The sequence below is a fragment of the Hemitrygon akajei genome, chromosome 10 (assembly GCF_048418815.1).
Source record: "Hemitrygon akajei chromosome 10, sHemAka1.3, whole genome shotgun sequence".
In the NCBI taxonomy this organism is placed as follows: Eukaryota; Metazoa; Chordata; class Chondrichthyes; order Myliobatiformes; family Dasyatidae; genus Hemitrygon; species Hemitrygon akajei.
Window position 1 is genome coordinate 162,283,899 of NC_133133.1, and position 72,089 is coordinate 162,355,987.

A 72,089-nucleotide genomic window follows, 5' to 3' on the forward strand; every position below is an offset into this window, starting at 1 on the left:
ACTTCAGGAGGGCACGGAGCGACCACTCCCCATTGAACATCGACGGCTCCTCAGTAGAGGTCGTAAAGAGCACCAAATTTCTTGGTGTTCACCTGACGGAGAATCTCACCTGGTCCCTCAATACCAGCTCCATAGCAAAGAAAGCCCAGAAGCGTCTCTACTTTTTGCAAAGGCTGAGGAAAGTCCATCTCCTACCCCCCCCCCCCCCCATCCTCATGTAACACCATGGTCCTGAAAAACGTTGTCTCATTTTTACTATGCACTGTACCAGCAGTTATGATTGAAATGACAATAAAAGTTGACTTGACTTGACTTGAGCTCTGGGAACAATCAAATGTTCCTCAAGATTGTCCACCTGGGCCTCATTAGGATTTTCTTACTGACTTCCATCTGAAAGGTTCTGAGAAGTTAGTATGCACAGCTCTTTGGTAGTTGAAATTGGCAATAGGGGCCATCACTAGGAAGTCAAATGAAGTGAGTGTGTTGAGAGGTGAACCTCAGACAGTGCTGGAGGGAAGGCAGGATCCTGGAAAGAGTGTAATAAGATAACTTTGTGGGGAATGAAGGAGATCTTCTGCTCCTTGTGTCCCACAGAGCAAGGAGATATGTCTTTCCTTCATCCCTTCTGGTTCTACCTGCAGCCCCTGTCTGAATCACCTCTCTCACATGAGGTGAACTCACCTTCATGAACTCTTCATCCCATGTTCTTGAAACTTATTGCTTATTTATTTCTTACTATTTTTTCTTTTTTTTGTACTTGCACAGTTTGTAGTCTTTTGCAATTAGGTTGTCCCCCTTGTCGGTGCAGGCTTTCATTGATTCTATTATGGCTATTGGATTTATTGAGTATGCATACAAGAAAATGAATCTCAGAGTTGTAAAAGGTGAGATATATGTACTTTGATAATAAATTTACTTCGAACTGGAACTTTGAGCCTCTTTATATTGGCTATCTTTCTTCCACATTTTCCATCCTGATGCAGAATTGTGACCTAAGAAGTCAGCCATCTCCTTGTCGCCATGTCAACAGATGCTGCTTGATCTGCTAAATTCCTCCATCAGTTTCATTTTTGCTTAAGAAAATGCTCAGTGCGCTGGGTCTCTTCTGGCCTTGACCACTGCTGGAAAATTGATTCACACAGGCCTGAGGTTAAAATGGTACAGTGAGTTTTGATAAGGCCTATGGAGCTAGTGGTCACGTACAAGTTGGATCCCACTAAATCTGAACTTGAATTTATTTAAATCTTACATCCGTCCCACAACATGAGGGAGCAAAAATCTTTGCGTTATAACTCCGTTGCAATGTACAGACATGTGAATTAATAAGTCTAATGGCTTGTAGAAAGAAGCTGTCCCGTGGCCTGTTGGTCCTGGGTTTAATGCTGCGGTACCATTTGCCAGACGGAAACAGCTGAAAGAGTTTATCGTTGGGGTGACTGGTGTCCCCGATGACCTGGATCTGGTGTCCAGGTCTTCTTTAAGCACATGCTGCTGTGAACATCCTCAACGAAGGGAAGTTCACATCCACAGATGTGCTGGGCTGTCCGTACCACTCTCTGCAGTGCCCAGCGATCAAGCTTGGTGCAGTTCCCGCATCAGGAGATGACACAGCTAGCCAGGATGCTCGTAATAGTGACCCTGTAAAAAGCCTAGAGGATCTGGGGGCTCACGCCAAACTTCTTCAGTCATCTGAGGTGGAAGAAACGCTGTTGTGCTTTTCTTCGGCTCTTTTTGCCGCACAAGCGGTGTGTACAGTCCACGTGACTGTGATTGGAAAATGAATTTGGACAGATCTCGACAGGAAATGAGAAGGTCCACTTTTAATTCCTCACCAACCTCATTTCCCGTCTGGTTGTGATGGGAAATGGACAGTAATGGAGCAACCCCACTGGGAACAAATGGAAGTTCATTCAGTGCGTGTCTGACCTGTAAGAAGGAAATGAGTTTAGTGGAGTAATGCCTATCAGATGTCCCACAGATCTAACCTCCTTTGTGAAAGCGGCCCAAAAGCCAGCAGAATTAGCATTGATAGGGGCCACCAGACTATATGCCGAAGGAACTGTGCTTTCAAATTCATGTCTGAATAAGGAGATTGATCAACAGCTGGTACTCAACATTGAAACCAAGTCTGTCTTTTCACACTGCCCCAGCCGAAGAAACAACTTGGGGACTTTTAACGTAAGTGGCCTTTTTCCCAGATCCTCCTCGGCTAGATAAACGACTAAACGTGATTTGATTTGATAAAGGCCAGAGTTCCCTGGTGTTATTGGATTCTGCTCTTCCCCAGGAACGACAGCAAAGTGCATTCAATACATCCTCAACTTCCTATCCACCCATAATTGACTTGTAAAGGAAAATAAGAAATGTGCTTGAAACTGTAGCAAGCATGCAGATTATCTTCAGATACTGAACTTGGAGATGGCTCCCCGCAGGGTTCAGTTCATGGGCTGTGTGCATGGTAACAATGGCTTAATCTACACTGAGACTCCAGGTGGCACTAGTATAAAAGCCTATCACTACATGAAATGCTCCCTGCAGGAGGATGCACTTGTGTGCCAGCCTCTTATCGACTCTGCTGTGCAATGTCATTGCAAGATCAAATGCGATGTGGCTACATTTTTGCAGCTCCTTAACAATCTAGGCAAGTGAATCCAACCAGAGAACCACAATGAGCTTTCATTGGCCAGCTGGGTGCAAGCATTTAGCGGCGGCATCGAAATATCCAAAATAATCAGCAAGAAACAGCAAAGGCGCAAAATGCTGAGTGCATTACAACCCGCAAAAGACAAACCTAGAGTTCAGCGATAATCACAAGCAAGAGAAGATCTGCAGATGCTGGAAATCCGAGCAACACACACAAAATGCTGGAGGAACTCAGCAGGCCAGGCTGCATCTATGGAAAAGAGTACAGTTGACGATTTGGGCCGAAGGGCTCTTCTTCAATGATAAACACTCCATCAATAATAGAGAAATAGTTGTTTAAGTGATTGGGAGCTAAACATTCATGCTTCACTAACTGTACTTACTTTTCAGAAATATTGTTTCATAATTATTTTTGGTTTGTTTTAAGTGTATAATACTTATTAATGTGGTCATCGTGCAACATTAAACGCCAGAAGTGGTAATGGGGGCAAGCTCCCACGACCTATTAAGTGCTCTCAATGGTGTCTGCCTCAAATAGCCTCTGACAACCAAGTTCAACTCCTGGCCTTCATGTGCGGCTTAGTTACCAAGCCTGGTGGAACCACTTCCACTGACAGGAGAAGGGGCAAAGACAGGCTACTGGTGCCTTAAAACCAGTCACTTCGGGCAGATGGGGCTCATCAGCCATGGTTGGCAGCTCATCTCGGAGAAGGAAATCTCTGACCTCAAACCTCCGCTGCCTTGTGGCTATACCCACTCATGGGGGAGGCTTTAGGAGTGAACACCAAGGGAAAAATCCAGAGCTGGAGTCCCTAAGGCAGTTCTATGTTGAGTTCAATGCTGACTGGCAACTCCTGCGATGCTGCTGGTACCAAACTGTATCGGTCTCTGCTGTTTCATCAGATGCGTGGAGCGGGGGAGCTTGCTGCATGGGCAACAGCTTGCTCTCCATATCGTACTGCCCTGGCTTGTATATCTAGACAGCCAGGATGCAACATCCATCGTCAACTCTGACCAACGGAGGCCTCAAACGTACACATCATGCAAAATTTACCTCTAGGAATTGTTTTGAATTTTTTTGATGAAGATCTGACAATATAGTTTTTAGTAATGATCTCATAATTGGGGGCTTAATTAGAATTTGAAAATCAGAAAAAATATATCTTGGATGAATAAGCTGAAACAAAATTCACATACATCTGCAATATAGTTATTCTGGAAATGTTGCCTTGAAATTCAATATTAATTTTCGATTTCATTTATTTTTGTCCAGAATAACAATTTTGTTAATTTTAAAATGCCCTATTTGCATCAGTACCTGGATGGTACAGTTTTGTTTGAAATCACTGTCACCATCTTTGGAACTCTCAAACTATGGGGAGCTACACAAATCTAATGTCCAGTTAAGTTCTAATAACAAATATATTGACTGGTCTCTCTCTCTCTCGCTCCTGCTCACTGCTCTGGGAAGGAAGTACACGTGTTTGATCGGTCTCTCTCTTTCCTCGCTCGATGCTGCCAAAGGGCCTTGGGTTTAATCGACACGGTTGTGGTTGGACTCTGCAGTTCATGTTATGTGTGTTTCTGGTTAGTCCTGTTGAGTGATTTTTGATCGGAGCTGACTAGCTCTGTGACTTGCAGTCAACAAACAACACAACGCAAAGTTAAACGGAATTGAACTAAATTAGGTTGAATATCCAAGACTGTTTCAAAATCTGTGATGTTGATGCTTCATATTCTGTGTGTTTGTTGCTTGTTTTTTCTCCATTTTCACAATTTGTTGTTTTTTTGCGCGTTGGGGGTTTGATATTTTCTCTGAACGGGTTCCATGGTGTTTCTTTGTTTCGTGACCGTTTGTGGGGAGGAAGAATCTCAGGGCTGTATACTGAATACATAGATTGATAATAAATATACTTAGAATCTTAATCAAACACTCCATCCAGCATTGAACTAGGAAGTTTAAATATTCTTTCATGTGGAAAAGAATATTGAAAATATTGGAAAGCAGCCAGTGAGTGAGTGGGCCAGTGAGTGAGTGGGCCAGTGAAGGAGTGGAGATTTGAGGCTTTGACTCGAGAGATTCTGGCAGTTTTGGCAGTTGGACTGTGCAATCAAGTCAATCAAGATTTGAATAGCTCAGCAGAAAGCCGTTGATTAGACAATCAAGATTTGAATAGCTCAGACTCAGCAGAAAGCAGCTGATTGGGCAATCGAGGTCAGGTGATCAAGCAGTTTGAAAAGCACAAACAAATAAATAGAGGGTTACCTCAAGTGGAGTGGCCAGTGAGTGAGTGTTGCCAGTGAAGGAGTGGTGATTTGAGGCTTTGACTTGAGAGGCTTCGACGAGAAGAGGCTGAGGACGAGCTTCACTCCAAGTGAGGTAAGGCCAGGTAAGTTCCTTTCAAAGGAGAAAGTTTCAAAAGTTGAGGCAGGTATTGGGTAGGTCATGGCAGCTGAGATCGGCCCCGTGGTTTGTTCATCCTGCAGCATGTTGGAAATCAGGGATACTTCCAGTGTCCCTGACGACTGTGTGTGCAGGAAGTGTGTCCAACTGCAGCTTCTGGCAGACCGCATTGAGCGTCTGGAGCTGCGATTGGATTCATACTGGAGCATCCGCGATGCTGAGAAAGTCATGAATAGCACGTTCAGTGAGTTGGCCACACCGCAGGTAAAGGCTACACAGGCAGAAAGGGAAGGGGTGGCCACTAGACAGTGTGGCAGTAGGCAGGTAGTGCAGGAGTCTCCTGAGGTCATCTCCCTCCTAAACAGATATACTGTTTTGGATACCATTGGGGGAGATGTCTCATCAGGGGAAGGCAGCAGCAGCCGAGTTCATTGCACCATGGGTGGCTCTGCGGCACAGGAGGGAAGGAAAAGGAGTGGGAGAGCTATAGTGACAGGGGATTCGATTGTAAGGGGAATAGATAGGCGTTTCTGCAGCCGCAAATGAGACTTCAGGATGGTATGTTGCCTCCCTGGTGCAAGGGTCAAGGATGTCTCTGAGCGGCTGCAGGACATTCTGGAATGGGAGGGTGAACAGCCAGTGGTCGTGGTGCACATAGGTACCAACGATATAGGTAAAAAAACGGGATGAGGTCCTACAAGGTGAATTTAGGGAGTTAGGAGATAAACTAAAAAGTAGGACCACAAAGGTAATAATCTCTGGATTACTACCAGTGCCACGTGCTAGTCAGAGTAGAAATAGGAGGATATTTCAGATGAATATGTGGCTTGAAAAATGGTGCAAGGGGGAGGGATTCAAATTTCTGGGGCATTGGAACCAGTTCTGGGGGAGGTGGGACCGGTATAAACAGGACAGTCTGCACCTGGGCTGGACTGGAACCAATGTCCTAGGGGGAACGTTTGCTACTGTTGTTCAGGAGGCTTTAAACTAATGTGGCAGAGGGATGGGAACAAGTGCAGAGAAACAGAGGGGTGTAAAATGAGGGTAGAAGCAAAAAGTAGTAAGGTGAAAAGTAAAAGTGGCAGGCAGGCAAATCCAGGGCAAAAAGCAAGAAGAGTCACATTTTAACATAATTGTATAAGGGCTAAGAGTGTTGTAAAAACAAGCCTGAAGGCTTTGTGTGTCAATGCGAGGAACATTCGTAACAAGGTGGATGAATTGAATGTGCAGATAGTTATTAATGAATATGATATAGTTGGGTTCACAGAGACATGGCTCCAGGGTGACCAAGGATGGGAGCTCAACATCCAGGGATATTCAATATTCAGGAGGGATAGACAGGAAAGAAAAGGAAGTGGGGTAGCATTGCTGGTTAGAGAGGAGATTAACGCAATAGAAAGGAAGGACATTAGCCTGGAGGATGTGGAATCGATATGGGTAGAGCTGCATAACACTAAGGGGCAGAAAACGCTGGTAGGAGTTGTGTACAGGCCACCTAACAGTAGTAGTGAGGTTGGGGATGGCATTAAACAGGAAATTAGAAATGCGTGCAATAAAGGAACAGTAGTTATAATGGGTGACTTCAATCTACATATAAATTGGGTGAACCAAATTGGTAAGGGTGCTGAGGAAAAGGATTTCTTGGAATGTATGCGGGATGGTTTTCTGAACCAACATGTCGAGGAACCAACTAGAGAGCAGGCCATTCTAGATTGGGTATTGAGCAATGAGGAAGGGTTAGTTAGCAATCTTGTCGTGCGAGGCCCCTTGGGTCAGAGTGACCATAATATGGTGGAATTCTTCATTAAGATGGAGAGTGACATAGTTAATTCAGAAACAAAGGTTCTGAACTTAAAGAAGGGTAAGTTTGAAGGTATGAGACGTGAATTAGCTAAGATAGACTGACGAATGATAGTTAAAGGGTTGACGGTGGATATGCAATGGCAAGCATTTAAAGATCGCATGGATGAACTACAACAATTGTTCATCCCAGTTTGGCAAAAGAATAAACCAGGGAAGGTAGTGCACCCGTGGCTGACAAGGGAAATTAGGGATAGTATCAAGTCCAAAGAAGAAACATATAAATTAGCAAAAAAAAGCGGTACACCTGAGGACTGGGAGAAATTCAGAGACCAGCAGAGGAGGACAAAGGGCTTAATTAGGAAAGTGAAAAAAGATTATGAGAGAAAGCTGGCAGGGAACATAAAAACTGACTGTAAAAGCTTTTATAGATACGTGAAAAGAAAAAGATTGGTCAAGACAAATGTAGGTCCTTTACAGTCAGAAACAGGCGAATTGGTCATAGGGAACAAAGACATGGCAGACCAATTGAATAACTACTTTGGTTCTGTCTTCACTAAGGAGGACATAAATAATCTTCCGGAAATAGTAAGGGACCGAGGGTCTAGTGAGATGGAGGAACTGAGGGAAATACATGTTAATATGGAAGTGGTGTTAGGTAAATTGAAGGGATTAAAGGCAGATAAATCCCCAGGGCCAGATAGTCTGCATCCCAGAGTGCTTAAGGAAGTAGCCCAAGAAATAGTGGATGTATTAATGATAACTTTTCAAAACTCCTTAGATTCTGGATTAGTTTCTGAGGATTGGAGGGTGGCTAATGTAACCCCACTTTTTAAAAAAGGAGGGAGAGAGAAACCGGGGAATTATAGACTGGTTAGTCTGACATCGGTGGTGGGGAAAATGCTAGAGTCGGTTATCAAAGATGTGGTAACAGCACATTTGGAAAGAGGTGAAATCATCGGACAAAGTCAGCAAGGATTTGTGAAAGGAAAATCATGTCTGACGAATCTTATAGAATTTTTTGAAGATGTAACTAGTGGAGTGGATGGGGAGAGCCAGTGGATGTGGTATATTTAGATTTTCAAAAGGCTTTTGACAAGGTCCCACACAGGAGATTAGTGTGCAAACTTAAAGCACACAGTATTGGGGGTATGGTATTGATGTGGATAGAGAATTGGTTGGCAGACAGGAAGAAAAGAGTGGGAGTAAACGGGACCTTTTTAGAATGGCAGGCAGTGACTAGTGGGGTACCGCAAGGCTCAGTGCTGGGACCCCAGTTGTTTACAATATATATTAATGATTTAGACGAGGGAATTAAATGCAGCTTATCCAAGTTTGCGGACGACATGAAGCTGGGCGGAGGTGTTAGCTGTGAGGAGGATGCTAACAGGATGCAGGGTGACTTGGATAGGTTAGGTGAGTGGGCAAATTCATGGCAGATGCAATTTAATGTGGATAAATGTGAGGTTATCCACTTTGGTTGCAAGAACAGGAAAACAGATTATTATCTGAGCGGTGGCCGATTAGGAAAAGGGGAGATGCAACGAGACCTGGGTGTCATTGTACACCAGTCGTTGAAGGTGGGCATGCTGGTACAGCAGGCGGTGAAAAAGGCAAATGGTATGTTGGCATTCATAGCAAAAGGATTTGAGTACAGGAGCAGGGAGGTTCTACTGCAGTTGTACAAGGCCTTGGTGAGACCGCATCTAGAATATTGTGTGCAGTTTTGGTTCCCTAATCAGAGGAAAGACATTCTTGCCATAGAGGGAGTACAGAGAAGGTTCACCAGATTGATTCCTGGGATGGCAGGACTTTCATATGAAGAAAGACTGGATCAACTAGGCTTATACTCACTGGGATTTAGAAGACTGAGGGGGGATCTTATTGAAACGTATAAAATTCTAAAAGGATTGGACAGGCTAGATGCAGGAAGATTGTTTCCGATGTTGGGGAAGTCCAGAACGAGGGGTCACAGTTTAAGGATAAAGGGGAAGCCTTTTAGGACCGAGATGGGGAAAAACTTCTTCACACAGAGAGTGGTGAATCTGTGGAATTCTCTGCCACAGGAAACAGTTGAGGCCGGTTCATTGGCTATTTTTAAGAGGAAGTTAGATATGGCCCTTGTGGCTAAAGGGATCAGGGGGTATGGAGAGAAAGCAGGTACAGGGTTCTGAGTTGGATGATCAGCCATGATCATACTGAATGGCGGTGCAGGCTCGAAGGGCCAAATGGCCTACTCCTGCACCTATTTTCTATGTTTCTATGTTTCTAAAAATGAGGATCAAGGAGGTGGTGTATTTTGGATAAGCACGTGACTTGGAGGAGGACACCCCACTGCTTAATGTCATTGTGACTGAGACTTGAGACATAATTGATATTAGAAATGGCTCTGTACATATAATTCCCACGAAAACCATTCCTGCCCTTGCTTTGTCTTTATAGAATGCTCATGTCTGGGTGCCCCTCTGCATTGTTCACCATGTGCACACAAACTCTGGAGGCATAATTGCAAATTCATGACAGGCATGTTACTTAAAATCTGATTTAATTTTTATGAGATTCTACCATTCGGTGCACATGAATGTTAAATATTAAAGTAAGCAATTGAAAATATGGTTTGGGGCATTTTGCAGAACTGCTCATAGAAATATGACGATCTTCAAAGATGAGGATAATGGATCCTCTCTCATTATCCCATTTATATTATCTGACGTTTATGTGCCATGTCGCATGGCGTGGATGATCATGGTCTTTCCAGGACCATGTTTGCTCTTGGCAAATTTTCTACAGATGTTGTTTGCCATTGCCTTCTTTTGGGCATTGACTTTACAAGATGGGTGACCCCAGCCATTTTTCAATAGTCTTCAGAGATTGCCTGCCTGGTGTCAGTGGTCGTACAACCAGGACTTGTGATGTGCACCAGCTGCTCATACAACCATCCACTACCAGCTCCCATGGCTAAACGTGACACTGATCAGGGGGCTAAGCATGTGTTACACCTTGCCCAAGGGTGATCTGCAGGCCAGCAGAGGGAAGGAGCACCTTACACCTCATTTGGTAGAGACGTACCTCCACCCTACCACCCGTTTAATATAATACAGGTATCAATAACGTTGATTCTTACTGAAGTATAAAGTGTAGCGAGAAATTTTTTCTGAGTGGGGTCTTTATCCCAACTTAAAGGAATGTTGTTAATGTTTTCAGTCACTGAAATAAAATCATGTATTTTAAAGGTTCAAGTAATCGACTGTAAGCAGTCCCCAAACTACAAAAAAAGAGCTTCAGGAGGAGGAAAACTGAGATCCATGAGACAGTCCTCATTGGGACATCAGAGGAGGTGGAGAGGGTCAGCAACTTTAAATTCCTCAATATTATCATTTCAGAGGACCTGTCCTGGGCCCAGTAAGTAAGTGCAGTTATGAAGAAAGCACAACAGCGCCTCTATTTCCTAACAAGTTTCTTATTTGGGCTGCCATCTAAAACTTTGACAGACTTATATAGAAGTGTGTGGAGAGTACGTTGACTGGTTGCATCATGGCCTGGTTTGGACACACCAGCACCAAGACCAAAGCAGAAAAGCTTACAGAAGTAATGGATGCAGTCTCGTCCATCACAGGTAAAGCCCTCCCCACCACTGAGCATGCTTACATGGAGCAGTGTCGTAGAAAAGCAGGATCCCTCTTTAGGGACCCCCACCACCCAGGCCATGCTCCCTCCTCACTGCTGCCATCAGGAAGAAGGTACAGGAGTCTCAGGTCCCACACCACCAGTTTCAGGAACAGTTATTACCCTGAACCATCAGGCTCTTAATACGTTCTCAATATTTATGGCTTATTTATTAGTTTTTCTCTTTCCTATGCGCACAGTTTGTTGTACTTTGCACACTGATTGTTTTTTTTTGTCCTGTTGGGTGTGGCTTTCCATTGTGCTTCTTGGAAGTAATGCATCTCACGGTTGTATGTGGTCACATATATGTACTTTTATAATAAAATTACTTTGACCTTTGAACTTTTGAACTTTCAATCTTTACCAAACAGGGTCGCAACAGCAGTGGATGCGTTTTTCTCAGAGAGAGATGTCAGATCCCCTTCTCCATCCCAGCAGCCTCGATAGTCTGTGTTAATTTTGAGGTCCGGGAGTAAATGCAGACCAGGTAACTTCAGGGATTTCAGGAAAACAACATCAATTTGTAACTTAATTATGTTCAATCGTGTGGGGCACAAAGACCCCTGTGGGTGAAAGGGATGAAGAGAAGGCAAGTGAAAGGAGGGGTGTTTAGGATGGAGAGAAGGAGAGGGCCCAGGTGAAGATGTGGGGGAGAAAAGGGGAGGCAGAGAGGAGAGAGGGAAGGGGAAGGGGAAGGATGGGAGGGAAGGGTGTGAACAAGGGGAAGATGAATACAGATGGGAGAAGAAGGGGGTTGGCAAATGCAGTACTTATAAATAGTAATGTTTTAATCAAGTATTCTAAAACATCTACGGATTTTGGTGTTTTAAGCACAGTTTCATAGTAAGACCTGATGTATGATATTGTGTTTTATTGTTGGTTTTTATGCTGACAGATGGCTGCTTTAGTAAATTGTTTTCTGGAATGGTGTGAAATTTCAGATAACAAAATATTACAGACAATAGACAATAGGTGCAGGAGTAGGCCATTCGGCCCTTTGAGCCAGCACTGCTATTCACTGTGATCATAGCTGATCATCCACCATCAGTACCTCATTCCTGCCTTCTCCCCATATCCCTTGACTCTGCTATCTTTAAGAACTCTATCTAACTCTTTCTTGAAAGTATCCAGAGAATTGGCCTCCACTGCCTTCTGGGTCAGAGCATTCCACAGATCCACAATTCTCTGGGTGAAAAAGTTTTTCCTCAACTCTGTTCAAAATGGCCTACCCCTTATTCTTAAACTGGGGCATCTGGTTCTGGACTCCCCCAACATCAGGAACATGTTTCCTGCCTCAAGCGTGTCCAATCCCTTAATAATCTTATATGTTTCAATCAGATCCCCTCTCATCCTTCTAAATTCCAGTGTATACAAGCCCAGTCGCTCCAATCTTTCAACATATGACAGTCTCGCCATCCCGGGAATTAACTTCGTGAATCTACACTGCACTCCCTCAATAGCAAGAATGTCCTTCCTCAAATTTGGAGACCAAAACTGCACACAATACTCCAAGTGTGGTCTCACCAGGGCCCTGTACAGCTGCAGAAGGACCTCTTTGCTCCAATGCTCAACTCCCTTTGTTATGAAGGCCAACATGTCATTAGACTTCTTCACTGCCTGCTGTACCTGCATGCTTACTTTCAGTGACTGATAAACAAGGACACCTAGATCTTGTTGTACTTCCCCTTTTCCTAACTTGACACCATTCAGATAGTAATCTGCCTTCCTGTTCTTGCCACCAAAGTGGATAACCTCACATTTATCCACATTAAACTGCATCTGCCATGCATCTGCCCACTCACCCAACCTATCCAAGTCACTCTGAATTCTCCTAACATCCTCCTCGCATTTCACACTGCCACCCAGCTTTGTGTCATTTGCAAATTTGCTTATGTTACTTTTAATCCCTTCATCTAAATCATTAATATATATTGTAAATAGCTGCAGTCCCAGCACCGAGCCTTGCAGTACCCCACTAGTCACTGTCTGCCATTCTGAAAGGGACCCGTTAATCCCTACTCTTTGGTTCCTGTCTGCCAACCAATATTCTATCCATGTCAGTACCCTATCCCCAATACCATATGCTCTAATTTTTTCCACTAATTGCCTATGTGGGACCTTATTAAAGGTTTTCTGAAAGTCCAGGTACACTGCATCCACTGGCTCTCCCTTGTCCATTTTCATAGTTACATCCTCAAAATATTCCAGAAGATTAGTCAAGCATGATTTCCCCTTCGTAAATCCATGCTGACTCAGACCGATCCTGTTACTGCTATCCAAATGTGCCGCTATTTCATTTTTTATAATTGACTCCAGCATCTTCCCCACCACTGATGTCAGGCTAACTGGTCTATAATTCCCTGTTTTCTCTCTCCCTCCTTTCTTAAAAAGTGGGATAACATTAGCTACCCTTCAGTCCTCAGGAACTGATCCTGAATCTATAGAACATTGGAAAATGATTACCAATGCATCCATGATTTCTAGAGCCTCCTCCTGGGATGCAGACCATCAGGCCCTGGGGATTTATTAGCCTTCAGTCCCATCAGTCTACCCAACACCATTTTCTGCCTAATGTGAATTTCCTTCAGTTCCTCTGTTACCCTAGGTCCTCTGGCCACTTTTACATCTGGGAGATTATTTGTACTAAAAACAACAGACTCCTTCAGGTGGACGGAAGCCCAGAACATACAGACTTAGTATAAATACTTCCAGAAGAAACAAAGTACTGAGATTAACAGTATTGAATGAGATGCTGAGGAATGGTTGCTGAAGCCTGGGAACTCTTCTGCGGTGCCTCAGTTCTGTGAGGAAGTGAAAAGGGGCATATTAGAGGATTAAAATGTGAGTAGCAGCAATTTTTCCCACTTTAATAAAATTTTGGAAATGTGTTATTCTATATAAACTAAAAACATATAGATGAACTGTATACTTTGGCAGTGAATGTCTACATGATCACAGCTATGCACAGAAACCACAGATGGTACAGGTCTAATGCTGATTCTGCCCATGATTGCCCATTTCCTTGATGGGTCTTGAAATAAGTGTTAAGGTACTCACTGAGAGAAGAATCAAGCCTCAAAGGTTTAACACATACCCCAAGCAAATTTTGGGAAAATTACTTCTCATCTGTAGTTTGGAGAACTTCTATTCCAAAAATCAGACCTCAGTGCCTCATTTTACAGCTGTAATTTTTATTTTAGTGGAAGGATTTTTTTTTAGTAAATTTCTACCAGTTTATGAATTTATTCAAAAACATTTTGATGCACTTAATTGCATATTAAATACTTTTATTGCCTGCTATGGATCTAGTCATGGGGTCTTACACAAATTTTCTGGAGGGAAAGAAAAAGTAGACAAGCAACCACCATCTGCAAAACGGAAAAGCCTGTTAACTCAGGTTTCAACTCCACAGGAAACAACGACCAGCTCCTACGTATGCAAAGCATGATCTTTACCAAATGCTAGTTCAGGAAGATATTACATGTAAATTTCAGCTGAGCTCGCACCACAACTGTGCACCAATAGGTAGGCTGTTCTTTACCCTCAGCTGGATTTTTGGCCCGGCTGAATTTATTCATACACCTGCGCAGTAAGTTCACTACGAATTCTCACAATGGAATAGGCAGCTTTCAAGCTCTTCTTTGTCATAAAATAAAGCAGAAATGTTGGGAACTCTTTTCAGGCCCAGGAAAGAGGGAAGTGAAAAGGGTGAATGTTTCAGGTCAAAGACTCTTTGTCAGAACTGAAAAGGGGACCTCAGAAACTTGTAAAACTGCAGGAAGGGAGGAGAGGGAGAGGGCTGGTGACTCTGGTAGGGTGCAATTAGCATAACTATGGTAATAACCTGTAAATAAGGTTATCTGGTCAATGAGTAAATGGGAGCAACTTGAGAGTAAGAACATAGACAGAATAATCTATACTTCGTTAACAAAAGGATTGCAAAAAAAGCCGAGTTTGAAAGCCATGCCTGGTAGGTCTGGTTGAGAATGTCCTCACTTTCCAGAGGGAGGCAAAGAAGAGAGAAAAAATAAATTTTTAGAATCAAATTCAAGTTCAATTATAAGATACTGGAGCAGAATTAGGCCACTTGGCCCATCGAGTCTACTCCATGATTCATTCAACCATACGTGAACACAGCTGAGCAAAACAGCGTTCCCGTGGGGCCAAGGTGCAAAACATAAACATTACATAAATCAAAATAGTGAGCATAGTCATGCAAAAAATCATAGTCACACCAAAAAAAACAGACACCTGTAGCCCAAGTCCCTGAGCGACATGTCCCGCCAATTGATGGTGCAGTTCTCAGCAGTGCGCAGTCATTACAATCCAGCCTGCCATTCCACAGATTAAACACTGGAGGGCAGCACTGATGGGAGGGGCCAGGGAGGCCCCAACTGAGAGCGGGCACCTCACTACACCGCCTCTGGCATCTCCTGTCCTGGACTGCTGGGAAAATGAGGGATGAAAAAGTAAAGCAGCTGAGCCCTTATCATAGATGGACAACTGTTTCAGACTGAGAATTCAACTTGACTGTAACTCTAGAATTCAATTTGAAGTCCAGATGTCTGCAGAGTGCCGAGGTGAGGTGCTGTTCCTTAAGCTTGCATTGGGTCTTATTGCGATAGAACACTGAACAATGCAGCCATTCGGCCTATAATGTTGAGCCAAGTTAGCTAAACTAGTAATTACAGTAAATGCCTAACTAATCTCTTCTGCTTGCACAATGTCCATGTCCCTCCATTCTCTGCACATTCTATCTATCAGCCTGTCTAAGAGCTTTGGAAATGTCTCTATCATATTTGCCACCAACCCCCCCCCCCCCCCCCCCACCCCACTACCATCCCTGGCAGCATAATCCAAGTACTGTGCTCTCTCTATAAAATAAAATGTGCCCCACTACTCTCATTTGAGCTTACCCTCTCTCACCTTAAATACATGCTCTCTAAATTTAGACATTTCGACCCTGAGAAAAAGGCTATCTACTCTCATCGATGCCTCTCATAATTGTATAGGTTTCTATCAGGTCTTCATTCAGCCTCTGCGATCCAGAGAAAACAGTCCAAGTTGGTCCATACTCTCCTCATAATACATAGTTTGATTCAAACTCCTCTCAATCTTCTGACTTTGCTAGATTGTATTAGTTACTTTTGGGATTTACTAAACCAAAACAGTTGTTAAATAAAAAATTTTCATTTTTTAGAATCTTTTTATTGGTACATAATCTTCTACAGCTATAAGATGATACAAAACTTCAACAATTTAATATATATACAATTAATAAAGCTGAAGAAAATAAAAACTGATCGTAATATATAAAAATGAAAAAAAATTATATGTAAGGGAAAGAAGGAAAAAAAAGCACCCCATCTAACTAAGAGAAAAAAGACCCACTAACTACAAAAAAGAAAAAACATTAGAAGTCAACCCCCAGAGCAATACGTCTTACCATCCTCTATGTATATATATATATATAAAAAGAATCATCAACCGCCAATTCATATTTATATAAAATAAAATTGGAAGGAAACCATATAAAATAATTCAAATTAAATGATAATATTTGGCAAAAGAGCCCCATCTTCTCTCAAAGTCGAAAAGGGGATCTAAAGTTCTACTTCTAATTTTTTCCAAACTGAGACATAACATTACGTGAGAAAACCATTGTTGTTAAATAAAAATAGTGAAGTACATGGTATGGCTTGATCATTTGGGATAGTTGAGTCTCTATCTATAGCAAACAGAAGTACAGAAACCTAATGGCATTAATTGGGTTTTAATTGTGTGTCAGTTCTTGTGATCCCTTTTTCATGTAAAAAGCGCCTCTTCCTGGACAACAGATTTTAATTTTTCATGTGCAGCTGTGCACCTACATGCACTTAAATTTGTGAATCGTTTTGCTGATTAAACAATTGTGAGCGGTGCCTTACCTGTGCAACATATTTACGTTTAATTCTGGTTCATTATGTCAGATTACAAAATCTTCAAGTAATTTTAAATTTCACATTGAAACTCACTTCAGATGTAGGTAGGAAATAATTGTCCGGGTGGAGTGAAGAACTGCAACACACAAGATAAAGTTACAAGTTACATTCCTCGCAGATATGGAAGAAGTTCATTAGTGGGATTAGTGATAACGTAACATCTCAAATGTGGTTACTCAAAATGAATTTCCATTGCCTAATGTGCCTATTTTATGAAATCTCGTGAATTCATATCCAAATTTAACGCATGATTTAATGAATATGAGATATTGGAAATGTATGTGCATCATGCTAAATTAGTCAGCTGTCAGAGTATATTGGGGATGTACCATTGTCTGTCGGAAATTAAGGGGTATTCAGTTCCGAAATGCAGTTATCAGATGAGTGATGTATTCCAGAAACAATTCTTATTAACAAAAAGGTGTTAAATCAATTTCAAAATTCATTATGCAATTTTTTGAATTGTGATAGGTGAATCACTTCATCTTAAATCTCAGAGTTAAAAAAAATTTGCCAAATATTTAAATCAAGAAAACAGATTGGTGACGTTCTTTAGCATCATTTTTGATCTTTAGTAAATGCAACTGCTTTAGGATAATTAAAATCATGAGATGAATTAATTTAAAACATATTGATCATGAATTAGAAGAGTATTTGTGGTGTCATCATCTGCCTAACTGGGAAAGTAGTTCATAGTGCTCAGTCCAAGCATTAAGTATAGACATTATGTGTGTCACGGTGCAAAGCTGCAGTTAGGTATTTCATGACTCAGCGTCATAATATGCCGATCTTTTATGTTACTCATTTCATTCCACTAAGCCCACAAGTCGTGGAAAGCAAGTTCTCTCTTTGAGGTGGGTTGTTTTTTTTAGAGTAACCAAGCTGACGTTCCTCGGCTCTAGTAAGGGACGCTATCCACCAAGTAGCAAATAGATAACAAACCATAAAGCCATAGATTTTACAGCACAGATTCCATCCTTCAATTTACCACATCTGCGCTGATATTTTGCCATCTGCGTTAGTCCCATTTGCCCATATTAACTTTCTGTTAACTTGTGTTTGTATCTGACCTCTCTGGCAGTGAGCACCACATATCAATTACTCTCCCTGTAAAGAAAATGTTTACACTCAAAACCCCTTTTAATCTCCCTTCTCGTCTTAAACCTACACCTCCCTTCTTTCAAAGTTCAAAGTACATTTATTATCAAAGTATGTTATCATTGTGCACCTTTGAGATTGGTCTCGTTCCGGGCAGCCACAAAACAAGAAACCCAAAAGGACCCATTGAAGAAGAGACTGACAAACACCCAATATGCAGAGCGAGAGAAAAAAGAAACAAACCCAGCAAACAATGAAAGTAAGCAAATAGCACTTAGAATGAAAGTGAGTCCTCAGACATGGAGCTTGGAGCTGCTGGAGAAGGCCCACTGTCTCCGCCTCAGCTCAGCACATGATGGAGTAAACATCGCGAAGCCTGGAGCTGCCAGAGCAGGCCTACAGCCTCAGCCTCAGTTTCTGATACCCCTACCATGGCAACAGGACTCTGACTATCTACCCTATCCATTCTTTTTTATTATAGAGTAACTCAGCATGCAAACAGACCCTTCAGCCCAACTGGTTCATGCTGACCACAGCATCCTCTCTTCTAGCTCAGCTGCCTGGGTCGCTGGTATTATAAAGTGTTGTGCTAACCATTATACTACTGTGCCGCCCTTCTGGAGTTGGGAGAAAGGTCCACAGTTTGGGGTAAATAAAGAGGGACAAGGGCAGGGAAGAAGAGTTCAGCTTTGTGTAGGGCTTCAAATTAAAAGTTCTGTCAGGTCTCCCCTCAGCCTCTGCCACTCCCGAGAAAACAATCCTAGTTTGTCCAAACTCTCTTTATGGCATTGATCATTAAGCAACATCTATACCTCCTGGTTAAAAATAATCCTTTCCGTCTCTCTTCTTCTATTCCCCAATCTGGCCTCTTACCTCTTCTCATCACCTGCCCATTACCTCCCCCGGTAACCTTCTTTCTTCCTTTTCTCCCATGGACCACTCCCCTCCCCTATCAGATTCCTTCTTCTCCAGCCCTTTACCTTCCCTATCCACCTGGCTTCACCTATCACCTTCTCGCTAGTCATCCTTCCCCGCCTTTTTATTTTGGCATCTTGCCCCTTTCATTCCAGTCCTGATGAAGGGTCTTGGTCTGAAGTGTTAAGTGTTTGTTCATTTCCATAGACGCTGCCTGACCTGCTGAACTCCTCCAGCTTTCTGAGTGCGTTGCTTTCCTTACTGCTCATGTGGTCTGATCCAGGCAACATCCTGCTCAATTTCTTTTGCACCCCGTCCTCTTCCTCCACATCCTTCCTTTAATGGGGAGACCAGAGTTGACTGCAATACTCCAGATGTAGCCTAAACAGAGGTTTATAAAGCTGCATCATAAATTTCTGACTCTTGAAACTAGTCCTAACAAAGACAAGCATGTCATATGTTTTCTTCACCATTCTATCAACAAGTGTAGCCACTTTCAGGGAGTTATAGATTTAGATCCCATGATCCCTCTGTGCATCAATGCAGTTAAGGGTCCTGCCATTCACTGTATACTTCCCCTTTACATTTGCTCTCTCAAAGTGCAACTCCTCACACTTACCTGGATTAAACTCCATCTGCCCACGGCTGCAAGCAATCTTAATGCTGATGTATCACTTGGCAGCCTTCAGTACTTTTCACAGCACCACTAATCCTGGTTTTATCAGCAAAGTTACTAACCCATCAATCATGTTTTCATCCAGGTCATTTACATATATCAAAAGCGGCAGAGGTTTCAGGACAGAACCCTGCAAAACCACAAGTCAGGTATTTCCATCTATTGACCGTTATCCTCTAGCTTCTATGGAGAAGTCAACTCTGAGTCCAAACAGCCAAGTCTCATGCATATTAATCTTCATATAAGATTAAGATCATATTAATCTTCTGGATGAACCTTACCATCACTCCACTTTCATCATCTCCTTGAAAAACTCAATCAAATTAGTAAGCTGTGATCTGCCCTGCACAAAGCCATGCTGCCTGTTCCTAATTAAGCCTAGATTTTTCAAATGTTCATAAGTTCTTCTCCCTAAATGTCCTCTTCAATTGTAGGGGTATTAAGGGTTATGGGGAAAAGGCAGGTAGATGGAGCTGAGTTTACAGACAGATTAGCCATGATCTTATTAAATGGCGGGGCAGGCTCAATGGGCCGGATGGCCTACTCCTGCTCCTATTTCTTATGTTCTTATAGCTTCTCTACTACCAATGTTAGACACAGGGATTATTAAATTCCAGGAGTATCCATATTTCCCTTCTCAAACAAAGGAACAATATTAGCTACTCATCAATCCTCTGGGATTTCACCTCGGACTAGAGTAGAGATAGAGATCTTGATCAAGACCCCAGCAATTTCATCACTTGCCCCTCTCAATAATCTGGTGTATATCCCATCAGACCCAGGGGATTTATCCACATTAATGTTATCCATTAAATGAAAGAACCCTTTATCTCAAAATGCCCCAGCACATTATTATGTACCACATTTATCTCACTATCTTTCACATCCTTCTCCTTAGTGGATATAGATTGGAAGGTATAGGTTATGGGGAAAGAAAGTGGAGATCATAGAGATAATTGGGACCAGAGGTAATTTAGTTGTCTGCCAGATTGTTAAGGATCTTAAAACAATCATTCTTTTGGCTGTTCCTGATTCTGGCGTATGACTCCTGAATATGGCAGGCCTGGTTGCGGTAGTCAAGGAAGCAAAGCTCAAGAAGGAGGTGTGAACCGAGCAGTAACTCCTCCAATTGCAACTACGAAGAGCTTAATGCTCATTTCAGATGCAGCTTCTTAATGTCTATGCATCAGCTTTGCACAGGCATTGACCTTTGCACTTTTAATGCAGACATTTTTTTATAACAGCTTTCACACTTCTAAAATATGTGATGCCAACAAAACTCTGAACTTGCATGTTTGAAAGCGTTATTTAATGAGGTGTCTTCCAACATTGCTGATTTAAGTTTCCCTCACTTTGAAATGATCTTTTGTTTTTATTTAATTCTTACTATATACAGAGGTTCATATCAGTCTTCCCTGTCAGTGCTAGATATATTAGGAGTTCTATTTAATTTTGGAAAACATAATATACGCAATACTGTGCAAAAGTCTTAGGCACATATACATAGCTAGGGTGCCTGAGACTTTAGCCCAGTACTATAGTAATTTTACGTATTACGTTGTCCTGTTGCCACAGAAAGAAAATGACATATGCGACTGATGATAAACCTGATTCTGATATCGTGGACTGAGAGTGGGAAGGGGTAGGAAGAGGGGAGGGAGCAGGAGGCACCAGGGAGACATTCTGTAATGATCAGTAAACTAATAGTTTGGAATCAGCTGACCTTGCCTACTGTCTCATACCTGGGTGGGCTGCACCTGCGCCACCCCTGCCCTGGAACTCTTTCTCTGCCATCCGTCCCACACCCCTCCCGTGACACTCCACCCTTGCCACTCCCAACATCCTTTGCCCCATTGTTGTGCTTTTTTGTGATTATTTACAGATCTAGTGCAGAATAGGCCCTTCTGGCCCTTTGACATATGCCGCCAGCAACCCCCGATTTAACCCTAGACTAAACACGGGGCAATTTACAATGACCAATTAACCTACTAACTGGTACATCTTTAGACTGTCGGAGGAAACCTGAGCACCCGGAGAAAACCGATGCATTCCACAGGGAGGATGTACAGAGGACGCTAGGAATAAACTCCGAACTCCTACGCCCAAGGATGTAACAGTGTTGCACTAACCACTGCACCTGTATTGTATACAAGTGGTAGAAATGTGACATTTAATTATTATGAATATTGGCTGCACTTGGTTAAACTGCTACTTTGCAGCTCAATTGCTTCCCCCTTTCCTCACTGCAGTGTATCTCCTTCTTGCAGGAAACTGCATTTGCTCTCTGTTTGTGTAAGGCAGCGACGTGATATTTTCTAGCTATGAATCTCAACTTCCAGAGCTTGTCTCACAATGAATAGGACAGGTTTGTACCTCAGAAAAACAAGTTTGAATAGATCCAGATGATGACATTGTGCCTTTGTGAATTATTCACTGTAAAACCATTGATCTGATTGTCTTGTTAGAAGTCTACATCTGATGTGGTTATCTTCCTGTCAGCGCTCTGCAACATAACCAACGTTTTGGATTTCACCAAGATGAATAATCAGAAATATTGTTTACATTGTATTTCCTTGCAGACTGCTCAGGTAAAGTCAAGTTCAAGTTTAATTATCATTCAACCATACATGAATACAGATGGACGAAATGGCTTTCCTCTAGGGTCAAGCTGCAAACATACATGGCACAAGGCACATATGACATCGGAAGTAACCATACAGTCATGCAAATCAATAAATATACAGATCATAGCCCAAGTCCCTGAGTGATATGTCCTGTAAATTGACCATGCTAGAAAAAGCCATTCTTGGCAGTCCACAGATAAACATACTTACGCACGCACGTAATCCAGCTTGTTATTCCAGAGTTGATACTATTTGTCCACCCTTTCTCATCCAGGGAATTGTTAATGGCAAATAAGCACAGAGCAAGTCAAAATTCAAAGTTATAAGTAAATTTTATTCTCAAAGTACATATATGTTACCATATTGTCTATCTCAATGGTGGGGTAAAAGAGTGTAGTTATCCCCTTTTATTTACGAGCCTGTTGGTAGAGGGGTAGTAACTGCTCTTGAACCTAGAGGTGTGAGTCCTGAGGCTCTTGTACCTTCTACCTGATAGCAGCAGTGAGAAAAGAGCACGGCCTGGGTGGTGATGATGGATGCTGCTTTTCTACAACAATGTTTCATGTAGATGTGCTCAATAGTTGAGAGAGCTTTACCTGTGATGAACTGGGCTGAATCCACAACCTTTTGTAGGATTTTCTGTTCAAAGTCATCTGTGTCACCGTATCAGTCCATGATGCAGTCAATATACTCTCCACCACACATCTGTAGAAGTTTGTCAAAGTTTTAGATGTCATGCCAAATATCTGCAGACTCCTTAGGAAGTAGAGTCAGGTGCTTGCATCAGATATAGGTGTAAATAGGAAATGGAAAATGTGTGAGGAAATAAGGAGAATTAGGATCACCAGGCAAACAATACTTGGCAAACTGTTGAAGCTGACAAGTCTATAGACCTAATGGATTTCATCCTGAGGTTTTAAACTAAGTTGTCTGGGAGGTAACTGGTACATTGGTAATAATATTCCAAAGGTTCCTAGATTTAGGGTTCCATCCGATTAGAAAATAACAGGTGTAACTTTCTTTATAATTCTAAAAGGGGTGAAGACAGAAAGTAGGAAATTGTGGGCCACTTGGTTTAACATCTTCTATGCAAGGAAATGCTAAAACCTATTACTTATGACATGTTGGAAGGCACTTAGTAAAATTCAAGATAATCAAGCAGCAGGTTTGTTAATGGGAACTCACGTATGTCCAGTTTATTGGAATTCTTTGAAGAAGCAGACTTTGCTGTGGAGAAAGAGGACACAATAAATAGGTTCCCAGAAAACATTGGTGAAGTGCTGCATCAAAGGTTATAGCAAAAAAAAAAGAGAAGCTTTTGTTGTAGAAGGTAACAAATATCGACGCGGAAGAAAACCGGTTAATTAACCGGAAACAGAATGGGCATAAATGGGTCTTTATGATTAGCAAGAGGTAACTGGTGGTAACAGCAGGGATTACTAAAGTCACAGCTCCTTACAATTTACTTCTTGATTGTAGGAATTGAAGATATGTTTGGGTAGTTGGCTAATAACATGACAAAAAGAAGGGAAGTAGCAGTGAGGATACATGAAGATTTAAAGGAAGCTAGTTAGCTTAGGAGAGATGATAAAGATCTAGTAAATGGAATAATAAGAAATAATCCCTGCTATTAATTCACCCATTTCTCCGGGCATTAGACAAGTTAGGATGGGAAAAAGCTTCTTTCCCCAGGCAGTGAAACTAATGAACACACCACCACCACCCAGGTCTCATTGTGTGTGAACCACTGGTAGCATTATACTGTTTATTTTTTTAACTTCTGTCATAAATGAACCTTTTTATTTGTTAGTTTATTTGTGGTACTATTACTTTACAGTGTGTGTGTGTGTGTGTGTGTGTGTGTGTGTGTGTGTGTGTGTGTGTGTGTGTGTGTGTGTGTGTGTGTGTGTGTGTGTGTGTGTGTGTGTGTGTGTGTGTGTGTGTGTGTGTTATGTACCTAGTTGTGCACCTTGGTCTGGAGAAGTGTTTGGCGATATAAATGAGAATTTGTGAAATTGTGCACTTTGGTAGGAAAAAAGAAGTGTGTTATCTAAATAATGAGTGAATGAGGTATAGAAGGGCCTGGGTGGTAGTTGTGTGGGATTCACAAAATGCTGGCATGTATAGAACTAGCCAATCAACTGTATATCGACTCCATAGATGCTGCCTGACCTGCTGAGTTTCTCCAGCATTTTGTGCGTTTATTTAACAACGTTACTGGTTATTGTGAGGAGAATTAAATATGAGGGCAGAGATGTTTTACTTCATCAGCAGGACATTGGTGAGTTTGCTGTTCTCCATTAGATTCTATATTTATGTAAGAATATAAATAACATTAATTTCTTAATTTTTTTCATTTTCAATCTCTTTTTATTGATTTAAAAAATATATGAATAGATACAAATCAGAGGAGAAGTGATATCAAATACATAATACAATAAACGTACAAAGAAAAGGATATATATACACTGTCAAAATCATGTATAATGTAATATTAGACTAGTATATATAAACAGAGAACCACACCTCCTCTTGACAATTCATACAAAAAAATGACTGGAAATTTTCTATTCATAAGAAGAAAAACCCCACTAAGCTAACCTCAAACAAAAAAAACGGACTGAGTGGTCCATTTGAGGATAAAATTACAAAAAAAAGAAGAAAACATCCTTCTGGTCAAATCTGAAACTTCGCAGAGGGAGAAGAGAAAAAAAGAAAAAAAAAATTTACCTAAAGAAAAAATCGAAAAGAAAAAAAGAAATTAGATCATATGAAAATATTGAATAAAAGGTCGCCCAGGTTTGCTCAAATTTGAAAGATGTATCAAACGTCCGACTTCTAATTTTCTCCAAGCTTAAACAAGACGTAATGGAGGAGAGCCAGGAAAAAACAGTAGGTGGATTAGGATCCTTGCAATGCAACGAAACAGCTCTCCTAGCCGATAAAGTTGAAAAGGCTATCACATGTTGAGCAGAAGCAGGAAGATTTCCTGCTTCCTTTGGAGTCATCCCAAAGATTGCCGTAAGTGAGTTAGGTTGTAAGTCCACACCTATGCTCAAATAATCAAACCTTTAACTTTGAATTATGAAACTGACTGGTGGAAAAAATTGAAAGTAGAATTGAGTGGTAAGGACTCATATGCCAAAAAAGAGTGCTGATGGAGGCTGGGACAATCGTGGGGTGTGATGTTGGGCTGGGATGCAAGATTAGACTGGAGTCTAGTTGGAGTGGAATGATTTCAGAGCACATAAGCCTAAAATATTAAAGGGGGGGGGGAACGGGATAGATATATGTTCACGTTACATGCTGTTTGTGATCCCAGCACAGAAATGGAAGCTGCTGTGACTCCTGGTGTTGATAAGGAGTAGCAGCATGACGAATAAGAACTTTCCGGAAAATTAATGGATGCCTTAGAGCTTACAGCAGCAAAAACAGACAAGGGTAGTCTCTGTTAACTGTTTTGTAGAAGGCCTCAACTTTCCAGTAATGAGCTGCTTTGGCATTGATGTCCAATGCAATAGTGGTACTTGAACATGCAGAATAGTTTTGCAGAATGGATTCAGGAGCTGAACATCGTCCCACCTGAATTCACTGCAAACGTCAAGCAACTTTGGTGCATATGAATATTATTCCACAGAGGCTCACCAAGGCCATAGCCACCTCAGACTCATGAAGGCTACTGAAGCAGGCATCATAGACTACCTGTGAGCATGCAGTATCCATCTACAGCCTGTACATAAGTGAACCCTGAGGTCTAATTTTGATCTAGTCTTGGGTCTACCCATTCTGAGGTGGACACCGTTTACGGAATGTGACTGTAGCCAGCAGCTGCAATGCAATTTTCATCTCAGTGTCACGGTAATCCAGTACATCCCTTTTCCAGCTGCTTCTGTGATGACAGGTTGAAGGTCCCATTCTTGTCCCTTGCACAGCACCGGGAGCAGGGCCTGCTCGCGTTCCTGTGCTGAGATCACACGCAAAGAGAAGAAAGAGCACAAAGCCTCCCTAACTATTCAGCCAGACCCTGTCAACCACCCCCTGGCATACTTGTGGCAGGGGTCTGCCAGTCCTGCATGCATTTTATCAGGCATTATAGAACTAGATTGAAAGCAAAGCATGCACGATCCTGAGGGAGTAACATTTCCCCCTGCGTGGTTTTGAGCCCCTTGAACTCGGAAAGCGAGGAATCCCATCGTTTCCCCGTGTAATCGGTTCCTACTGCAACCACAGCTTCAAGCTAATTTCTCCTCTTTGTGGTTAGGTTTCCAGTGTAATCTAGTGAATTGCCAGGAGTGCAAGGAAACGTTAGCTTGCGGTCTGACATTCTCTAGTGCGGAAAGGAATGGAAAAAAAAGCACACACACATCCTTTCATTCTGCTGTGCTGGGCCTTGCTTGGTGAAAGGTTGCTGATTTGTTTGCACTTCCAAACGAGATGATTGCCTCAGTTGTATAACCAAAGAGATGAGTCTGACAAAGTGTGAAAACCTCCAGTTTCAAGCTGACTTCCTTGACTCACATTAAATGCTGATGCAAGCTAGAATTGAATTAACATGGACTATCACAGGTCCTACCGTTGTTTTATTATTAAATATAACGTGATGTTATCATCATAGAAAATGCCTGAAAGCCATTACATTCTCTGATAATAAGTTCAAAGCTTGATTTCAAATTTATACTACATTAGGTTGATGAGCTGGCTCTGTAGAAGTTCACGCATCCCAATCCATGAAGGCATACCTGAGAAAGTTTAGTAATTTACTTTGATACCTGAAATTCAGGAGAAATTATAATATATATCAGCTGTAACAATGACAATCAAGATCATGCAACAGCTGAATTCTGTATGTATAAATTTATTCCCATAGAATAAGCATTAGGCTTTTTGTGGATTTCAAATGCCGAGGAGACTGATTATTTGATGAGTTTCAAACCTTTGATGATGTCCTTTATCGTATCCTAAGCAACCTCACGTTTTACCATATAAAAGAAAAAATTACTCAGTAAACTTATCATTACTGGCAAAAAGGACAATTCCTTTTTACGCTGGTGGCCCACCCAACCACAGAGATTTTCCCACATCAGAAATTGATGTGATGCAACATTCTTTCGAAGGATCTCTGAAAATTCTATAGAGCAGAGATCTTAGGATCTACGTAATCTAATTGGGCGATATGTCAACCTTGCTTTGTCTGGAGGAAATTATGAACTGAAACCTCACAAACCAAACCTCAGGACTACAGCATTTGTCCCATCCTATCTAACACCATCAGAACTTCAATGAATTGCAAAGCATGTGTGAATTGGGTATTTTTGCAAGCTAAAAATATACAAGTGGCAGGTATAAATGTAAGCAGAACATTGCTGGGCATCAGTCTTCCTTGAGCCAGATCTGAGAAAACACGCAGATACTTATTGGTCCTTTATCGACTTGTTGATTTTGAATCATGATACTTCTGAGATATTTCATTATTGGGCTGGCAGGCTGTCTGCTTTCAGATTCTGTATGGGGTGCCCCACTGCAATCGTTGACAAGTTCAGTAGATCATCTAAAGGATGCCTTTGTAAGTATCAACTTTGATATTTAATACATTTGATTTGTTTTAAAATAAGTTACTCATATCAAACTCAGCAGTGATACAGGAGTGTAAATGCTGAGCAGAGCAATGTTTAGTTTAATGATTTGATTCAAATTATTTCCAGAACATAAATCATCATGAGGTTGCTGATGGAGGAGCGAAGTTAATTAACATATTTCAGAAACATAATTCGAAGGTGAGATTAAACTCAAAGTTGCTTCTTCTTTGTACTTGAATACAATTATTTTTAATTATTGCATTCTTTAATTGCTTTAATTTGTATTTCAGGCTACTGAATCAGGCATTATGCTGAATGCCATTGTGAGATGGTATATAAACTTCTTTGAAAATATGAAGCCTCATCAGAATAATGAAACCAAGCAAGCCATCAACACTGTTGCAAATGGCTTGCAAGAGTGGCTGAGATCTGACAAGTACTTTTCTCTTCTCAATGACCTCAAGGAATTAGAGAATATTAAAGTAAGTACCAATTTTATTGATTTCACAATACTCTCTGTGATGTAATTAGTGAGGAGCTGCAATTGTTTCCTATTTACACTAATAACCTGATGGGGGAATAAAATGTAAAGTTTCCAAAGTTGCAGATGATATGAAAGTAGATGTTGTGGTGAGGACATTGTAATGCTGCAATGCAATTTGGAGAGATTGAGTGATTGGATGAAAATCTGCCAATGGATCTTAGTGTAATGAAATGAGAGGTCATGCACTTGGAGAAGAGGAATCAAAAAGCAAATATTATCTGCAAATAAGTGAAGTCCACAGCAATCTAGGTGTTCTAGTGTACAAATCACAAAAAGTTAGGAGGCAGATCCAACACGTGGTTAAGAAGCCAAAAGTCATTTTGGCTTTTATTGTGAAAGGTTTGGAGTTTAAGAATAGGGAGGTTGTGTTTCATTTGTACAGAGTGTTGGAGAAGTCACAAACAGAATACAACGCTGTTTGGCTTCCTGACCTACAAAAGGATACAGTGACATTGTAGATCCACCAACTAATTCCTGGAATGGGAGGGTTGTCCTATTAAGGGCCCCTAGACAGATTGGGACAATATTCCTTTGGGTTAAGAAGAATGGGAGGTGACCTTATTCAAACTTACAAGAATCTAAAGGGGATTGACAGGGCAGATGTTGAAATGTTTTCAGTAGCAGGAGAGTCATGAAATATGGGACATAACTACAATATAAGGGGCTGGTCATTTTAAAACTGTGGTGAGTGGATGTTGAATTCGCAGATAGTAGTGAATCTCTGAAATTCTCTGCCTCATAGAGTGATGCAGTCCAGATCATTAGATATATTTAATATGACAGTAGAGAAGTATTTGTTTTTGATGATTATAGGGAACAGGTACAGAAGCCGAATTGAGGCCAGTATACATCAGCCATAATCACGTTGAACGGAAGGGCAGGCCTTGGGCAGTGTGGCCTACTCTAGCTCCCACTTTCTGGTGATTTTGTGATTTCTCCTTTTGCCCATGGATGCAAGTTAATGTTTCTCCCTCTCTTTGACAGTGGGACGATCAGTTGATACAGCGTAAAGCAATTCTTGAACTTGAGATGTTTCTATCAAAAATGCAGGAGATGGGAAAAAGAAGGCGCAAGAGGAATATGTTCAGGAGACCAAAGCCTTGAAGATAATTTACTGCAGTTGTTGTGTCATGCACGGCATGTCTGTAATCACTCAAATTTAGTTATATTTATTTTTAATTTAATTATTTATATTTACTGTATTGACAAGTTTACAATAATATTATTATAATCGCTGCTCTTTTGTATTAGTGGACTTTGAATATTTATTAATTATGTAAATATAATTTCTATTGAAGGTGAAACTTTTATTAGAGTACTACTTCAATTTGGCAGTCACTTATCTAAATTTATTTGTGCTTTTGATTAAACATCCTTAACTGCATGATTCTCACGATATAAATTTTGGCAAGATAGAGTTCAGGTAGAATTCACAACTACCTGGTATGATCTTGAAAATTTTCAGGGACACACAGAAGAAATATTTATTTTTTTCCATCAAAGAGAGACTGCTAATTTTAGTTTGTACTAAAACCTAAACTATAAAAGTTTCATCTTTGAAAAAACACAATAAGCAAAATTAAATCTTTTTTTAAAAAAAGAACATTTGAAATCTACTTTTGTCAGATTGGTCTCTGAATTGTATGATTAATGAACAGAATAAAATACATAAATTAACTTTATTTTCTGAGTTTGTATCTGTACAAGAAGCAAATGCTTTCAACCAATCTCTTCTAAATAAGTGTAAATCTGACCATCAAGCTAGTTTGCCAGCCAAAACATTGCTTGGCCTTGCTAATTGGAACTGCTTTTAACAAAAAGCAACACACACAAATTTCTGGAGGGACTCAGCAGATCAGGCAACGTCTATGGAAATTAATAAACTGTCAATGTTTTGGGCTGACACTTCGTCAGGACTGAGAAAGAATGGGGAAGATGTTAGAATAAAAAGGTGGTGAGAGGGCAAGGAGGTTAGCTGGAAGGTGATAAGTGGAGCACATGGGTGGGCTTGAGAAGAAGGAATCTGATAGGAAAGGAGTGAGTACCACAGGTGAAAGGGAAGGCAGAGGGGACCCAGGGTAAAGTAATAGGCATGTGAGGAGAGCTAATAGATCGGAGTGGGGATTGGAGGAAGGGGGGGGTAGAAATTTGTTTACTGGAAGGAGAAATCGATATTCATGCCATCAGGCTGGAGACTGCCCAGATGCAATATAAGGTTTTGCTCCTGCAGCCTGAGGGAGACCTCATCTTGGCACAAGAGGAGGCCATGGACCGACATATTGGAATTGGAATGGGAATTGGAATTAAAACACTTGGCAAGAGGGAAGTCCCGTTTGTGACGGATGGAGCGGAGGTGCTCGATGAAAGAGTGCATGATAAATTAACAGAAGATTTGAGCAACAGATGGATGAGGGATAAAGACACTGAATAAAGTAATTCAAGGGGAGGTGTGATCTTCTACAATAATAACTGGACTGCATTCAATCTGGAATAATACAAATGACTTCAGGGACATTTGCCTCGATGTTATTGGAATCGCGAATGCTGCTGCAGCAAAGCTGGAAATTGATGTCTTTTTTCACCAATGTGATGGCTGAGGTGGTGAATCAGTCTAATTTTCTATAGTTCATCTGTTCAAAAGTGTTGAACCTATTGGAGATTGAAGCAATGTTCAACAACGAGCCTTGATCTTCTCAGTAAGTAAACGATTCACGGAATAATTTCCAAATCCTGCCAGATGATCATCAATCAACATCTGAGATGTGTGTTCACAATACAGATGGAGGACTAATGACCTGAAATTTCCTCTTTGGTGCTGAACAAAGTTTAGACTCAGAATGTGGCAATTCCTAATATTATTTTTTCGGTATAGTTGTGCTCAAATTTTCCAGAAATCTCAGTAAGTTGTGGCTGTGTAATAAATGGGCAGGTACTAGATATGAAGATCAGGATTAAAATGCCAACTTGCCTTAATATTCATACTTATAGGAGGCATGAGCCACGTTTCAAATCATGTTCCCCGACACCTTTAGCATATCCGCCTAGAAATTCATCCCTATTGTGTAGTGCTGCCTGGTACAAAGGAGCCTCAGTGTATTGTACATCTCCTCTGAAAGTCAATCCATTGGACACAGTGAACTTAGTTGTGGAGACAGCTTGCATTTCTCTGATGCTATGATGTAACGCATTCAGGTGCTACTTACAGGGGACAAATTTCAATGCAAACTCCTTTAACATTCCTGATTATTCAGTTTCCAATTTTATAACGTAAATTTGTCCAAAATAACCATGAGACCAAAATATATTTCAAGTACTTCCCATGTTTTCAATTTTCCTCTTTCTGATGAAAGTACATAGGCTCTAAATGCTAACTTTAGTTCTTTTCTCTACAGATACTGCCTGACAGATTGTGTATTCCAGCATTTCCTGTTATATTAGAATCCCAACAGTAGCTTTTCTGATTAAACCCTTTCACTGAAAAATGCTAAAAATTTGCTGTATAATATCAACCAGGCAATCAATATTATGCTTTGCTTAAACCCCCTTTCATCCTTCTTCTTTAGTGCAAACTGCTATTACCATCTACTTTTCCCATCTTATTATTTAATCTCATGTTTTTATCTGAACACTCCCCATTAATAAAGGATATCAGGTTCTGAGTGCTCTCGAGTTGGGGAAGTTTTCAATTATTTCCTTTCCTAATTTATTGATGATTATTTGATACTTTTGACACAGTTTTTCACTTACCCATATTTCACATTCATCTATCAAAGTCTTTTGTAATCTTAAAAACTTTATTTAGGCCACTACTTAGCTTCATTCTGCAAGAGAAAAAAGACTTCCATAAAAAATATAATTTCGCATTTGTGTCTGAAAATTGAATATTGCTCTTTGAGTGTTACTCCATTAATCAGTTCGATTTATATATATTTTAACATTTTCTCTTACTTTATCTCCTAAATTTCTCTTTCTTTCCTTATTTTATTTCACTTTTACATTATTTTGAATTTAATATATACTTTTTAAAATTTATATTTTTAGCTTAGATCTTGTGAGTAAACTTTAATGTTCTGACAAACCAGGAAAGGAGGGATTGTTTGCTAGAAGCTCAAAAAATTATGTAGTATGCTTGATCAGTGACATCTTAACATTCATATTAACATTTTTTCAGCTTTCTTAACCAAAGTCAGTAAGTGGGCATGTTGACAAATCTATATTATTGTTTTAGATAGATAGATAGATAGATAGATACTTTATTCATCCCCATGGGGAAATTCAACTTTTTTTCCAATGTCCCATACACTTGTTGTAGCAAAACTAATTACATACAATACTTAACTCAGTAAAAAATATGATATGCATCTAAATCACTATCTCAAAAAGCATTAATAATAGCTTTTAAAAAGTTCTTAAGTCCTGGCGGTAGAATTGTAAAGCCTAATGGCATTGGGGAGTATTGACCTCTTCATCCTGTCTGAGGAGCATTGCATTAAGGATAATTGCAAACAGGATATTTGGTGGCTTCTCAGACAGAGTGTAAATGAGGTAAGTTTGGCACTGGATTAAATGGGTCCTCATTTGAACTTGTGCTGGAGGAATTAAGAACAGTTAACAGAAGGAAAATGTCTGTTGGTGACAACCAAGAAAGCATGGCTGAATGTTACATTGGAAGTGAGCAGAGGATCTCCTTGATTCAGAGCTGAAAGCTATTTAATGACCTCCTCAGATTAGGAAAGGTGAATACATTGGCACATTCACCTCTATTCTGATGTGCATGGTGCTCCAGGTCCCTTAATCTGCACTTCAAAGTCTATTTCAGTGCATCACTCCAAACACTAGTTCTTTGTCTATACACTTGCTCATTTATATCTCCACTTTACAATAGTTATTCTCATCTTTACGAAATGCTATGTTTCTTTCCCATTGTCACCTCCAACAAAGTTCTCCATACATCCAGTCAAGATATGCCATTGCTTGAACACACAAGTTTCTGCTTTCCCTTCTTACACAAAAAGAAAAAACCCCAATCCTACATAGAGGCAGAGAATCAGAAACAGCCCTCTGTCCATCTTGCACATAACACCTGCCTCGAACCTAATAGCGTGAACATTGACTTCTCTAACTTCTGATAATTTTCCCCACCTCCTACTTGTCTCTTTTCCCATTCCCCTTTCTGGCTCTTATTCCTTCTCTTCTCCTCAAATGCTCATCAGCTGTCTTTGGTGCTCCTCCTCCTTCCTTCCTCCCATGGCTGACTGCCCTCTCCTGTCAGATTCCTTCTTTGGCACGGAGTCACACAGCAGTGATACACACTCTGCTGTGGTCTGCAATATCTATGGCAACCATCATGTATCTGTGAATACTAATCTTGTTAACAACACTTTGTCCTTAGTCTGCCAATCTTTGGTGATCCAATTGCTCATCCAGATGTTGCTTCAGTGATGTGGGATGTCAGAATGCAAGGATATTGGAGGCAGATAGATCAAGGGTTACGTGGTACTTGGATACACTCAACCATATTGCAGATAACACTGATTCATGTAGACAATGCCAGCAGTGAGTAAGTGATAATTTACTTCATGATAATCTTAAGATTTCTTACCTTGACAACTTTTAATTCATGTCTTAAATCTCTGCAGAGTTGTCACATGATGTATGGATGTCAGGGATTCTTGCCTCATACCTAATACTTATATTTTGGTGGGACTGATGACTTACATAAGAGATCAAGAGCTGTGGACATCAGTGGAAATGTCACTTTATAAGGTAAAGAACTACTGAAATTTTCTAGAAACAGATGCTACATATCAAGGGCTGGTGATGAACAGTATATTTCTGCAAGAACAACTAAGTAAGTGTTTTTTTGCTCCATCATTAAGTCTTTTTGGGTCATCTATATATCCGGTGCTCCCAGTGCAGCCTCCTCTACGTCGATGAGATCCAGTGCATATTGGGGACCATTTCATCGAACACCCTCAAATGCCACAAAAGGCAGGAATTTCAAGTGACCACCCATTCCAATTCAGCTTTCCATTCCTGTTCCAACGTATCGTCCAAGGCCTCCTCTGCTGCCACAATGAGGCCACACTCATGTTGGAGGAGCAACACCTCATATTCTGTCTGGTAGCCTCCAACCTGAGGGCATGAACATTGATTTCTGTAACTTCAGGTAATTTTCCCCGCCTCCTCCTTCTCTCTTATTTCAATCCCCATTCTGGTTCCACTCTTACCCTTCCTATTCTCCTCAAATGTTCACCACTGCCCTCTGGTGCATCCCCCTTCCTTATTTCCATAGTCCACTGTCCTCTTCTATCAGATTCCTTCATCTTCAGCCCTTTATCTCTTCCACCTATCACCTCCCAGCTTCTTAATTTATCCCCCCTACCCCACCAACCCATCTGCTCCCTCACTTAGTTTCACTAGTACCTGCCTGCTTGTACTCCTTACCGTCCCCTCACCTTATTCTGGCATCTTCCCCCTTCTATTCCAGTCCTGATGAAGGGTCTCAGCCTGAAACATCGACTGTTTGTCCCCCACCCCATAGATGCTGCCCGATCTGCTGAGTTCCTCTAGCATTTTGTGTGTGTTGCAACCTGTTGCAATGATTTTAGCATCCACTGGAAGAGAGGCCAAATACATGCAAAATCAATAGGGGCAATCCTAAGGATAAGTTCATGCAGGCTGTCCCAACATATTGAGACTCGGGATGTCATCTTAGGTACAATGCATGACACCTCAGCCCTGGCCACTCGGTGTCCCATTGATCTGCAACATAGTCCTTAGAAGCTCACCTTTGCTAGGAAATGCATGTGAGCAGTGAGAGAGGACAATGGGAGCTGCAACTCTTATCAAAGCACTTCACTTTCTCAGACATTGGCTTGCCACCCTCAACCATGCCCCCAAAGTTGTAGTCTGCCCCTGCACACAAGCTCACAGGTGAAATCTGCAGATCAGGCAAGTAGCAGCTTAAGTTGTATCATTACTTTTCACTCTAAGTGTTGAGGAAACTAGGTTATATCCAGGAAATTCACAATTGACATGGACTTAAAACGGAAGGTATTGGGATGAGAAGACTACTGTAACCAAAAGTTTGAGTGAACATGTTGGCAAAATTTTGCTCAGTTTGCATCAGTAATAGCAGAAGCAGTTAACTTATAATTGCACAGTGGACCAGGGGTGTGTGTTGTGTGATTTTCTTTACCAAGAAAGCATTATTGTTCCAGGTACTTCAGGTCTGTTTGTGCACACTTCAATTAAATATTAGTGTCTCACCATCAGTTTTGATCTGAATTGCAGCTGGACACTTCTACACACTTCCTACTATGTGTCAGCTGACCAACATATAATTTTAATTAACATCTTGATAAAGGCAATTCTGCTAACTTCTGCACAGTCAAACCGAAAGTCAGCTTTATATATGCCTGCGGATTTTTTTGAAGTATACAAAAGTTGATCCTATTTTTAAACACAATGAAAGCATCACCATTGTCAAGCGAACCTTTGCATTAAAACCTACACAATATTTTTAGATCTATTTGCAAAATAGCTGCTCAGTAACCAAGGAATCGTCACATGCAGCATAGGTTCTATCAAACGGAGTTGCATTTGCTTTACTAATTATACTTACTGGCCTGTATTGTTCACATTCTTTGTAGTACATTGCTGTTAATAGAGACCCTATGGAATCTTGTAACGAACATAATACTATAGTAACGTCCTGCACAAGTTCAGTAATGGGCAAACTATTGGAGAAGATTTTTAAGGACATGATTTATGAGTATGTAACCATATAACAATTACAGCACAGAAACAGGCCATCTCGGCCCTTCTAGTCCGTGCCGAATGCTTACTCTCACCTAGTCCCACCGACCTGCACTCAGCCCATAACCCTCCATTCCTTTCCTGTCCATATACCTATCCAATTTTTTTTTTAAATGACAATATCAAACCTGCCTCTACCACTTCTACTAGCAGCTCGTTCCACACAGCTACCACTCTCTGAGTAAAGAAGTGCCCCCTCGTGTTACCCCTAAGCTTTTGCCCCCTAACTCTCAACTCATGTCCTCTTATTTGAATCTCCCCTACTCTCAATGGAAACAGCCTATCCACGTCAACTCTATCTATCCCCCTCATAATTTTAAATACCTCTATCAAGTCCCGTCTCAGCCTTCTATGCTCCAAAGAATAAAGACCTAACTTGTTCAATTTAGGTGCTGAAACCCAGGTAACATTCTAGTAAATCTCCTCTGTACTCTCTCTATTTTGTTGACATCTTTCCTATGATAGTATAATATAATAGAGTATAGGAGACACATAATCTTATTAGGGATGGTCCGAATGACTTTGTGAGGGGTATGAGAGGTCTAACAAGGTTTCTCCTAGTAGGCTATTCAGAAGATCATGTGGCATGGGATCTATAGAAACATGGCTGTGTGAATTCGGACAGATGGTGGCAGATGAACATATTCTTGCCTGGAGGTTCATGACTAGTTATGTTCCTCAGGACTCAGTTCTGGAGCCTCTGCTCTTTGTGAAATTTATAGACGATTTGGATGAAAAAGTGGAGGGGAGGGTTAGTAAGTACAGATGACATGAAGTTTGGTGGTGTGGTGGATACTGTAGAAGTTTGTTGTAAGTTGCAATGGACATCGACAGGATGCAGATTTGGGCCAAGAAGTGACAGATGTAATTCAGTCTGGAAAATTGTTAAGAGATACACTTTGGAAAGTTACAAGGATTCCTAGCAGTGTGGTGGAACAGAGGGATCTTGGGGTCCATGTCCATAGACCTCTCAGTTGCTGCACAATTGATAAAGTGTTTAAGATGGCATATGGTGCCCTGGCCTTCATTTGTCAGGGAATTGAGTTCAAAAGCTGAAAGGTATATAAAACTCTGGTGAAACTACACTTAGAGTATTGTATCAGCTCCAGTCACCCCATTATAGGAAGGATGTGCTAGTTTTAGATAGGATGTTGAGGAGATTTATCAGGATCCTGCCTAGATTAGAGAAAAATTTTTCTGAGCAAAGGTTGAGCAAGCTAGAGATTTTCTCTATGCAGACTGAGAGGCAACTTGATAGATGTGTATATGATTATCAGAGGCTTAGATAGAATGTCAGCCAGCATTTATTTCCCTGGGCTGTAGTGGCCAATACCAGAATACGTTTTGTATTGGCCACTTAACTTGACATAACTTTACCTCTCCCCATTCGCCCACTCTCCACTTCCCTTTGTGATTCCCTTGTCCATTTGTCCCTCCCCACCAATCGCCCTCCTGGCTCTTATCCCTACAAGCAGCACCTGCCCATACACCTGCTCCCTCACCTCCATTCAGGGCCCCAGGTAGTCCTTCCCGGTGAGGCAACACTTCACGTATGAATCGGCTAGGGTCATCTATTGTCCCAGTACTCCCAATCCGACCTCCTCTACATTGGTGAGACGCGTCATAAACTGGGGGGCAGCTTTGTCAAGCACCTCCGCACTGTCCACCACAGGCGAGACTTCCTGGTGGCTGAACATTTTAATTCTAATTTTTGTGAGGCTGCCCTGTCTGGAGAGGGTATTCTTATATTATGTCTGGGGAGCCATCAGTCTGATGGCATGACTATCAGTTTCTCCTCCCGATAACCAACTCACCCACCCCCGCCCTCCTCTATTACCCACTCTGACCTTTTACCTCTTCTCACCTGCCTATTACTTCCCCCTGGGTCCCCGCCCTCTTCCCTTACTCCTATGGTCCAATCTCCTTTTCTATACGATTCTTTCTTCTCCAACCTTTGACCTTTCCCACCCACCTGGCATCACCTATCACCTTCCAACTAAGCTCCTTCCTCGACCCCCCAGTTTTTTATCCTGGTTTCTTCCCCCTTCCTTCTCAGTCCTGAAGAAGGGTCTTGGCCCAAAATGACCACTATCTATAAATTTCCAAAGATGCTGCCTGATCTGCTGAGTTCCTCCAGCATTTTGTGTGTGTTGCAGAGAACATCTGTTTAAGGTGAGTGGAGGATGTCAGATGGAGGTATTTTTTTTTTTGCTGGAGAGTGGTGGGTGTCTGGAATTCACTGCGCAGGGTGGTGATAGAGGCTGGAGCAATAGGAACATTTAAAAGACTCTTCTCTTAGTCTCTATGTGGATGTAAGAAGAAGGAAGCTTATGAGCTGTGTGGGAGGGAAAGGTTAGATTTGTCATGGAGTAGATATATGTGGGTCAGCACATCATCATGGGCAGAATAATTCAGTGTTCAATCTCCTTGATGGACCCATGGAAGCACAGAAGAGGATGCGCTTTACACTCAGCCTCCATGAAATAACGTCTTTCTGTCATCTCACTCCACTTTCACCACGTTGCACTCTGACAATAAAAGTTCATGGTCAAACTCTGAAAAGCTGCGACCACTTCTTGTATCTCAGGAAACCACCTCTTCATTTCTAAGATACAGGAAGTGGTCAAAGATACTTTGGCAATGAAGTTTACCTCCACTGTCAATGCACTACCATGCTCTTTTTACTTATATATCAAGCATGCTCCTGGCACAACAATGATTTTAAAGGTGACAGTCTGCATTTGTAAGCATAGTGGCCAAGGTTAATTTAGTCAATTTTTAGCTGCTTGTAAGAAACAAGGACTTAAATATTAAAATAATAATCCTATAACTGAATTGGGATTAATTGCAAAGATTAATCTTCATTGCCTGGTTATTAACTGTGTCACTGCAATAACAATTGTTACAAACATGAAGGAGAATGTTTAGGATGTTCTGGCCTATCATCCCAGCATGTTTAGGACATGGGTAATCTGATAATCTGCCTTTGAGACATGAGGGGAGAGACAGTTGCAAGAAAAAGATCACAGAGCTTTGGCAGGTCAAACAAGGGAAAGGCACTGTTCCTAATTCTCAGTGTGAGGGTGACCAGGTTCCTGTACCCTCTTCCTGATGGTAGTAATGAGAAGGAAGAATGTCATGGCTGGTAAGTGTACTTGGTGATGGATGCTGACTTCTTAAGGCACCGCCTTTTGAAGATGTCCTCAGCAGTGTGGAGAGTTGTGTCCGTGATGGAGCTGGCTGGGTCTGCAACCCTTTGCAGTTTTTTTTAATCCAGTGCATTGAGGGCTCCATACCAAGCTGTCAAAATTATCTCCACCATACACCCAAAAAAATTTGCAAGAGTCTTTGGTGATATCGCAAATCTCCTCAAACTCCTAACAAGGTAAATGCAGCTCATCTAGTCTTGACAATTTATTGGGTTTCAGTCCCATTAATAACTCAAATACTATATATTAATGCTAATTAAATCTCTGCACTAATTCTTAAATAATAGACATCACTTGTTTACTGTCGTTTTTTATCACTAATTTTTATTGCAACACCAACAAATTACATTCAACACAACTGTAATGTAATGTTGTTGATTACATTTTGACTGTTTAATCCAGCCACCTCCCAACCCTCATCACCATCCCTCTCCACCCCTCATCCTCATCCCCACCCCACTCTCCACCCCTCCCCCCACCCCTCTCCCCTCCACCAACCAACTGAATGGTAGTGAATACACAGACAAAGCATTCCTATCTTAACAGAAGATCTTTTATGTTAGATATCAGATTTGTCCACATTAAGATTGTGTTTGGTTGTGCATCATTTACTCTTGCTGATGATAATTCCAGGTTAGAAATGTCCAAAAAGCTCTGAAGCCAGTGAGTACTTGAAATATCATGAGGAGGTTTCCAACGCTGGACTTAGCTGCAGTCAGGCCTGCCAGCCAGACTTCGCTGTTTTTTCCATAAGGGAAAGGTGGGAGTCATCATTTAGAAGATGTACAGTGGGGTCCATTGGTAATTGTACCCCCATTAGTTCTGTAAGACTGCTGATAACCTTCCCCCACAAACCAAACCCCCTGGACGTTCCCATACAACATGTATAAAAGAGCTAACGGTACCATGGGGGCAAAATGAGCAATATGGGTCAGGAACCAGTCCCATTTGATGTCTAATTCTCGGTGTTAGATATGCTGTATGACAAGATTTCAAGTGTATATACGGATGATTTAGGTTTTTCGAAGCATCGGCAGCATGATCCCAAATCGCATCCCAGTCTAAGTCTTGTCCCAATTCAGATATGTCCCTATCCCAGGCTTTCATTCCTGATGTGGGCATATACTTCTGCAAATTTAATTTATCATAGATATATAACACTACCTGTCTTGGAGCACTCTGTATCCAACTTAAAATGGGATGGTCCTTTAAATCTGACCCCCAAGGAACCCTGTAGGCTTTGCAAACTGATCTTACTCTAAAGTAGAAGAAAAGAGAGTGTTTATCAATATTATATTGAGATAGCAGTTCTTGAAAGCTAAGGATAGTACTTGCCCCATTGATATCTTGAAGAGTAGTAATACCTTTATCCTCCCAAGTTCTGTTAGTGAATGGTTCCCACCCCCAGATAGAAACTGATTATTGTTCCATGATGGAGATGATTTGCACCATACACTTTTAAATTTTAGGAATTTTTCTGCTACTCTAAACACTTGTAGCATATGGGTTAAAATTGGACCGAAATACAAATCACATTTTTTGTAAGACATACCTACAAGGAGAAAGTCCTTCAACCCTATTGGTGCTATTAGCTCTTGTTCTATATTTTTCCATGACAAAACTTTATCCTCCTCCATCCAATAGATAAGAGTTTTTAATACAAATGCCGAGTGACACAGCTTAGAATTTGGACATGCCAATCTCCCATTCGACTTTTTGAATTGTAGAGCTGACCACTTTATATTGGGTTGTTTACTGTTCCAAACATAGCATCGTAGTAAGGAGTCCAGTTTTTGCCGACATCCTGTGAGATCATTGAGCTGATAAAATGAATGCGGGGTAAGATGTTCATTTTAATGACTGATATATGGGCTGGGACTGACGCTGGCAGGTGTCTCCATCTATTAATATCTTTTTCCATTTTTTCAAAATTAAAGAGTAATTTGTTTTAGTCACAGACAATAGGGAAGTATTAACTTTAATACCCAAGTAGAGGACCTCATTTGTAACATTAGTCTGGGGAGGGAGAGACACCTTACTTTTATCTGTATTAATCAGCATCAGTGCTGATTTTGACAAATTAACTTTGTATCCTGAAAGAAATCCAAATTGCTCCAGTGTTTTTAAAACATAGGGGAGAGTTTGTTGAATATTTGCCATATAAACGAATGTGTCATCTGCCTAAAGTGATATCGAATGCAATGATGTGCCTATTGTAATAGGGGAGATCTGAGGAGAGTTTCTAATTAAATGTGCAAGTGGTTCAATAGATATAGTAAAAATTAAAGGAGCTAGAGGGTGCCCTTGTCGTGTGCCCCATCCTATGTCAAATAACTCTAAGAAACCTCCTCCCACACATACCCGGGCTGAGGGATTAGCATACAATGTTTGAGTCATATTGATAAATTTATTGCCAAACTTAAATTCTTTAGAACTCTCCAAAAATATGACCATTCAAGGCGATCAAACGCTTTTTCAGCATCTAGAAATAGCAGGCCACAGGCAGGTGGGATTTTATGTGTTGCACTCAGTATGTGTAAGAGCCGGTGAATATTATCAGATGTGAGACATCCCCTGATAAAGCCCGTTTGAACTGGGCTAATTATTTTCCCAACTACTGTCTTGAGTCTACTGGCTAAGACTTTGGAACGTATTTTGAGATCGGCATTTATCAAGGAGATTGGACGGTAATTGGCACAATCCAAGGGGTCCTTACTGGGCTTAGGTATAACTGTGATCAGGGCTGTGTTTAGATCTCTATGGAAAGCACCATTTCCAATAGCATAATTTAATGTTTCTAACTATACTGGTCCAAGAATATCCCAAAGTGACGGTCTATTAAGGCAACAGCAAGAGAGCTATTGGGGTCCTGATTATGTGTTATACTATATTTGAGACGGGAATGGTTTTAATTATATAGGTTAATGGTTTGACCAAGTTTTTTTTCTTGTCTCTTTGCTATGATTGTCTATGAGAACCGCTTTGCCTTTCTAATTTGTTGGTGCTAGAGAGGGGCGGTTAATATTCAGTGTCTGACATTGCTAAGTGCCACTCACAGATGTTACAAAGTAAAGGGTTGAATGTGAGAGGTCACATCTTTAGTTAGATCTTTCTCCAACTCAGACTTGTATTAAGACTGTCTATGAGCCCTAAAGAACGTAAAAAAGGAGGGTTATAGGTCAGCGCTCAGTGCTGTGCTGCCATCTTGCCTTGTGCCTCACTGGAGGTCCTTTCTGTCGTATTTTTAACGTATTTTTCTAATTGAACATCAACACTGGGCATTCTCTCTTCATCCCTCTCCAACTGGGCAGAAGATACAAAATCCTGAAAGAACATGCCACCAAGCTCAAGGGTGACTCCCATTCCATTGTTATCAGACTCCTGAATAGACCCTTTTTTTAAATAAGATGGACACGTCCTCACAATCTATCTTGTTATGAACTTGCACTTTATTATTTACCTGCACTGCACTTTTTCAATAGCTCTTACACTTTATTCTGAATTGGTATTGTTTTACCTTATTCTGACTCAATGCACTGTGTAATGATTTGATATATATATATATAAACTATATGCAAGAAAAGCTTTTCACTGTATCTTGGTACATATGACAACAATAAACCATTACTAATACCAATCCATCATATCTTGGTAATTTGTCTTGTTTAAAGATACAAATCTGTTTGCAGGTTGAACCAAATCCTTTCACATGTTTATAGAAAGGTTTATCTTACCATGATCTCTTGATCTCTCGATGCAGCTCCTTTGCTACATCCTTGGGCAGTGCATTCTAGATTCCAACCACCATCTACATGAAACAAGTTCCTCTTCAGATACCCTTTAAACTTTTTTTTACCCCTTTACGCTAATAATATATCCTCTAGGTTTAGGCTAGAGTCTACTATCTCAGTGGAATCCCACTGATTTTTTTTTTGTTTTACAATGAGGTGGGGGGATGAGGCTGCTCACTTTTCTACGACAACAAAAAAAACTCATTGGCTGCAATACAAACATTTATCCCATTTTTATTATTACTAAGGCCATCTTGCCACCTCTTTCATTTTGTCTATTTCTTCTAAAAGTTAATTATCTTGAAATATTTCAAATAGCCTTATGTATAAAGTTGGTGGCAGGGCGGAGATATATCTCTACCAGAGGAGGTGTGAGACACTCCCTCCCTCTGCTAGCTCACAGGTCGCCCTTGGGCAAGGCGTAGCACCTGCTCAGCACCCCTGATCAGGGTCACATGAAGCCCAGGGAGCAAATGATGGATAGTAGTATGAGCAGCTGGTGCTTATCACAAGTCCTGGTTATGTGACCACTGACACCAGGCAGGCAATCTGTGATGAGTATTGATAACGGCTGGGGTCACGTGTCTTGTAAATACACTGCACAGAAGGCAATGGCAAACCACTTCTACAGAAAAATTTGCCAAGAGCAATTACGGTCATGGAAAAACCATGATCGACCATGTCATATGATACATGACATCACATCACATGACATTGGTAAGAACCAATGATGTTTGAAGGTGTTGTGACTCATCCTTCCAGCAGCTTTGGCTTTCATCCACACAGGATGCAAGAACCTTGAACCTGTTGAATGAGTGCTTGGACTTAAACCAGTGCTGTGTCAGTGCAAACTTCTGCATCCCCGTATCTGCTCCTTTTTAGTCATGTATATGTGTCCTTCTTGGCTGACCAGTTCTGTAGTATCTAATCCAAGTAGTGCGGCTGACTCTGGAAACTATGTAATTGTCCTCCCCTGGTACATCACAGTGTCCAAAGCATGAGAATAGAGTGAAATTCAGAATCAATTAAATGATCTTACCTTAAAAATACATTTATTCTGCACTTTTCACACAAAGGTTTCCTTGTTTGTATTGCAGCCAATGATGTATTTTTGATGTTTCATCTCACCACCTCATTATTAAACAAAAAAGTCAATTGTGAGTCATTTTGTGCAGAGGAAATTCCTACAAGGAGCACGTGATAATGATCTCATAAGATGTTTTAGAACATTTCATTATTAAGTAAAAACAAATGATGTGGTAGAAAGGGAGAAGAGGCACTGCTGAGTGAATCTAGGGAGTTCTGCAGGAGGTTTAAAAGCAGAACCTCGAGTAGAACTCTTTGAATCCCAGTGCCACATACTACTGAGAGTAAGAATAAGAAGTTACGGCAGATGAATGCATGGCTGGTGCAGGGGGCAGGAACATTGAGATCTCTTCTAGGGCAGTGGAGACCTGTACAAATTTGTTCCTGAATTGGAGGAATTAGCCTTGTGAGGATATTTGCTAGAACCACTTAGGATGGTTTAAATTAGTCTGGCAGGCATTAGGTTGAGGAGGGAAGGGAGGAAGTGCCTGTGTTTGACCTGTCTCTCTCTCATTCTTGCTCGCTACACCTGGAGGAAGACACCTGCCTTTGACAAGTCTCTCTCTTCCTCTTGCTTGATGCTACTGGAGGATGGTGCCGGAGTCTTGGGAAAGGTTTAATTGACACACTTTGTGCTTTGGACTCTCTAGTTCATGTTATGATGTGTTTCTGATCTCTGGTTGCTCCTTTTTTTAATTGCTATTTTGTGTGATTTCAATCAGGGCTGACTGGCTCTGCGGCCTGCAGTCAATGAATGAAACAGTGTTAAATTGAACTGAACTGAACTGAACATTCCTAGACTGTTTGAATGACTGTGGTTTGATATTTAACAGTCAGTTTCTCACTTCTTTTGTGCCATTTGTGTGTTTCTTTGTGCGTTGGGTGTTAGATGTTTTCTTTGAATGGTTTCCATGGTGTTTCTTTGTTTTATGGCTGTCTGTGGGAAAAAGAATCTCAGAGTTGTTTACTGCATGAGTACATTGTTAATAAATGTACTTTGAACTAGTAGTGAGGCAGATCAGAAGATTGAGGCAGAAGTTAAAGAGAGCAGGTTCAGTAGATGGGACAGGCAGGAGCATAGCAGGGAGTGACAGAAAGCAGACAGGTGAGGGAGGAACAAGACTGTCACCTCAGGTAATGGTGCTGTAGGAAGGGTAGAGGTGGAGGTGAGAGAGGAAGCGGAGTTGCACTTTGATTAGCAAGAATAGCACACGAAGAATAGAATGTAGACAAAAGATTGTGGGAGTTGCAAAACGCCGCGTAGGAGGACGTTCAGTAAGACAAGGGAAATAAACTGAGCTATTATTAGAAATGACATATACAACTCGAGAGATCAAGTTACCTGAAGTCGCAGAGCCCAGAAAGTTTCAGTGCGCCGAGACAGATCTGTTGCATTTGGAGGCTGGTGTGGTGGAAACCGAGAACCAGGGAAGCTTTATCTTTGTTCTATCCTGGGAGGAGAGGGGGTGAAAGTAGAAGAGTAGGAAATGGAGAGCAACGCACATAAAATGGTGGAGGAGCTCAGCAGGTCAGGCGGCATCTACGGAAATGAATAGATAGTCGATATTTAGGGCTGAGACCCATCTTCAGCACACGGTCTCGGCCCGAAACATCAACTCTCTATTCACTTCCATAGATGCTACCTGACCTGCTGAGCTCCTCCAGCATTTTGTGTGTGCATTGCTTTAGAGTTCCAGCTTTGGATTTCCAGCATCTGCAGACTTTCTTGTGTGTTGAAAGTGGATGTCATGTGGCCAAGAGCTTTTCAACAATGGGAGAGGGAAGTGTCAGAACATCAAGGAAGGGCTTCACTTTTCACCCCACAAGCTTCTGTATTCAACTGATTATTCTCCCCATTTCTGTCATCTTCAAAGAGGTCCCACCACATCCTCTCCTTTCATCCCCGTTTTAGCAGTTCACAGAGATCATTCACGATGACTTCCTGGTTTATTCTTCTGGTCCCACCAATCATCTCCTTTCTTATGGCACTTTTCCTTGCAATGGCTGGTGAAACACCGCCTGCCTTTCACCACTTTCTTTCCCAGAACACACCCAGTCTTTCCAGGTGAAGCAGTGATAAACTTGTATATTTTTCCAATCTAGTGTACTGCATTTGGTATTCACCGTGTTCTCTTCTGTATATTGGAGAAACCAAACACAGATTGAGCAATCACTTTGTGGACAAATTGCATTCAGTCCACAGGGGTGATCTGAAGCTTCATCGATCTCCCACTCTGACCAATCAGTCTGTGACTTCTGTACTGTTGCAGTGAGGCCCAATGCAAACTTGAACAACAGCATCCCATTTTCTGTCTGGGCACATTGTACTGTCCTGGACTCAATACTGTGTTCTACAACTTCATGTATCTTGATACTTTGGACTGTTGCTAAATCAGAACAGTTCGATCTGCTGGTCTCATTTTCATAACACCCACATTCTCCTTTTCTGTATTCTCATCTTCTAACTGTACTCATTCACTCATTACCCTTTTCTTGACAGCAAACCCCCATGGACACCCCAGATGTACCCCATGAAACATCCCACTCTCCCATTATTTTTGGACTTCTTTTCAATGGTGACCTAAAGCATTAACACTGTTTCTCTTTCCACAGATCCATCCGGGCCTGTTGAGTACTTCCAGCCTTTTCTTATTTTGTTTTAGATTCCCAGCATCTGCATTGTTTCTATTTCCACTTATGACCTGAAACATTTACTGCTTCTCTCTCCACAGATGCTGCCCAACCTCATAGGTATTGCCAGTATTTTCTTTATTTGATTACAATCAGTTATTGTGTCGTAGTGTCATAGAGGACTACAGCACAGAAACAGGCCCTTCATCCCATCCAGTCCATGCCAACCTGTTTTTCTACCTAGTCCCAATGAACTGCACTCAGCGCATAGCCCACCATGCCTCACTCATCCATGTACTTATCCAGTCTTCACTTAAATGTTGCATTTTAATCCGTCACTTCTGCTGACGGTTTGTTCCACCCTCTGAGTGAAGAAATTCCCCATGAGGTTCCCCTTAAATATTTCACCTTTTCAGTGTAAAACTATGACCTCCAGTTGTAGTCTCACCTAACTTCAGGGGGAAAATAGACATGCCCTATCTATACCCCTTGTAAGTTTGTTTACATCCATAAGATCTCCCCTCATTCTACTGCACATCATGGGAAAAAAGTCCTAACCTATTCAACCTTTCCCTTTAACTCAGGTTCTCAAGTCCCAGCAACATCCCGGTAAATTTTTCTCTGCATTCTTTCAAGCTAACTGAAATCCTGATCATAATACTCCAAATTCATCCTCACTAATGCCTTATACAACTTCAACATAACATCCCAACTCCTGTATTCAAAGCTCTGATTTATGAAGGCCAGTGCACCAAAAGCTTTCTTTATGATCCTATCTACCTGTGACACAACTTTCAAGAAATTGTGGATCTGTATTTTCCACCATTCCCTCCATTCCACCTAGCACCTCAGTGCCCTTCACCTAAGTCATACCCCTGGTTTGACCTGCTATAAATCTGTGTTTAAATGCTATGGCACGTACTGTAAGCCTCATAATCTACCACACTCAGTTTCATCATCAACGCCCCTTACTTTATCTGACTTTACTGATCGATGGCCTTATTATTGTAGTTGTCTTGCGTCAAAACGGGAGTTTGTGATTACATTTCTCTTCAGTTGACTCAGGACATCCCCACCAGCAATGAAAGTTCGAATGATTTTGAGCTCTTCTAATGAACTTCTCTGCTTGCTGAGTACAGACAGCGGCATAATCAGTTATCACATCAATAACAGGCTGCGGAGAGATCGAAGTGTTATCTATTAAAGCAGGAGCGAATTCACGGCAAAAAATGGGGATTGGGTGTATCACTGAAGTCACTCGCAGAATCTTATTGACAATTCCCCGACATGTAAAATTAAATATAAAACAAAACTTTCACTTCTCTATCTGCAACAAGATGACTATCTGATACCCACACCAAGGAGTATTATCATTGCTCTAAACCACCCTTTGAGCAGCAGGGATGTATCACTACGCAGGCTGATATAGGTGACCTAGTTACGGGAAGGGGTTCTCCCCACCATGTCCCCAGAATAAAATAAAAAGTTTTCAGACTTGGGAAATTTTAAACCAGTTATCCCACGCCCTTCGCCGCGGGTCGAGGATCGACGTGATGCTGAATGTCCAATGAATTCAGGGGATTCTCGAGCCCACTGTATAAATAAGAGGATGCGTCAGGTTTCCAGACCGCCGTTAGCGGTGAAAGTGAGCCGGGTTGCCCGGCAATACCACAATGATCTCCCCGGTCGCCTGGATCCTGTTGGCGTCCATCGCTGGCGTTGTGGGAAACCTTCGATCGGGGTGCAAACCAAACGTACGCGATGAACTGGTCAGGGACTTTTGTTCGTGCGTGAGAAGGGTCACGAAGAAGGTGATTCCGTTTAACATCCAGGATAGTTCCATAATTTCTGTTCAGATTTACAAGTACAAGTTTTCTTTAGGAGATTGTGCCGTTATATCTTTATCTTTCATTACCTTTACACATAGAAAGTCCCCTGCATATAGAAAACTCAGTTGTAGTTTAAGCTTTTGATGATAATGATTTGGTAAACATAATCCTCCCTCTCCCAAATGCAACATTTTTGTTTCAGATTACTGGGACTAACGGACGGATTCTACCACAGTTCTGTGAATTTGTGAATATGACAGTAAGTTTAATTAGTCATGAGCAACTATTACATTTTCTTAGTTACAAATGTACGTTTATAACTAACATGCTGTCACCTCACAGAGCATGGGCAAATGCAGTGTTCTGAAGAAGGCGCTAAGGTTCTATGGACTTTTCCTAAAAAGATATGGACAAATCCCAGCAGTGCCTGAAGATGTCAGAACCGATCTGAAGAAAATCAAAGATTACATCCAAAATATAAACTCAAAGATGAAATGCGTAAGTTTGTTTTCTCCTTCAATGTCTAACCATTTCTAGCTAAGCATCTTGCTATTTCATACTGCACAACTGGACAAAAACACTCTGGGATCAGTGACTGGTGGCAATACTAGGCTAAATGTATATTAGGCACACAGTTATATATTCCAAACAAAGGGCCCTGGAAGTGTCGCACTCTCAGAAATTGTTTGTTTGCATTCAGATAGTGCTGTGTATGGTTAAGTGCTTGCTTTAGGGTATGAAGTAGTGAAGTGGAGAAGTTAAAAGAGGGGTTTCCAGAGCCAGGGGCCTTAGACTGTTGAGAGCATACTCACCACCAGTGGAATGGATAATCTTGAGCACCTGCAGGAGGGTATCTTTAAACCATCCTGGAGGTTGCAGCTCTGGAGAAGATTCCAAAGATGAGCTATGGAATTATTTGAAAATAAGAATGAGAATCGCTTAGAATGGTCTGGCAAATATAATGGTGAAATGGTTAAATGTTATCATACCATATCAAGAATATCTGATTCTTAACCATTGCTTATCATGACCTATACAGCCCAGAGATTCTGACTGATAACCTTATCTGTCCCTTGTTTAATACAGGATCAATTACTGTTTTATAGCCTCTTTAATAGAGCAAATGTACCATACATTTTTGCAGGGAGTTTATCAAAGGCAAAGCTAGGTATTAGTCCACTAGAGAAAAGAATGTTATATGCAGCTTTTAGTATTGAGTTCTAATATCAGCAACAGTCATTTCTGTACTGTTGTTTCACAATACATCACCAATATTATGTTTGGACAGTTAGAAGAGAACTGTTAACAATAAACTCCATGCAGCTATTAACATTTTTATCAAATAACCTGTTACTTGTCTTTCTGCACTTCTGTGGCCAGTCTTTTGCTTTCAAACATGAAGTATGTGTGTATGTGAGTATACTGTATATTTATATTTGAAATATATATTTTATATCTATGTCTCTGTTGGTAGGTTTACCATAGTGGAAATTTGGACAGAGATTTATGATAGGTTTATGATATGATGATGAAAAATTAAATCCATAGTTTTAAAAAGAATTGTCTATTCAATTCCAGAGGCAGTGTAAATCAGCCAGGGATCACATTGCAACAAAAGCTTTGGAGCAACTAAAAACAGAATTACACACGGTAAACACTCTTTTACAGCTACATAAGTTAATTTTGAATTATTCTGATCTCCAGCCTATCAAATTCTGAATGGTTTGTTTTGTTTATTCTCAGTTCCTTTACAATTGCTGAAAGGCTGAAGCACAAAGTGCATTCAAATGTGCAACCACAGAATTCCTGGATTGATGAATAATATCAATTATAATGCAAAACTATTTTCTAAAGTATCTACTGTATCTGGGACTTCTTTCCCTGGAGTGTAAGCGGCTGAAATTTGACCTTGTAGGGATTTATATAAGCGTGAGGGTCATAAATAAAGTTATTGGCCGCAGTGTCCTTCCCAAGAGAAGGGAGTCTAAAACTGACCTAGTTTAAGCTAGGAGGGAAAGATTTAAAACCGATCTGAGGGGCAGTGGATGGCAGGTGTATAGAATGAACTGTCAGAATTAGTGACTGAGGTGGGTAAACTTACAGCATTTTAAAAGACACAGACAGGTACATGGATAGGAAGGGTTTGGGGGAATATGGGTTAAACGAAGAGACAATACCTGAGTTATAAGAAAAGATTGAATAGGTTAAGACTTTATTCCCTAAAACTTAGAAGATTGAGAGGAAATTTGATCGAGGTAAACAAAATTATGAGGGATATAGGTAGGATAAATGCAAGCAGGCTTTTCCCACTGAGTTTGGGTTGGGATTACAACCAGAGGTCATGGGTTAAGGGTGAAAGGTAAAAGGTTTAAGGGGACCATGAGGGAAACTTTTTCACTCAAAGGGTCGTGAGAGTGTGGAATGAGCTGCCAGCACAAGTGGTGCTTGCAAACTTGACTTCAATGTTTAAGTAAAGTGAAGTTTGGACAGTTACATGGATGATAGAGGTATGGAGACCTATGGTCCGGGTGCAGTTCAATGGGAATAGGCAGATTAAATGGTTTGGCACAGACTAGGTGGGTCAAAGGGCCTGTTTCTCTGCTGTACTAATTTATGATTATGAATAGGGACTAGCTGAAGTAGACAATTTGACTGACATGGATGAGTTGGACCAAAAGGCCTGCTTGCATGCTGTATGACTTTTACGCTGACTCCCAACCCTGCCATTTTAAAAACTGAATTTCTCACATTCAATATCAACCTAAAACAGCTGATTAACTTTGAAACACACACACAGGTTCGGCAGCTTGCTTTAATGAGTTTGCTACATTTTCATATTGCTCCCGGCTGCAAAATGTCAGAGAATGCCACTTTCAAAGTGGAACAATATATGAAAATCATCCTGTAGCCAATACAAAGATTGATGGCAGCGCCATACTCACATAGTCATTGGTAGTCTCTGTCATTCTGGTTTGACACTTGCAGCTACCTTCAGGATTGTGATTCTCTCACTTCCTAGGCTTTCCATTTGTAAGGTAGTTTGCATTTTCTAACAGTGTGCTGAATCTTGGTCTATGCCATTCACAACCCCAAATTAACTAGCACGTTTCAAATGAGGGTTTAAATAAAATAAAAAAAAATTCTAATCTTAAACACAAAGAGATTCTGCAGATACTGGACCTCCAGGGTAACATTAAAGGTCTCTCCGCCCTTACCTTCCAGTCCTGGTGAAGAACCTTGGCCTGAAACGCCGACTGTTTATTCTTCTCCATAGATGCTGCCTGACCTCCTGAGTTCCTCAACACTTTGTGTGTGTGTTGCTCAAAAGTTTATAACCAGCAATAAGCAAAGGACACAAAGTGCTGGAAGAACTCAGGAGGTCAGGCAGCATCTATGGAGAAGAATAAACAGTCAACGTTTCAGGCCATGTTCATGTTGTGGAACATGGAAGACCATGCAGAAGAACAGGTCCTTTGGTCCACCATGTCTGTGCCAAACATGATGCCAAATTAAACTAAATCTCTTTTGCTTGTACACGATCCATATCCCTCCATTCTGTGCATATTCATGTGTTTATCCAAAAGCCTCTTAAATGCACATATCATGTTTGCTTCTACTGTTATATGTGGCAGTCAGATCCAGGCACTCACCACTCTATATATGAAGGAAACTTATCCTGCATATCTGCCTTAAATTTTGTCCCTCTTGCCTCAAATGCACGTCCTCTACCCTGGCAGAAAAACTCTGACCATCAACCCATAATTTTATAAGCCTCTATCAGGTGTCTCCTTTGTTTCCCATGATCCAGACAAAAACAACCCAACTTTGTCCCAGCTCTTCTTATAGCTCATATCCTTTAAACCGAGCAGCATCCTGGTAATGCCCTCTTGCACCCTTTCCAAAGCCTCCACGTCTTTGCTGTAATGGGGCAACCAGAGTGCAGACAATAATCCAAGTGCAGTTTAGCCAAAGTTTTATGTAGACACAACATCACTTTCTGAGCCTTGTGCTCAGTGCTGCAATTACTGAATGCAAGCATGTTATATACCTCCTTTACCATTTTATCTTATTTGTGTGGCCACTTTCAGGGAGCTATGAACTTGGACCCCTAAATCTCTCTCTACGTCAATGTTTTTAGGAGCCCTGCCATTAACAGTATACTTTCCCCTTACATTTGATCTCCTGCAGTGCTACACTTGCCCGCAGTAAACGCCATCTGGCTGTTTTACACCCATATCTGCATCTTGCTGTATCCTTTGACAACCTTCTTCACCATCCACAACTCCACCAATCTTTGCCTTCCATCGCTGCCCTATGTCTGCTATGGGCAATCCTATTCTGAATCCTATCTACCCTGTCACTTTGGACCTCGTGCACCTTAATATTCTGGATGAACCTACCATAAGGCTGATTGCCTTACTAAAATTCACTGCTCTACCTTTATCGAACACCTTCATGAACTCCTCAAAAAAAAACCCAGAAGACATGACCTGCCCTGCGCAAATCCGTCTTACTATCTCCAATCACACCATACTTTTCCAAATGTGTGCAATGCAAATTCTATCCCTAAGCCTCCTGAGCTTTCCTACCACTGATGTGAGGCTTGCCATCATATAATTTCCTGGTACCCTTCCTTAACAACAAAAGAACAGCACTGGCTCCTCCCCACTCTTCTCGGAACTCACTTGTCGTTAGTGAGGTTACACGTTCTTTGTCAGAGCCCCAGCAGTCTTCTTTCTTGTGTTTTATTTTTCCTCCTATAACCTGGAAGCAGTTAACCAGACAGAATTCTCAAACAGGAAATCAGAAGAAACTATTAAAACTTTCTGCCGAGAGCAAAATACTGATGTGTGCAAAGAGATATTCACATAATTTAAATGTAACCCAAAATAACTTTTAAAATGCACATTTTATTGTTTCAAAATCTATGCGATTTTCGAGTAGTTATCCTGAGGGAATGGTACATAAATAATTAAATTTCAGGACAAGCGTTATTACTCTTCAATAATTACACTCAGTGCCCAGTTTATTAGGTACAGCTGCACACCTGCTTATTAATGTAAATATCTAATCAGCCAAACATGTGGTAGCAACTCAATGCATAAAAGCATGCAGACATGGTCAAGAGATTCAGTTGTCGCTCAGTCTGAACATCAGCATGGGGAAGAAATGTGATTTAATTGACTTTGATGTGGAATGACAGTTGTTGCCAGCTGGGGTGGTGTGAGTATCTCATCTCAGAATCTCCTGAGCTCCTGGGCTTTTCACGCACAACAATCTCTAGAGTTTACAGAGAATGGTACAAAGAACAAAAAAAAATCCAGTGAGCAGCAGTTCCATCGGTGAAAATGCCTTGTTATTAAAAGAGGTCAGAGGAGAATGCCCAGACTGGTTCAAGCTGCTACAGAGACAACAGTAACCCGTCTAGCCATACGTTACAACAAGAGTGTCCAGACAAGCATCTCTGAAGTCACAACACACTTGAAGTGGATGGGCTGCAGCAGCAGAAGACCACGAACACGTATTCAGAGGTCACTGAATGTTATAGTTAAACATTTAACTACACATCATTTAAAAAGTGTCACAGACAAAATGCCAGAAAAAACTCAGAAGGTCAGACAGTATCTACGGAGATAAACAAACACTTAATTAAGGGCTGAGACCCTTCTTCAGGACTGGAAAGTACAGGGGAAGAAACCAGAATATAAAGGTGGGTGGAGGGGAAGGAGACTAGCTGGAAGGTGATAAGTGAAGTCAGGTGGGTAGGAAACATAAAGGCCAGGGAAGGAAAGAGTCTGATAGGAAGGGAGAGTGGACCATAGGTGAGAGGGCAGGAGGAGGAGTGGGGGGACCCAGGGGGTGGTGACAGGCAGGTGAGAAGAGGTAAAAGGCCAGAATGGGGAATGGAAGAAGAGGGGTGGGGGAGGGATTTTTTTAATAGCAGATGGAGAAATCAATATTCATGCCATCAGGTTGGAGGCTACACAGACGGAATGCAAGGTGTTGCTCCTTCACCCTGAGGGGGCCTCATCTTGGCACCAGAGCCAACATGAACCGACATGTTAGAATGGGAATGGGAATCAGAATTAAAATGTCTGGCCAGTTCCACTTTTGGTAGGTGGAGCAGAGGGGCTCGATGAAGCAGACTCCAATTTACAATGGGAGAAGGACGATGTGTTAGATGCAAAGGCTTATGGGGTGGTAGGTAATGTCCCCTCTAATTTGTAATTGCCAGTGTGTGAAAAGATCTTGTGCTGTGCAATTTATTTTGCCCAGTGACAACAACATGTGTGCACTTAGGAGTTTGACATGGTGAATCAATAATTTGTTCAATAAAACCAGTATAAATAAGCCCGTTCTAAAATCTGCAGACAAATCGTTGCAAACTCTACATTGTCGATACTGCCCGCATCAGAAACCGGAAAAGGAAATGTGATTGTGTACGATCGTGAAATATACTTATCGTGCCAATGAGGTAGAGGGTGACAACCTTTCGTGCGCAGTTTAAGTTCCTTTGTGTGCCAGTAGCAATAGGAGTGTGCGTGTGCACAGGAACACACCTTAGAGGGAATATTGGTGGTAGATAAGGAGAAGGGGAAATCTATTGCTGCTAAGGCAACAGGAAGGTGGAGTGAGAACAGACCCCAAAAAGTGGCAATGTTAGCAATATTTTTCTAACAAAATATTGTGTAAAGATCCAGTTGTTAACTTAGTTAATACTTTCAGAACTAACTTACTTTTTAAAATAATTTGCTTGTCATCAAACATATACTGAAGTTGTTTGTAACAGATACTGGGAAAGTACTGGGAATTGGCTCACCTTTACAATTTTCCCTCTGTGCCCTGAGGAATTTACATTCCTTTCAGCCAGGGAGCAGCTTTCCACACTTCTTGTTCATGACCTACTTAATAAATCACCATTTTTGTGGCACAGATCTATATACAAATAATTTGGACCAGGTAACTGAAATTACTTTATTAGTTATGCAGATATTATCAACACATTCTTATTTCTGAAATGAGGTACAGAATCTGAAGACTTCTATTTACTTTTGTTCTTGGAAGTCAGAGTTAATAGATCTGAATTACTTCAGTAGCGATAATTACTAATTTGCTGTACTTGGATTTAAATTTTCAGATGAAGGCCGCATCATATGCCAAGGTGAAAGAGATCATCTTTCAGCTCTACATTCTTCAAAATCTCCTTCTTGAAATAACCAACAAGTTGCCTTACACAGGATGTTAATCTTCATGTGTGTCAGTTTATTTTCATACAACTTTAAATCTACCATAGACCTAAAGAACAAAAGGAAAGATGATTCAGCCCTCAAAAGTTTGTGTCTGGAACCAAATTCTTCCATTAATATTGCTATCTGTACTTGTGATTAACAAAATATAATACCTCCTATTTAGCTTGAATCAGTCAATATAAAGGATGTGACCGAACAAGATACCTAGCTTCACCATCAAAGTTTCGAAGGTCCAAGTTAATGTCAGAGAAATGTATACAATATACATCCTAAAATGCTTTTTCTTCACAAACATCCACAAAAACAGAGAAGTGCCCCAAAGAATGAATGACAGTTAAACGTGAGAACCCCCAAGTCACCCCGCAGCTCCCCTCCCTCCCACGTGTAATGATGATCATTTATAATATATTGTAATTTTTCTATTTTTGCATTCCTTTATATTATTTAATTAATATATTAATTAATTATATCTGTGTTGGCGTGTGGCCTAGTGGGCAAGGCATCAGACTAGTAACCTGAAGGTCACTGGTTCGAGCCTCAGCTGAGGCAGCGTGTTTGTGTCCTTGAGCAAGGCACTTAACAACACATCGCTCTGCGACGTCACCGGTGCCAAGCTGCATGGGTCCTAGTGCCCTTCCCTTGGACAACATCGGTGGCATGGAGATGGGAAGGCCTGCAGCTCGGGCAGCTGCCGGTCTCCCATACAACCCTGCCCAGGCCTGCGCCCTGGAAACTCCAGGCGCAGATCCATGGTCTCTCGAGACCGACGGATGCCACTACTAATATATTTGTGATCACTTAGCAACCTCTGTGAATGGCGAACTATGTTGCAAGTTTACATGTTGTCTTCTTTAAAACGAATATAGTAAATCACTGATTTTTACTTTCCTATCCAAGCCTTCAGCTGACTGGCTGTAACTTGTGTTTGTTAGAATGATCAGGGCAGGAAACAAGCTGCAGTACCAGAGTATCAGGGATTTGAAATACACCTGCTTTCTCTTAAAAATCCATATCATGGGAACTATTTGTTTTTGAAGGGTCAGGACAGTGCGTAATTGAATGGGCTCACCAATTCACCTCTAGTTTACAAATGTTTGAAACATATTTGGTGAAACTCTGTGATAAAAAGTGTGTTAGGGACATGAATAATTCTTAAAATTGCATTACAAGAGAAGCTTCACCCACATATTGCATTTTGGAGATTCATATTCATGCTCCTTATGGTTACACATTTTCTAAAATAATAGAAGGAAAATCATATAAATCTTGTGAGAAACAGTTGAATAACACATCCTACTCATGAATCTCTGCACTGGAAGCAAAATTCTTTAAAAAATTAGCCCAGAATATCTTATCCTTATACACTATATTTCCAGATACTGTGGCCGAGCAGTCTAAGACGATGGGTTAAGTCTTCAGTCTCTATGAAGTCGTGGGTTTGAATCCATGATGGTCCTTTTGGGTCGGCACAGTAGCGTAACGATTAGCACGATACTTTACAATACGAGCGACTCAGGTTCAATTCTCGCTCCTATCTGTAAGGAGTTTGTATGTTCTCCCCATGACCGTGTGGATTTCCTCCAGGTGTTCCAGTTTCTTCCCACAGTCCAAGGGCTGTGGTTGGTAGGTTAATTGGTCAGTGTAAATTGTCATGTGATTAGTCTAGGATTAAATCGAGGGTTGCTGGGCAGCAAGGTTCAAAGGGCCAGAGGGCGTATTCCACACTGTATCTCAATCAATAAGTGTAACCTTTATAGAAAAGAAATAAGCTTCTTCTTGATATGAAGAATTATTCAGAGATGGACTTCAGTAATGATTCTCACACAATAAACAATTTCTCTCCCTCTCCTATGTATTTAATAGGTGGTTATTGCTTATTTTATTAACTGCTTTGAATATCACTGATAACATATGAAAGTTAGTCCAGCTCAACCTTCATCAATCTTGGCTATTTGTTTAAATGCTGTGGTGTTGAGATTTGATGCTATGGTATGCTGGGCTTTAAATTGGGTTTCATTTCCATTTCAAACATGTCACCTTTTTCTTCAGTCCAGCAAACACTAAAAATTCTCTAATCTTCCTTTAATGCTCAAATACCTGCTTTCATTATTTAGAATATTTGCCCCTGATATTTACCGTAGCTTAGAAATTATGTTTGTCTTTGCATGTTTTTTTATTCATTCCATTATATTTCTTTGTTCTACTGTTAGTGTCTGCAAGAAAATGTATCTCAGAGTAGTACATGGTGACATATATGTACTTTGATAATAAATTTACTTAGAACTTTGAACTTCTTTCCAAGATGCAGCAGTTTTAACTTTGCTATCTGCTGTGGTGACTGCTGTTTATGTGCCAAGCTGTGTATACCATTCACAATTTGTGGATGTTAATTTTGAGGCCATTATTTAGAAGGATGTAAGGAATGAAACGGGTGCAGCTCCTTTTGCCTGCCCTGAGATTCTGCAAGATTATAGCTGATCTTCACATAGAACTCTCAAAGTTCTGCAGAGATTGAATAATTGCAGCTACCCCCACTTCCAATTGCAACACCATGGCCAAAACATTTTGGATTTATAGTAAGTGAAGCTTTGTCTACCCATAAACTTTACAAGGGAACTCCTGATAGTCCGGAATAGCACACCACTATCCAAGGGAATCTGGCTTTATATAAACTTGAAAATCAACAACCTGACTCCTCAGTCAATTAGAATGATGGATGAGGCAGAAACAACATAACCCAGAAAGTCTATACCTGTAAGTAAAATTATATGCCAAAGCAGTTTGTTAGGATCCCTGTGTATGTATGGATTTTGGATGTCTCTATCATAGAACATTACAGAACAGTACAGACCCTTTGGGCTACGATGTTGTGTTGATCTTTTAACCTACGCTACGATCAATTGAAGCCATCCCACCTACATACGCACTTACTTACTGCCTGTTGTGCCGCTAGGGTTAAAGGCAGCAATGAAGTTCTTTCATCCATCTTTGTCCATACCATTGCACACAGATATCCTCCATTGCTGTTTCCATAACAATTTTTTTTGAGCAGTCAGGGTTGTTAGTCCTGAGCTGAACTTCTGAACCTGGAGGACCAGTGGACCTCTCTTAGTCTGGCCTCTACCCTTTGACCTGTTTGGCATGGACGATCCTACCGAGAGCCAAAGCACAAGGCCTAGACTCCAGCTAGTATAGCTCTCTGGGTCTTTGAGGCACGCAAGCCTCCAAACACTATATGACAAGGTCATGGTCCTCTTGGAGGATCCCTCCTACATACCCTAACATTTTCCATCACACATGTGCCTATCTGATTTACTGTTAAATAAAGGTGACTACCATTATTCCTGGGTCAAGACCCAGGGCATTCGTTCTTAGATGTTCCACCAAAATTCAAACAAACTTTACAGCCATGCCTGTTTGCCTAGATTCTTGGAGCTGCATTGGATAGTCTCTGAAAACATAAACTGGGATTACATTGCATAATTAATTTCTAATCGATAATTATAAAGCTGGCTGCACGTTATTAGAAGTTTTGTGTGCAATGAGCTAGAAGAATTCTGGTGAATGTTATGTGGCTCACTAGCCTGGCAACATCAGCTAAAGCCAGATGCACTGTTCAAAGCAACACACACAAAATGCTAGAGGAACTCAACAGGTAGCCTCTATGGAAAAGAATAAGCAATCGACTGTTTATCCATTTCCATGATGCCTGACCTGCTCAGTTCCTCCTGCATTTTATGTGTGTTGATTTAGATTTCCAGCATCTGCAGACAACCTCGTGTCTATACACTGCTTCAAGCTGCTTTGTACCTCTTAAAGGTTATGGCCAGAGGAAGTGATTCAGACTAGAAAACAAAGTAGAAAGGCTCAAGATTGGAGAAGTTGTGTTTCCTGATATATTGGTTAGTACATTGAAACCCTTGATAATGGTAGGAGAAACACCTTCTAACCACAAAGTGTAAAATAAATACTCCCACTAAGGGTTTTAGGAGTAGGCAGGTTTCTTTTGCATTTTAAGCTAGCATGGCAGGGAGCAGCACCGTGTTCTGGACGAATGTTGTTTAATTTGTCAGTATACATATGTATGGTTGATTGGCAATAAACTTGAAATTGAACTTGAGCTTGAACTAGTTGAGGATATTGATGTTGTATGACCTTTAATGTATGCATTGTGGTCAAGCAGACTTTGTGATAGAAGAGAACCAATCTGCGAGGATATGGTGGATGGAGAATTGGGACTGTAGTTGCATGTAATGACCTCTTGCACCTCTGCTCTCTCCAACTTCATTCAAATCTGTTTTGACTTCTCTCTGAAGAATCTCTTCTGTTGAGCAATAATTTTCATTCAGTATTAAAATTCACATTTTATTTTTGTGAAGTGCGAAGAGATGTGCTGGTATTTGCATTTCTAACGTTATTACAGAAGAGTAGCTAATTTATGAAGGACGAGCAGAGGAGATGTTGAACTCTAAGAAACTGTACTATTGTCCTCTTCCATTCAGGTTCAGCATCAACTGGGAGGTGTTAGAATTTGTGGATCTGACAAAACGGTCCTCAAACATGCATTTCTGCAGTGTGAACTTTTGTATATTGCAGATAAAGACTCTCATATGATCACAAGGTGTCATAGAATGGATAGTCAAGGGAAATGGAGGACTACTACCTTCTTTGATTTGATGGGCGAGACCATATTCAGGGATTCATAATCAGATTTGAATGAATATGCCACAGCTGTCACAGGCTTCGTCAAGATAGTGTGGACATCTGTGTGCCTTTGAGAACATACTGAGGCTTCCCAAAATTGAGATCCTGGATGAACCAGGAGTTCTGCACTCTGTTTAAAGTTCAAGTTCAAAGTTAATTTATTATCAAAATACATATATGTCACCATACACAACCCTGAGAATCCAGGAATGAAAGGGTTATCATACAAGGAGCATTTGATGGCTTCAGGTCTGTACTTGTTGGAATTCAGAAGGATGAGGGGGGATCTCATTGAAACATTTTGAATGTTGACAGAGTAGATGTGGAAAGGATGTTTCCCACGGTGGGAGAGTTTAGGATAAGAGGGCACAGCCTCAGGATAGAGGGGCACCCTTTCAAAACAGGGATGCAGAGAAATTTCTTTAGCCATAGGCTGGTGAATTTGTGGAATTTGTTGCCACATGCAGCTGTGGAGGCCAGGTCGTTGGGTGTATTTAAGGCAGAGATTGATAGGTTCTTGATTGGACATGGCATCAAAGGTTACAGAGAGAAGGCCAGAAAATGGGGTTGAGGAGGAGATAAAAAAAAGTATCAGCCATAATTGAATGACGGAGCAGACTCGATGGACCAGATGGTCTAATCTGCTCCTGTGTTTTATGGTCTTATGATTCATTCACTTGCAGGCATTTAAAGGAAAATCAAGAAATACAATAGAAATAATGAAGAACTATATATAAAAAACTGACAAATGACCAATGTGCAAAAGAAGCGAAATTGTGCAAATAAAAAATAAAGAAGTAAGCAAGTAATACTGAGAACGTGAGTTGTAACATTCTTAAATGTGAGTCTGTAGGTTGTGCTGAAGACTTAATCTGTTATGTTTGGGTTTGTATGTAATTAATTCCTCTAAGATGAAATCTAACGGCAAAAATGGCACTGATGCTTCAACCTCAGCCCTACACATTTTATGTGTAAGGGGTTTCTTCTTTACGTCACTGCGTATGTTAATCAAAATGACTGTTAAAAGTAAGAATGCTTCTTTGCTATGGTAACTGGTGAGAGAGTGCTTTCTCTCGCAGCTTGTTTGGGTTATAATTACTGATAACGAGAATTGTATTCATTTGTTAACCAATTGGGATAGATGTTATTCTTTCTTGTGGGTCAGTAAGCTAGTGTTGTGCGGCCTTTTGGGGAGTTGGAGGGGAGATCGCGAGGAAGGAGGACGTGCTGGATGCGCTCTGGTCGACCACCAAGGTTGGTCCCAGGCGGCGGGTCGAGGAGGTCGGAGAAGATCGAATAGTGGACCGAAGACTTCGATAGTTGAACTCCAACGGTTGTGCATGAATTGACTGAACTCTGATAAGTTTTGGCACCTTTTCTTTCTTTTCTTTCATGTATATTGTATCACTATTAGTTACCTAGTTCTAGTAAGATTTATAAAGTGTATTCTGTAAACATACATGGTGTGTGGGTTGATTTTGTGTGTGCGAGTTTGTACCAGTGTGCATTTCACAGCATCCATGTATACGGGAGACACGGTTTGGCGGGTGGACGGATTTTCCCCCTAGACATACACCAGCCGATCGCGTGAGCGTTACATTTGTATACTTTGAAGGGAAGAATAACACCAAGCCTGTGTGAGCCCCCGCAGCATCAGGCAGCTTGTGATCTCTCTGCCTCTCTCAGAGGCCGACGTTCAAGGGGATAAACCCTCGCAAGGCATCGGGCCTTGTTCTCAGTGCCTGGTAAGACACTGAAACTTGGGCCAACCAACGAGCTGGAGTGTTCAAGGACATCTTCAACCTGTCACTGCTGCAGTCAAAAGGGCAGCCATCATTCCAGTGCCCAAGAAGAGCAGGTGAGCTGCCTTAAGGATTATCACCTCATATCTCCATAATGAACTGTTTGAGAGGTTGATTAGGGCTAGAGTTAACTCCTGCCTGAGCAAAGACCTGGACCTATTGCATTTCACCTATTCTACAGCCACTACAATCTCACTGGCTCTCCACTTGGCTTTGAAGCATCTAGACAACTGCAAGATACATGACAGGCCATTGTTTATCAATTACAGCTCAGAGTTCAACACAATCATTCCCTCAGTACCAATAATCAGGCTTCTAAACCTTGGTGGATCCTTGCTGCATCTGTATCTTTTTATTAGGAGACTACAGTCAGTGCAGATTAGTAATAACATCTCCTCCTCACTGACTATCAACACAGGCACACCTCAATGATGCATGCTTAGCCACTGACCTACTCTCTCTACACACACGACTGTGTCACTAAGCACAGCTCAGATCTTATCTATAAATTTGCCAATGACACCAGTGTTGTCAGATGGTGATGAGGAGGTTTACAAGAGTGGAATAGATGGGAAAGCTGAGTGGTGTTGCAACACCAGCCTCACCCTCAGCATCGGCATGATCAATGTGGACTTCAGGAAGGTAAAGTCAGGAGAACGCACGCCAGCCTTCATTGACGGGTTGGTGATGGAAAGGGTAAACATCTTCAAGTTCCTGGATGTCAGCCACACAAAAGATCTGTTCTAGACCCAACACACCAATGCAATCATGAAGAAGGCAGCAAACACAAAATGCTGCAGGAACTCAGCAGGTCCGGCAGCATCTAAGGAAATGAATAAAATGTCGATGTATGGGCCCAAGACCCTTCATCGGGACTGAAAATAAAGGGGGAAGATGCCAAAATAAAAAGGTGGGTGGGGGAGGTGAAAAGTGAAGCAAAGTGAGTAGGAAAGGTAAAGGTCTGGAGAGGAAGGAATCTGATAGGAGAGGAGAGTGGGCCATAGGAGAAAGGGAAGAAAGATGGGCACCTGGTGGAGGTGATGAGCAGGTGAGAAGAGGTAAGAGGCCAGAGTGGGGAATAGAAGAAGAGGGAAAGTGGGAAAGAATTTTTTTTACCAGAAGGAGAAATCGATATTCATGCCATCAGAGTGGTGGAGGCTACCCAGATGGAATATAAATTGTTGCTCCTCCACCCTGAGGGTGGCCTCATCTTGGCACAAGAGGAGACTATGGACCGATGTGTTGGCAAGGGAATGGGAATCAGAATTAAAATATTTGGCCACTGGGAAGTTTTGCTTTTGCCAAATTGAGCAAAGGTGCTTGATGAAGCCATCCCCCAGTTTACGACGGGTCACACCAGCGTAGAGGAGGCCGCATCGGGAGCACCTGGTACAATAGACAACCTCAGCAGATTCACAGGCAAAGTGTTGCCTCACCTGGAAGAGCTATTTTGGGGCCCTGAATGGAGGTGTGGGAGGAGTTGAAAAAGGCATTCTAATGACTCTACTCCATTAGGAGTTTGAGGAGATTTGGTACGTCACCAAAGAATCCTACAAATTTGTAAGAGTGTACAGTGGAGAGCACATTTTAATTGACTGCAGAACAGCCTCCAATACACAGGATCACAAGAGACTGCAAAGGGTTGTAGACTCAGCCAGCTCCATCACAGGCACAACCCTCCCCAACACCGAGGACATGTTTAAGAGGTGGCATCCATTGTTAAGGACCCTGACCATGACTGAGGCAATGTAGATCCACTAGAATCCACTCCAGTACTTTAAAAGCGAACACCCAGGCATTTATCTATTCAGAATAAATGATTAGTTCCAATTCCTTCAATTGACAATTATACAAATGATGACTTCACCATACTTCAGATAACTTCCAATATCACATTAGCCATTCTTTTAAGCTATAGCCAAACATGAATTCCTAGCCTGGAGCTTTGTTTGAGAACTGGAACATTTTCTCTTAATGCAGTTACGCAACAGCATCACATTTCCTACAAAGTGATCTTCTGATGCAGGAAAACGCAATGACCCATTCACTTACTTGCTCAGTTTTTTGAAAACGAGCTGCTATATTAGGAGGGCCCTTAGTGCCCTTAACCACATGTTTGTGAAAAAGTAGGTGTGAAGATAAGAAACAATTATTATATTAATGTAGAAGTGAGTCACATACTTTAGTTATTACTGATTCAAATAACCTAGAATGGAAACAATGTGAGGGTGTTACGTGAAAGACAATTGGATAAATGCTTTCATATTTCTATTTTATGATCTCTTCTTGCTGTCAGGTTGAGTAATGTCAGGGTTGCCTAATGAAATATTGCCCCACTTTTGACATGCAGTTTGGGTGTGAGGTGTTTCAGGACCTGTTGTGACATGGGTAATGAAAAAGAAATACCTACTAAACCATCATAAGATTTCCTGATGTACTGGGAAGGGAAAGTGCCAGCATGAACTTAGGCGAGGTATAATATTGGTGGTGCTGGGGTAGGAATGAGATGGAATGGTGTGATGGAAGGGGCAAATTAGCAAGTTAAATGCTGGGAACAGGAAAACAATGAGTGATATTTTTTTTTAAAAATGGGAGATTGTATTGAAGAATGCAAACAGAATTGAATTGGAGTGGAAAAAGAGCAGTTGAACTGAGAAAGATAGAGATAGGGAGATAGATAGAGGGAGAGGGAGAGGCTGTGAGGTGGCAAAGACTGAATATGTATATACAACTCGCAGATCACTGATAAGTCTCCCCCTCCTCAGCCCCAGTTTTAGTCTCTTTATGTGAGAAGTGATTCCTTGTCATAGAGGGAGTGTAAAGAAGGCTTACTTGACTGATTCCTGGGATGATAGGACGATATGAAAAGAGATTGGGTCAGTTACGTCTACATAAACTGGATACAGACGAGTGACGGAGATCTCATGGAACACATCAGAATCAGAATCTGGTTTAATATCGTGAAATATGATAGCAGTACAATACAATACATAATAATTAAATATAGAGAAAAAACTGAGTTACATTAAGTATATTTTGTCTATTAAATAGTTAAGCTAAAATAAGTAATGCTATAAACAGAAATAAAAAAGTAGTGAGGTGGTGTTCATGGGTTCAATGTCCATTTATGAATCGGATAGCAAAGGGGAAGAAGCTGTTCCTGAATCACTGAGTGGGTGCCTTCAGGCTTCTGTACCTCCTTCCCAATGCTAACATTGTGAAGAGGGCACATCCTGGGTGGTGGGAATCCTTAAAGATGGATGCTGCCTTCCCAAGACACCGTTCCTTGAAGATGTCTTCGTTGGGATTCTTCATTGCTGTTTCTGTAACAATTTTGTTTTACCAGTCAGGGTTATTAGCTCTGAGCTGAACCCCCAAATGTGGAGGACCAGTGGACCACTCTTAGTCTGGCCTCTACCTTTTGACATGTTTGCCATGGGTGACATGGGTCAAAGCACAAGGCTCTGACTCGCCAACATAGCTCTCCAGGTCATTCAGCCTCCAAAACCTATGACAAGGTTATAGTCCCCTTGGAGGATTCACATAAACACTGGGACAATTTACAGTGGCTAATTGATCCAATGAAACAACTGTCTTTGGTGTATGGTAGGAGACCAGAATAATTAAAGAGACTCATGGGGAACATGCAATCTCCATAGTCAGGTCTAGCACAGGTCACCAACACTAAAGGGGCAGCCTTCCTTGATGTGCCACTGTACTGTTCCAGTCTCTCATTTGCTTGTCTGTGAAGGAGAATAATCTTTTTTAGTGTATGAAAAATGAAAAAAGACTGAAAATCTGAAATAAAAACTGATGACACCTTCTTGACATGAAATGGGTCAGCCTATTTTCTCTGCACAAATGTTACCCCACCAGCTGACTATTTCCAGCATCTTCTATCCTTCTTTTAGATTCCTTGTTCAAAGTTCAAAAGTTCAAACTTCAAAGTAAATTTATTATCAAAGTACATATATGTTGCCGTATACAATACTGTGTGAAATTCTTAGGCACCCTATATTTTTATAAGATTTTGGATGGTATGGCCTCCATAGAATATTGATCTCAACATCATTATGTCTGTTTGGGATTACCTGGAGAGACAGAAGCAAGTGAGCCAGCCAACATGTGGAGAGGAACTTTGGCAAGTTCTCCAAGATGCTTGGAACAACCCAGCATCTAATAAAACTACAGGACAGTGTAGCTAAGAGAATTGATACAGTTTTAAAGGCAAAGGTTGGTCACACCAAATATTGATTTGATTTAGTTCTTTCTCCCATGGCTTTCTGTCTTAACCATATAACCATATAACAATTACAGCACAGAAACAGGCCATCTTGGCCCTTTTAGTCTGTGCCAAACGCTTTATCTCACCTAGTCCCACTGACCTGCACTCAGCCCATAACCCTCCATTCCTTTCCTGTCCATATACCGATCCAATTGTTTTTTTAAATGACAATATTGAACCTGCCTCTACCACTTCTACTGGAAGCTCGTTCCACACAGCTACCACTCTCTGAGTAAAGAAGTTCCCCCTCATGTTACCCCTAAACTTTTGCCCTTTAACTCTCAACTCATGTCCTCTTGTTTGAATCTCCCCTACTCTCAATGGAAAAAGCTTATCCACGTCAACTCCAAAGAATAAAGACCTAACTTGTTCAACCTTTCCCTGTAACTTAGGTGCTGAAACCCGGGTAACATTCTAGTAAATCTCCTATGTACTCTCTCTATTTTGTTGACATCTTTCCTGTAATTCGATGACCAGAATTGTACACAATCTTCTTCTATCAGATTCCCCCTTCTGCAGCCCTGTATCTCTTTCACCAATCAACTTCCCAGCTCTTTACTTCACCCCTCCCCCTTCCCAGTTTCTTCTGTCGCCTTGTCTTTCGTCCTCCCCTCCCCCCACTTTCTTACTCTGAATCCTCATCTTTTTTTCTAGTCCCGATGAAGGGTCTCGGTCCAAAAATATTGACTGTGCTCTTTTCCATAGATGCTGCCCGGGCTGCTGAGTTCCTCAAGCATTTTATGTGGTTGTTTGATTCAGTTCTTTATTGTTTACTGCTTTTTATAGAAAAGCTTTTGGTATTTAAAACTTTTCCTTTCATTTTTTGAAAGCATCTTCGCTTTACAGATTTATTCTACATGTGCCTAAGATTTCTACCTTGAGATTCATTATACCCCAGAAACTGGTGGGGAAACTATCCTCACTGAGTCTCAAGACCTCCCTCCATAACAGGATCCTGGACTTCTTAGCAGAAAGACCGCAGTCAGTCCGTGTGGGTAGCAATGTCTCCCATCCTATTACGCCAAGCACTGGTGCTCCCCAGGGCTGTGTGCTCAGCCTGTTGCTGTTCACACTGTGAGGCACGACTGTGTCACAGGATTCAGCTCAAATTGTGTCATCAAGTTGGTGTGTAACCCTCCGGTTCTGTCAGCTGCGTAAGTCTAGGGAAGACAGTCTCCGGCCCTACCAGACGTATGAGATCGAGGTGCAAAACCTCCTGTTTGGGTGGATGCTGCATGATGTGTCACCCTGTTACAAATCAGTACCATGAAATAACAGACAGTACACCAGATGCAATTTGATGATTTAGATTTATAACTCTTAATTTGACTAAAGAGTTAGTAGAGTAAAACAAAAAGAAAAGGTCCCATTTTAATGAGACAGTCTAATGTGCATGTTGGAGCTCAGGGTTTCCCTTCTGTTGGTCCTCCATCAATTTCCCCGGACTTCATCGACTCCCAGCCCCACTCTAAGTCCACTCCTTTCTGGTGTCTACATCCTCTCCTTTCTTCATCTTCTGCCGAACAGAAGACCCAGATCACCTCGTTCTCAGGCACACAACACGAAAAAAAGTACTCCCTTTATTGGACGGTGGACATTCCAAAGACCCCGTTATCTCTAGCCGTAACCCAAACACTGCTGGTGCAGAAAAACCATTACGTTAGCAGTGGAACCTGTCTCAGGGCATTACTTGTGGATGACACAGCAATGAAGAGTTGAAGTATAGAGAGGAAGTGGAGCGGCTGGTGGATTGGTGTGAGGTGAACGTGGAGAAGACCAAGGAAATCATTGTGGACTTCAGGAATGTGCAGATGAACCACCCCCATCTGCAAATACATGGCTCCTCCACAGAGAGATTTCTGTGCACCAAATTCCTGGGAGTTCACATCACAGATGACCTCACCTGGTCCCTCAACGTCACCTCCCTGTACAAGAAGGCACTTCCTAAGGAATCGAGGCAAGTGAGGCTGCTCCCCACCCCCATCTTAACTGAGCTTTACAGGAACACCTTTGAGAGCATCCTGACAAGCTGCATTTCCACCTGGTATGGGATCAGTTGAGCATTGGACCAGAAGTCCCTACAAAGGAATGTGACAATGGCTGAGAGGAACATAGGGGTCTCCCTACCATCCATTGGGAACATTTATCAGGAGCGCTGTACACGCGGGGCCCTTAGTATTATCAAGGATCCCACCCATCCATCCAGCATCCTCTCTGACTTTCTACCATCAGGCAGGAGACTCTGATGCATAAAGACAAGAACGGTCAGGATGGGAAACAGCTTCTTCCATCAGGCCATCAGGCTTCTGAACTCCCTGCTGCATCACATTCAAAATATCACTGGTTACCCTGTTCTGTACCTTACAGTATTTGATTTATGCACTTTGCTTTGTTTATTTAAGTGTAATTCATCTGTAGGTTTTATCCTCACTTTCCTAAATTATTGTGTGTTGCATGTGTTACGTTTATTACTGTGCTTTACACCTTGGTCCAGAGAAATGTTGTCTCGTTTCTCCGTTATATGTGATATAAATGACAATAAACTTGACTTGGGTTGATTTTTTTTGCAGGCATTTACAGGAAGATAAAGAAATGCAACAGAATTAGTGAAAACGATACATAAACAAACAAATGAATGAGCAAAAGAAGACAAATAAAAGCAAACAAATTAATTAATTAATAATACTGAGAACATGAGTTGTAAAGTCCTTGAAAGTGAATCCATGAGTTATCAGTTCAGCGTTGTGTCTTGTGGTTGATGAAGGGGTTTTACAATCGACCCGTAATTCCTTTAAGTGCACTTCTTCACTGCAGTTAGGTGGGGTTTACTCTGCCCTTGATTCATTGTCTTTTCTCAGAAAACTCTGAGTCATCATTCTGAGAAAGAAGTGCTTTAAAACTTTGTTATTGAATAGAGACTTCAATAGAGGGAGCTGTTTATTATTGCTAAAGGTGCAGTGGGAGTTGTAGCCACTCCGAATTAAGCATGACAGTCAAAAGGCATGGCCCTTGTGTCAGTGACTTACAATGCAAAGACTGGTGTGTAGGCCTCCGTTAGTCTCGATAGACCATGGATTTGTGCCTTGGAAAGTTTCCAGGGTGCATGCCTGGGCAAGGTTTTTTTTATGGAAGACCGGCAGTTGCCCAAGCTGCAAGTCTCCCCTCTCCGCGCCACCGATGTTGTCCAAGGGAAGGGCATTAGGACCCATACAGCTTGGCACCAGTGTCGTCGCAGAGCAAAGTGTGGTTAAGTGCCTCGCTCAAGGACACACACGCAGCCTCAGCCAAGGCTCGAACTAGCGACCTTCTGGTAGAGAAAACTAGTTAACTGAATCACCCATATACAGCTCCACCTTCAATACTATAGCTCCAAGCAAACTCACTTCAAGATTCTAAAACTTGGGATTCCCTGCTCCCTTTGCCACTTGACTTTCTGATCAATAAATTGCAATCAGTAAGGATAGGCAGGAACACATCTGCCACGGTTATTCTTGACACTGGCACCCCGCAAGGCTGTGACCTCAGCCTCCTATACACTCATGACTGCAAGGTCAGATTATCATGTCCCCTTTGACCCTCACCAAGTTTATTCAATGAACCACAGAAGGCATTCTACCCGCATGCCTCACAGCTTGGTGAGGCGACTGCAAGAAACTACAGAGTCATGGACACAGCTCAGAACATCATGGAACCAACTTCACCTCCATAGGCTCTGTCCAGTTTCTCTTACTGTCTCAGGAAAGGAGCCAATAAAATCGAAGATCCAACCCACCCCAGACATTCTCTGTTCTCCCTACTCCCATTTGGCTGAAGATACACAATCCTGAAAGCACATACTGCCAGGCTGAAAATCAGGTTCGATCCCACTTTTGCACTCAGTCACCGCTTTATTAGATACCTTCTGCATGTAATAAAGTCGCCACTGAGTGTTTGTTCATGGTTTTCAGCTGCTCTTGCCCAAGGTTAGATGTGTTGTGCAATCAGAGATGCTGTCTGCACCCCAGCGCTCTAGCACATGGTTATCTGAGCTACTGTCGCCTTCCTGTCAGCTTGAACCAGTCTAGCCATTTTCCTCTGACCTCTCTCACTAACAAAGTGTTTTTGCCCACAGAACAGCTGCTCACTGGATTTTTTTTTCCTGTTTTCGCACCATTCTCTGTAAACTATAGAGACTGTTGTGTGTGAAAATCCCACAAGATCAGCAGTTATTGATACCAACTCATCTGACACCAATAATCATTCTACGGTCAAAGTCACTTAAATCACATTTATTCTGTGTAATGATGTTTGGTCTGAGCAACAACTAAATCTCTTGACCATATCTGCATGCTTTTAGTTGCTGCCTCATGATTAGATATTTGCATTAACAAACAGGTGTACAGGTGTACCCAATAAAATGGCCATTGTGTGTAAAAGACTATTGAATCTCCTTCTGGTACAATAATATGGACCCTTGACCTCACAATCTAACTCGTGATCTTGCACCATACCGTCTACCTGTACTGCACCTTCTCCGCACTCTAAGAGTCTGCTATTGTTTTACCTGTACAAACTACCTGAATGTATTGCTGTAATGAATTGATCTGTATAATATACAAGACAATGTTTTCACCATACATGTGACAATATTACACCAATTAACTAAATTTACCTTGTGACGCTCAAAAGTATGTATATATGAATGTAATCTACATTACTTTTGCAGGTGTTACAAAAGTTATAATTCCAGTTGTTGCTTTCTAATAAATTAATAATAGATCATTTTTGGCAGCTTCTGCTTCAGCTTGCCAGCCATTCAGACAAATGTGAATAATTGAAAAATTACTGAAGAACTGTTCAAGAGTCTATTCTCATCCTTTTTTCTTGTCTGCCGCATGAATAGAACGGTCTCATAAAATAAACATATTCTGGAACGTATTCTGAATTAAGTGTGTTTGGGCTAAATTTAGCAAAGAGGATTCAGATCCTTCTACTTACCTCCAATATAAGCTTAAGAAGATCACCTATGTAACATTTTGAGTCTCTCTAAGACTTATATTGAAGAGGGCTAGGGTTTAAGCTGTGCGGAAATGTCTTTGTTCTTGTCTACCTCCAAGTTACTTCAAGGCTGCCAGCCTTCCTTATTCAAATGAAGATGATGCTTATGTTCCCACTGATGGAAAATGTTACTCAGTAGATAGCCTCTGTCACTCTGAGGCTATTCAGTACTTCATTTCTGAATGGCTCTTGGTAACCACAAGTAATAGACATGTGAATCAATGGAACAAATTTCAGAGGCAGAACGTATCCAATGCAATGAAAAACACCCTTGGGTTGATTATTTCTGCTTACTAAACTGAAGAGATTCAATGCCACAGATGAACAGTTTTTAATTCTTGGTGATTTTGATTTTTATTAATGTTTTTTCCCCTAATTGGTTGCTTGTGAATGGCTTTCTTTTCAAGTTTTCTACTCATTGGGATATTTACCTTGCGATCTGTAATTGCATTGCATTCCTGCCGGTGACTTACGATGGGAGAAAGAGGGAGAGATGCACTTCGATGGGAGTCACGATCTCCTGCAAACATGGTGATATATTGGGCGGCACACTAGCGTTGTGGTTAGCACAACGCTTTAGAGTACCAGTGACCCGGGTTCAATTCCTCTTGCTGCCTGGAAGTGTTTGTACCTTCTGCCCGTGACCGTGTGGGTTTCCTCCAGATGCTCCAATTTCCTCTCACAGTCCAAAGATAAGATGTATAAGTGTATAGGATG